The 72,089-nt window shown below is 40.2% G+C and overlaps 1 protein-coding gene and 1 long non-coding RNA gene across 2 annotated transcripts in view; both read left to right on the forward strand.

The window, feature by feature from the left end:
* Window positions 1–1,489: 1,489 nt before the first annotated feature.
* LOC120742264 (leucine-rich repeat-containing protein 4C-like) lies at window positions 1,490–45,986 on the forward strand. The gene is made up of 4 exons (XM_040045491.1): window positions 1,490–1,587; window positions 1,943–1,998; window positions 2,222–2,651; window positions 41,109–45,986. Exon 4 carries the CDS (start codon window positions 41,136–41,138, stop codon window positions 43,020–43,022), a length of 1,887 nt encoding a protein of 628 aa, XP_039901425.1. The 5' UTR covers window positions 1,490–1,587; window positions 1,943–1,998; window positions 2,222–2,651; window positions 41,109–41,135; the 3' UTR covers window positions 43,023–45,986.
* A 25,204-nt stretch (window positions 45,987–71,190) lies between these two features.
* The window catches only part of LOC120742347, a 2,914-nt gene continuing 2,015 nt past the window's right edge, over window positions 71,191–72,089 (forward strand). Inside the window, exons 1-3 of the long non-coding RNA XR_005697849.1 lie at window positions 71,191–71,510; window positions 71,574–71,660; window positions 71,732–72,089. The exon at window positions 71,732–72,089 is cut by the window's right edge and continues 2,015 nt beyond it. This is a non-coding gene — a long non-coding RNA (uncharacterized LOC120742347). The remainder of the gene's footprint in view (window positions 71,511–71,573; window positions 71,661–71,731) is intronic.

The following is a 72,089-nucleotide window of genomic DNA, read 5'->3' on the forward strand; positions in this document are numbered from 1 at the left end:
CTGCATCAGCAGTTGTTGGATGGATCGCCATATACTCTGGTGCAGAAATGTCCAATACCCCAATCTGATTATAGCACCATTATCAGCTCAAACTTTTAATGTGTCTAATTTCTTGGTTCATCTAACAGTTTATTTTTCTTCACAAGCGCTAACACACCATCACAGAACCTTAATGACGATATTGCAGAAATGCAAGCAGTTCACCTGCTCTGACTGGATTTTTTAAAAATATTTTCAAGAATCTAAATCATTATGTTCAGGTTTGAACTGGACAAGTGGTTTGATTAATCAATAAAGAACTGAGTATTTATCAATAAGGAAGCTGAACTCATAGAGTGCAACTGTGACTTGTATAATAGCAGTTGAGAGCAATGCCTAAAATACCAGTCCAAAATCCCTTTTAGTTACTCTTTTGATGTGCTGACAGTGAAGACCGTAGCACACAATTCACCTCATTTTCATACCCATCAAGCCGTTCAGTTATGCTTTATGAAAGTGTCACTGTTTTGTGTTTCTTTAAAAATGCATCCATGTTTTTCCCCCGCAACCACCACCACCACCTCTCTGTAGATAAGCTGTCACTATTTACTTTAAACATAGATTCTCTCACAGCTCTCATTCGATTTGTTGTGCGATCAAAACAACATGTAATACAATACCATTATGACTAATTTATATTCATCTTTGTTCTTTCTCCCTCTCTCTCTCCCTGTCTTTCTCAATCTCATAAAACAGCCTGGCTTCAGTGACCAGGAGCCGCTCTGTCACGTAGCTGACTTGTGGTTCATTATGTCATCTAATGAGACAGGCGGTTCATCTCAGATCAAATGAAACCACACTCACTTCTGTCTGTCTGTAGGTCTGAAAGTCACTAAAGCTCCTCGCCTACTATCCTAGCCTATATTTCATCTTATCACTATTGGCAGTTAGGACTCAGTAAATCAGTAAGAAGATGACATTGATGGGAATGATGAAAAGATATATATGTGTGTGTGTAGATATGTGTACTGACTTTAACATGGTGGTCAATTCAGATTCTTTCTGCACTTTTTATGTGGAAGAAAGCTGGTAGGAGGTGCACATGTTGAACGGTTGAATGTGGGTTTATTTGTGGATGCAGACCGTTTTGGATGACTGAATAGAGCATAACGCCTGTAGGTGGCAACCATAGGCTACCTCATCAACAACTGAATCACACGTACGCGCGTACCGACGCACACACACACACACACACACACACACACACACACACACAAACACACACACGTACACGGAGACATTAGACCTGGGCTTGCGTTAATGCTATTGATCCCTGATAATTAACGACCGCTGTGTGATTTAAATGGGCAGATGGGCGCGCAGGCAAAGTGGTCAAAGTTAAAGTGGTCCCTAGGCAATTTTTCAGGAACACGCTCTCGCCCACACGTGCCCGCACCTGCATACACTTAGTAGCCTAGCTACACGCGCACACACGTGATTCGCTCACACGCACGCGCGCGAGCCAGATCTGTGCCTGGAGACCGTGATCTCAACGTGCTCGCTATTCCAGTCATGGACTGCAGCGAGCGGGGGGACCATTAGGAGACGGTGGGCAAGAAAAAAAAAGGCGCTTTATTTGCAACACACGGAGGATGTTGGTGCTGTCTCACCACCCGGATCGGACACATGCTCCCTGACAAGCGGAATTATTACTAATAGCTGCGCTTATGTAATCAATGCGCCGGGTTGCTGTGTGTGTGTATGTGGGGAGGGGGAAATAGCACCCTGTAGAATCTTCCCATTTGACTTAATAGAGAATACTGTATGCCATATGCTCTTAGAGGAGCCTATGACAACCCATTTGTCCTGATGCGACGCATGTGATGGTTGCAGTGGGACGGATATCCTTAATTTTATCCAATAGGCGTCCTCAGGTTTTCTTTTTTCTTTTTCTTTTTTGTAGGAAGGTTCTGCACCCCGTTCGTTCTGCGCTGACCTTATCAGCAACGCTTTAAATGGGTAATTGTTAACTGTCAGGTGTTTCCACTGGTTTTGTTCATCTTTATTAAAAATTCACAGCCAAACAGGTATATCTGTAAGAATCAGTCCACTTTTTTCTTTTCTCTCTCTCTCTCTCTCTCTCTCTCTCTCTCTCTCTCTCTCTCTCTTTTGTGCTTTTCCCCCCTTTATCTCCCCCCCCCTCTCTCTCTTTTGGTCGAATTTGGTTTGGCGATTTTCAAAGAGGAAACCACTGGTGGGAGTCAGTTTTGGACTGTGACTCGTCTGGAGAGGAAGAGGGGGCCTATTCGGACTTGACCATCTAAAACTCTGCAGGATTTCCTCCTCTCAAGTCCAGAGGAATACCTTCAAGTCCAGGGGGGCTACTGCTGGTCCTCTTGAGCGTTTTTCCCCCGCTCGCTCATTGGCGCTCGTTGCATCCGAGGGAATGGTGGCCGCACCGCAGATCCACGCAACTCTTTCTGAATGTTTGGCATTTTTCGCTGGCGAACATTTTGACTTGTGATCGAGAAAAGACGCGGACTGCAGCAGCCTCTAATCCCTTTCACATGGAGATTTGTGCCTCGGTCGTACTGCAAATCTTGAAAACGGGGACCAGGGCCCTGCTGCTTTTTCATTCGATCAACCTCAATTTCTTTTATTCGAGAAAATGCGTAAGTATTTCACTGAATTCACTCCAATACAGCCCGTTTGGTGTGATGTGGTGCTGTGCATCCCCATGTAGACTAATCTCCCATCGCCATTTAACCCGCAATTTGGTTTGCTGGCAGACTTCAATGTAAGGAAAGCTACTTTTTAAATATTCTTTCATACGTCCTTCTTTTCTTTCTTTCTCTATGGGTTACGGTAGCTGTCGCATTCTCTTTCGGGTGTGAGCGATTGTGTGCGTTCTGGATTTGTGTGTGTGTCTGTGTGTGTGAGACATATGGGCTATATAGAGAGAGGGATAAAGATAGATAGGAAAGGGGGTTGAGGAGATGTGGGGGTAACTGATGCACCAAATCGTGTGTTTGAGCGCTCGGTAGACACCGTGAGTCTGTGTAGTCTCTGTTGCCAATAGGACATTAAAGCTAGAAAAAGGCCGACGTCATATGGTAATTCAAATTCAGTTCAGGTATTCTCAGCATACACGTTTGCAGCAAAAAGGGCGCCGGATTGGCCAGGTGGGCTGGCTGGTCCAGTGGAAGGGCGCTTTGAGTTGGAGGTTTGAGTCATGCTTTATTGTATAGAATATGCTCGTTTATGTTTTTTGTTCTTTTCCCTATGCTTATACTGGTGACCCAGTGTATCTCAAACCAAGCAACTCATGAGTGATACAGCTGGAGCAGAAAATAGGTTTTGATTCTCCCCCTAACACAGCCTGAGCAGGTCAGAGAAAGTATAGGGCAGCATTTTAAAATCTAAGCTGTCAAATCTTGAAGGACTTGTTGGGTTTAAGTAGCTTTAGTAATGCAGTCTTCAAAGAGAAAGCAAATTGAATAGGAGCTGTCCATCAGTGGGAGGTGCTGAAAATGCCCCGATGCTGAAAATACATGTGTGTTGGTTGAAATAGGCACATGGAGCTGGCATTGTTGGTGCAGGCATCAGCTAAAAGCAGTCCACTTAAACCTGAACCGGTTCCCTCTCAACTACACTCATCCACATTCACTTCTGGCGATTTTACAGCATGCCTGTAAAATGAAGGACACGGGCTGAGTGTGAATGAGTCTGTGATTCAGGGTTGGTTAACACAAATTTGCATGCACATATAGGCAGAGCCTTCCCATTATACGATATCTCATATGTGCTGTTGTTTGATGTAACATTTTTCACGAGTAGACACTTAAATAGGCTTTTCTGGTAAGCACTGGTGCAGTTGTTCTTTATGATCAGTAGGTTGCTAAAGAGTCAGGTTGTTGCAACTGTACTTCCCAGGATGTAGTTTATACAAACCTGCTTACCAGAAAGTTGACTCAGTGTTGAAGCGAAAAGGAACGCCTATACTTAGCATAAAGACAACATGTCATGTCTTGAAATCATTACAATGCAACTACCTCGTTGCAAGAAACGTGGGTCAGGCGAATGTTAATTTTTTTTCTGTCACCCCTTTTCTAACAGTTACTATAGTTTTGAAAGGAAAGTGTTTCTTTCTTTGTTGTATTTTTCCATTTCATAATTTGTTAGTTGTTTTCAGTGAGCCACAGGAATGCAGTTAGCCCTGTTTAGCACCTGGAATACAGAGCTGTGCAACTATTACATTTGAAGAATGGGGTTTGACATTGTATTGCTGAATTAAGCAAGAACTGTCCTAGAAGGCATATGTTGCTCTAACACCTGTATGTATCATTCACCGCTAAAATGCATTCCCAGATGTGCACATTAACCATGCCATCGCAACTTGATTGTGATGGTATTTGTTCATTCAGTACAAGTTTTTTTTTCTTTGTAAATTCCAGTTTTAACTTGGCGTTGTAGATGAAGCAACACCACATTCATCAACAGCATTTTTTTTAAATCTGAAATTTGAAATCTCTCCGTTGAAAATTTCTCAGTTTCAGTATTTCACATGTCATGTTTTACTATTGCCAGTCAAATGGGATTCAAATGATTTCCAAATCCCTCCTTTCTTTTCCCATCTGCTCTTCAAACAGTGTTCCCAACTATTTTGAAATCTGGGTTATTGTAGAGTATACAGTTTGCCCTCTATCCATTAAATATATATATACATACTCCTTTCTAAGTGATTTGCAACAGTTGTTTTACAGTTTTAAAATTCAAGTTCCTCCATGTGTAGTTCTGTTTGTGAAATCTGGAGATACCCTGTTATTGGAGTGTGCTGTAAGTGCTAAAATTAAGGCCACACACAAGTAAGTGTCTCAATAGGGCATTGGGCCACCTGAGGAGTAACAGTGAGCTCTTAGTTTCTGAAAAAAAACGGAAACCTGAAGCTCAGCTGGAGAGTTGTGAGTATTTCCCACCAGAAGTTCATATGAACCTTAAAGATGGTCAGCATCATTTTTATTGGAAAAGCTGTAGTGCTGTGTTTGGTTTCAGTGCTCGAAAGCAATGAATGGGGGGGCGGGGGTCTTAGGTTGTCCTGCAGATTTGGGTTTATCACCTTGTGTATTCCTCGGTTATGAGGCCAGAAACACCCAAAGCACGAGAAATATGATCACCCCGACAAGCATTGTCAGTTCTGGCATTTACCTGCCTACTAAGGGACCAAATGGACGTAAAGCATGCCAAGACCAGTCACCAGAGCAGCTCTGACAGAAGCCTTCGCTGTAGGAAATAAGCACTTGGGTGAATAAATTTCTTTTCATGCATGCCACGCATGTAGTCAACCACTGGTTCAAAACAGGGTGAACGGTGACTCATCTAACCACCTCAGATCTTTTTTTTTTCTCTCCTCGTTAAAGCGATGCATTTGTTCTCATCCAACCTGCTGCATAAAAGAGCTTGTTTGTAATAAGGAGTTTACGTGATTCAGATTCACCGTCACTTCCCTCCTTAAATATCGTTTTGCTAAGCTGCCTCCTTACTCCCCCAACAAACATTTGCAGCAGGTTGAATCATGTTGCCTTGCCTGTGTGGTTTTTTTTTTTTCTTTTCTTGCTTTTGGAAACGGTGGACATAGCGGAGGCACGCGTGTCTCTGTTTTGCTCAGGCGCTTGTGTTGTTTCACAGTTTTCTCTTTGCATTTTCCAATTTTCAAACTTCATTAAGTCAACTAATGTACATTACAGAAACTCCACAATCTATCCACTGATTAAACTTTTTTTTTCTTTAAGCCACAGGAACCAAAATAATGAGCAACTGGGTCTGCCCATGGTTGCTACACGCAGCACTAAGCATGGTAGGATGTTAATCACGGAGTAATTTGAAGGACCAGTTGCACACACGCAAACACACACAAACACGTGTGGAATAAATGTCTTCTTTTTTTTTCTCCAGTCTTTTAGATGTTAAATGTCCAGTCATCCAAACTAGGATTCCTAATTAATTCCCCCAAATCCTCAGGTTATGGGTCAACCCCACAAAGTTCAATCTGATTTCAGCATGACATTTTCAAGACATTTTCAAGACTCTGAAGCTGAAGCTACTGCGGTAGATTAATGCCTGTTTTTAAAGCCTTTTGCTTTCAACCTGACAACAGCAAGAAAATAAAAATAAAAAATTGCTGATTCATTTTCAAATGACTATCTTCTCCATTACACTTAAGCTTCTGGCAATTGATGGAGTCAGTCAGTGTTTTTGAGGAATACGTTTTGTTGTTTCATCAATTTATATCGTCGCCTTGCCCGTCTGCATATATCTCTGCTTGATATGGGAATCATTTATGGCTGAGCTCCTGTCTGGGTAAAGTGAAAAAAACACACACACAGCACAGTCCGCCCCAGGGCTTTGTGTTATATCTTAAATAATACAGAAGGATTGTTTGCTTTTCTATATGTATATTTAAAGCACGTATCCGTGTGACGTAAATATGTAAGTGGGTCGCGGCTGGAGATTAGAATGACTTCCAGCCGGCTCCATTTTGATAGATTGCACTCTGTATCTTTCCAGTAGTACCTCCACAAAACATGTGTTTGTGTCGAGTCAAGAGACAAGGCTGATCTGAGCGAGTTGGACTGCTCGGGTGTGAAAGAGTCCAACGCATGCCAGGCTGGAGAGAGACTTAGTATTCACTGTAGCAGCTTAAGTTATGCCTTTGTGCACCAGAAAGGGGATTATTCAGCGAATCCTGCTCTGTGTCATTCACGAGTCTGCATTTCTAAATCAACAAATATTAGTGTGGTGATGTATGAAGACGCTGCATCTGCGTGTGTGCCTGTAGAACTAACTGCCTGCTCATTACGGCTGCTTGTGGCTTATGTAGAACGGCGGCGTTGAGGCCTGCAAAAAATAAAAAAATAAAAAAATCATAACTTATGGCACAAATGTTGTAATTGTTTTGACTGTGGCTGTCGGTGCCTTATTTCACCATCTGTGTTGTGTGCCATGTGTCTGCAGTGGCCTGCAGCAGGAGCCAGCCATCAACTCCATTGAGAGCCTCTGATAGAAAGAGTATGTTCGGGCTACGGGTACCATGTTTCTGCCTGCTAGCAGCAATGAGCCACTTTCTCGAAATGACATAATGACCTTTACAGATTCTGCTACAGGTTTCTAACGATCTACATATATACAGGTAAAGCTTAAGTCAACATTGTTTTCTGTGATATGAGACGCAGCTGAATTCCACCTCCTGCTGCTGAAGAATATATAATCACCGTAAATAATGCCCTAAAGGCAATTATGGCTTTTATTCAGCTACTTTACTGCTTTATTTATTTATTCATTTAAAAAAAAAATGTTTCATAAGTATATGTAATGCTGTACAAATCAAGTAAAGGCACATCACAGCAGCCTACAAGAAAGCACAGAACTCTGGAAGTCATTGGAGATGTTTATGGGAATTTGAAGCGATGTTCTCATTAGTGTGTTTATTTCACATCTAGTCCCAAGATGATGAAATTAACCAGTTAGTCAAATTCATTTTTTTTAATACTCTGTATTTTATTACACTACCAGTTAGCATAGCGTAAAACGTTTTATTGTTCAACCAGCTCTCTCTCAGCACACAGCAGGTAACTTTAAGACCAACCGTAGTTATTAAAATTTGAAAGAGAACCATACATCTAAGAAAATCCAGCTACATTTGGGCCAGTTTTGTTCAAGATATCTGGGCCTCTACAGACTTGAAAACTGCTCATTGAATAGTTCATGTTATTTGTCTGGAAAACCTTGAGACTGTTGGAGTGTGATTTTATGTGTGTGTTTATGCCTCATAGTAAAGGTAACTTTATTTTACCTTTTTTTTGCTGAAATTGAAACTGGTTATTAGATGTGATAATAGATTTAAAATAGTAATGAACTGCAAGAGTATTCAGAGGACACACCCTCTTCTAAAAATTACAAAGTTTTTGGCAATTTTAAGGAAAGTGATTGGATTTAGCACCAAATTTTAATGGGTGCTATTAAGGATGACCAAACTAAATCCAATCCAGAGAGTGTAAACGTTAATGTTCCCAGCTTGTTTGTTAAGTAAAAACATGTGCTAGAGTCTGTTTCTATGATGCTGATGCAATATTCAGTGTCGATCTTTTTAAAAATCAAATTAAAAAATGTAAACCTTCTAATAGTCTATACTCATTCCAAATGGACTAAAATATTTCAGTTTTACTTTTGATGATAAGGGCTACTAAAAATCAAAAGTCCTCTATCTGAAATTATTAGAATATTTCCTAAAATCAACCACAGAAGGACTTACAAAACAGAAATGTCCACCTCGTATAAACTATGCTCATTTATACTTGGTTGGGGTTCCTTTACCATGAGTTACTGCATCAGTGAGATGCAGCATTGAGGCAATCAGCTTGTGGCACTGCTGTGGCTCTACTGAAGCCCACTAGGCTGGCAAATCAAGCGCAATAACAACATGGTCAGCAAAACATTTTCGGCCCCGTGGGCAGCAGCAGAGTCCTGCAGGAAAAGGGAATCAGGCATCTCCATGAAGTTTTTCAGCAGATGGAAGCATGAAGTGCTGCATTGACTTTGGACTTGAGAAAACAGTGAACAACCACCACCAACACCAGCAGATGACATCACGCCCCAACTCATCACAGACTGCGGAAACCTCCCACTGGACTTGAGACGCCTTGGATTCGGTTCCTCTCCACTCTTCCTACAGAATCCTAGGCTCTTCATTTCCAAGACACAAAATTTACTTTTCATCTGACAAGAGGACTTCCTATTATTTATTATTTCCTACTATTTAACCCACGTAACGCACTTCTGATGTTGTCTCTTGTTCAGGAGTGGTACAGCAATCAGACTTTTGTCTCTTGAAGATACCAGTGCGTGGTGACTTTCAATGAACTGAACCACCGTCAGTCCACTCGTCGTGACTCTCTCCCAGGTTCTTGAATTGACTTTTGTGACTGCGGTCACACCTCTTGTTTGTGCACGTTTTCCCACCACATTCAACTTTCCATTACTATGCTTTGATACAGCGCTCGCTGAACAGTCAACCTTTTCAGCCATGACCTTCTGTGACTTAACCTCCTTGTGGAGGGTGTTAGGGATCAGGACAACTCCCACATGAGTGCGGTTGCATGTATTGAAGTAGACAAATATTTTCAGAGAGGGAATTTTTGATTTTCTTGCGCTATGAGACACACTCATCAAAATTTAAATAAAAGCCTTTTTAGGGCTTAAATATGATGTGCAACCCAACATAACCTGGCCACCCCACTGCTGTTTCCTCCATCAAGTTTCATTCATTTCATCCGAGTAGTTTGCAAATAATCTTGCAGCCAGATGGAAAATCATCACATAATAAAATATAATACAGTATTCAGAAAGAGAACAACTCATTTTTTAATGTGATTGAGGTGATGTAGTGTTGTAATCTGTTTAAATTGCTAGTGCTAATCTATAAAGAATTCATTAAATTATATCTTTTTAAGATCACTCCTTTGTCTTTTGAAGCTTTATTGGAAACGGTTGAGCAAAAAAATAAATAAATAAGGAGAAACACATCAGGACACCAGCTGAAAATTAAATCAGGGACTCTATGTTTTTGCTTATTTGACATGTGCCCTAAGGAGTTAACTGTTAGGTCAACCTAAAACCTATGTTCTGAATATTAAACACTATTCTAGGATGTGTTTGAAGGTAAGGCTTAGTGGAAGACAGCAGCTGTAATTTGAAAAACTAGAGTCATGGGAGGGGGGAAAAGTGTGGAAATATTTAGACTCTTGTCTAAGGGTGATCGTGGCTCAAGAGTTGGGAGTTCGCCTTGTAATCAGAAGGTTGCCGGTTCGAGCCCCGGCTTGGACAGTCTCGGTCGTTGTGTCCTTGGGCAAGACACTTCACCCGTTGCCTACTGGTGGTGGTCAGAGGGCCTGGTGGCGCCAGTGTCCGGCAGCCTCGCCTCTGTCAGTGCGCCCCAGGGTGGCTGTGGCTACAATGTAGCTTGCCATCACCAGTGTGTGAATGGGTGGATGACTGGATATGTAAAGCGCTATATAAATACAGGCCATTTGTCAATTTTGGCCATATTTTTGGCAGTAAATGATGCTAAGAGGAGTCTGGAACATAGTGAGAATATGAAGTGCATGCACTGCATATTTCTGGCCTGAAGTGAAGCAAAAGCTTTTTCTATTACTACATGGTATCTATGAATACATGAAGTATGACTACATGAAGTATTGCACCAGTGAAGACCTTTGCCTCACTATCAGTCATTTTTCTCCCCAGTGTTAGGATCTTTCATCACACTGCAATCTGTATGTCAACACATTGTACAAAAAGCCAAACAGTCACATATGTTGGTCCTAAAAGAAAAGTCTGAGTTTATTATGATTGAACCACTGGAGATTATTAATGGTTATTCATCCTGATAGTTGCTAGGATCTTTCAGTCTCAGGCCAAAGTGATGCAGCCCAAAAAAAATCTTCTGTGTTAAGCAAAGGTATTTAGTCAGAGCCCATAGTTTTATATCATAAGAAATTTGTGGTTTGGCTCATAGTGCTAATTAGACTGAAAATCACAGAGGTCAGAGAAGACAGACTCAAGTCCCACGCACAAGTTTGTACCTGGATCCATGCTTCAAAACACAACTAGACAGCAGAAGCCAGAGCAGACCAAAGCGAGCCGTTGGAGTATTCTGCCATTTGATGTATCAAGTTTAGACCTAGTGGAGGTGAAAGCAAGCCCTTGGAAGGGCTTTGCCTCAAAGTGCGGGCAAATCTCATTGTCTGCTTATCAGCCTCAAATTTACTCCGCCTTACTGAGATATTGCCTTGGAGAATTAGGGATAATAGCTGAAGTGATGACTGTCATGATGAGTCTCTATCTCTCTCATGTCTAATACACCCTCGTCTTTCCGGCTCCGTCTTTCAAACTTTCCCTTATTTATCTAATTCCCCACATATTAATATACATTTTATCTCCTGCCAGTTCTTTTGGCTCAGATGTACTTGATGAAAATAGCTGAGCGTTACTTAGTTCATGCGTGCCTGGGTTTTCATGTTACAACTCACAAGGAGCAGACAGTGATTCATGATACAATAAGGGGGTGTAAGAATTAAATCAATATCTAGTTCATTAATGCTTTGGCAAAAGGCTCAGATTGTAGTTGCTGGAATACACTAGATTGGCTTAATTGGCAAAAATGAAACCCCAGTAACTGGCGCCAAGTCAAACACTACTAAACTGAGAAGGGAATCTTGTAGGGATGACAAGATTGCCTGTTTATTGTGTCGCTTGGAGTTGCCTCTCCAACCCCTCCCCACCAATCTCACCACTTTTGTTTTTTACGACAACACTTCTTTTCACCAACACGGTTTTCCAGGGTTGAACAAAGCTGGGAGAACATCATGTTCCCTTGTTGCCTCGCACTAATGCATTATTGGTGAACCTCATTGTTTGCGACAAGAGCATTTTGTCCTTCACATTCAAAGGAAAGGAAAGAGAAAAGCCTCTCATGTTGCTTTTCTTTGTGTCTTGTATCCTCAATTATAACACAAAGTCTCTTTCATTTGTTATGAAATGTATTAAGACTTGGCTAAGTATCCAAAGGATACTTAGGATAAAGGATAGTTGTAAAACAATTTGATCTTTTCCTCGTTCCATGTGTCCTGTAATCTTTTTACATCAGTACAGATGGGGACATCCCAGTCATTTTTCTTGCAGTTTTTATTCCAATAGTGTGTTTCCAGTGTTCCTTTGACATTCAGCACAAGTGCATGCATAGCTCATATCAGCTCATATCGCTGCGCAATTGGTCAAATTTGTCATTAAATGTAGTAAATCTGCTTATTGTAACTATGCAATTAGTAAATATCTTTCATTTTCAACAAAAAAACAAGTATTCTACATATGTTTTGTATCACTTTCAGTGGAAAGAGAACTGACAGTCTGACCTTGACGTGGTTTAGAATTAAGCCCCTCCTTAGCTCCAGTTTGATTAAAATTTTCTCAGCACCAGCAGCAAGTAGCACCACTCTTGGTGACCACCTATAAATCACGGTGAAATATAGCACTGAGCAGTAAATGTATGCGCCAAAACCATAGCACAGGTGCTCTCAGAAATAATAAAACCGGCAGCTTCGGTTACTCCCTTAATCCAAATGAGTATTTTGTGTGAGCTGCTTCAGAAGGTGGTTGTCAGGCAGGTTGTTATGAGCAACTTTCCACGGTTCCTGTGTAGTGTTGGGCATGTCAGTTGTGTTTGCCTCTTCATGTAATCTCAAACTGACTCCATGTTGAGAGCGGGGCTCTGTGGGGGTAGTGCCATCTGTTGCAGGACTCCTTGGTCTTGTCAGTGAATGTTTAAAATGTGTATTTTTTTTTTAACATTATGGCTTTAATTTGGAGTTACCAGGACACCAAAATAAATTGGGACCTCACTGTATTCCTCCAATAAAAGAGGAATACAGGAAAAAAATCTCCAAAATATAATCATTGCTAACCGCTCTGAAAATACTGAGATTAGTGAAGGACATTTTGACAGCAACACTACGTGTGTGCTCCTTCATGAGAGTCTACCTTAATTTTCTGCCTGTGTGTGGATGTAAAAGAACAAAAACCAAAATGCATGACAGATAAAATTAAAACTATCCACTCTCTATTTTTCAGGGCGATCACAGAGATCTCAAACACTGGCATCTTGTCAGCATTTAGGCGATATACAAAACGATGTGCACGGGTTATTACTACTTGGGTTAAGCGAAAACAGTATTCTTCATGTGAACCTTTTGGATACATTGCCAAGAATCTACTTCTAAGTGCTTCTCAGCTGCTTCTGTCGCTGCAAATGTGTGTTACACAGTTGAAGTAAAAACCCTGCAAGCTCGCCCAACCAGCTCCCGCTGTACGGACTTTAATTATCCGTGCTGGAAAAATAGTGACACGAGCTGAGGTGGAGACCCAAGTCTTTATCGTTTTCACACCTCGATTATGAATATGATCAACAACGCGAGCCAATTAATTTTGTAAAGGAAGAAGGCACTGCTTGACTACAGTACCTACCACATGTTTTGCAGTTATTTTACTTAACAAGTCCTCTTAGCCCCTGTGATATAAAGACTGGGATCGGCTCCAAGTCCCCCTCCTCATGACCCTGAGCTGGATAAGCAGTTAAGAAAATTGGTGGAAGGATGGCAGTCCTCTAATCTGATTGGGTAAAAATGCTTCTTTGCGCCAAGATACCCAGATACACACACAGTTTGTGTTTCTCATCAGGCTTCAGAATTAGTATCTTATTTATTTCTCTATCCTCAGTGAGAGCAAACAAAGAGGGCCCGGCATGTCAGGCACAAAGACATAACTTTCTATTAAGAATACAACAAGATGATGCGCAGTGGTAAAAAGGTTGCATCTCTTACTTTTCGTGTCAGAACAATGTCTGTTCTGACACGAAAAGTAAGCAGAGTAAACAACTAGATCATCAAGTCAGGTCTGAAAATATCTGATCATGTTTTCTTGTAAATCAAAATCAAAAGGAATGCGAAGGTTGTGTAGGTTGGTTCATGCCATTAACTGAGTGAGCAGTTTCTGTGATAAATGCCAAAGGAGACTGAATTTCAGTTTCACGCGTTTCTTTGGGAACATATGGTAGTAAATTGAATGTTTTTCAGATAAAATAAGCAAACGGGCAAAGAAAAAGACAAAGCTCTAGTCTCTTAAATTTGCGTTTGGTAATTTCCACAATCCCATATTGTTATAAGTTTATCACACAGACAACTCGTATAATGACATATAATGACAGAAATGCACCAAGACCAAAACTAGGATGCAATTTACTTCACGGTAACTGTTGCTATGAGCCAGGCAAACTCTACCAGTATCCCCGAATCCTGTTTCTCATTCTTGTGTAGTGAGGATGTGTAGACTATGTATCATGAGTCATTTAATATAGCGTAGAGCAGCTAGGCTAAGGGGCATATGGCCATGTTGGAGCACAGCCATCCGGCTTAAGGCGGGGTAAACGGATGGGCAGGGATTGCTGGTGCATTAGCATTTCAGCTCTGCATCGTATTTCAGTGTTGTTTCTCCAGTGAGCTTGCTGTTTATCCAACAGCAGTAAATAAAACATTACAATCATATTTTTGCTCCGTGATCGTCAAAGTTGGTGGTAAGGAATTGGGACTGTCACACACTGCAAAAGCCACATGTCTGTGACTGCAGAGGAGACAGACAGAAAGGAGAGACAAATGGAGTGGGGAGAGTGCTTGCGTTCCTCTAAAATATCCCTGGTCGACAACGGATGCTGTGTTCACACGTTATTCGCGGACAGTTTGTACCAGCACTAACATTCTGCTGAAGCTGTGATCGGCCACGATTGGCTAAACGCGGTGGAGAAAATGCTTCCGCAGAGCTCGAGAGCCGACGACGGACTATGTGTGTGTCGACTGTTGATTATGGGGAGAGCCTGTGGTTCCATCTATTTCATATTCATGAGCCAAATGGTGCGTGTTGTAATATTCATGGACAAATTAGACGTTCAAAACACCAGTGTGAGCGAGGCCGTATGTAGAATGCTCTCACTTGAACTTCTTCCACCTTATCCTGACCCATCGATTTCCATTTCGCTCCTTTCCATCACCGATCCTGGTGCTGGGTGCTGGGTTCCTCTCAAGAACGTGCTGAACATATTCCATAGATTATTTTTATTGTAGTACAAAATTCCAGGCCGTTGTCTTCACAGAGATACGTTTCCATTGTCTACTAGCACTGGCGAAGCAAAACCACTCTTTTTCTTTTAAGGAATAATATATCCTGTTTACTGTACGATAGGTTGAGAGCGGACTGGCTTGTAAGAGACCAGCTTTGTTCTGCCTCTCTGATCAGCTGGCTTGCTAGCAGTTGGGAGGGAGCAACAGAAGTGTGTCCAATCAAGCTGAGCCCTGTTTTAAAAGGCCCTGCAGTCCTTCGGCAGAGGCCGCATTTATGACCCAAAATCGAGGAGACGAGCCTGGCCCTCTTCCAAGCCCCTCGAGCTCGTGTATATTGTTTGAGCATATCCAGAGGAAAGTGCAGCACTGCAAGGAGGCCTCATGAGACACCTGTGCATGTGTAACTGGCTGTGCGTGTGTGTGCGTGTGTGGATAACGAATCTCAGTCTCAAACCTTATAACGATAGCAATCACATCGCTAAAGTCTAATGATAAAAGCGGGTGAAGAGTGCAAATAGTACCAGGGTTCATTTTTTACCAAGAGCTATTTTACAAGGTCAAGAGAAAGGAAAAAAGTGCACATCCAAAGTGACAAGAAAAAACCCACTATTGCCATTCCCTAATAAATACAGTCTGCTCACTGTTGATAGAAATTGCATTTGACTTGACAATCAAATTAAAAAGCCACTCATTTGCATCAGCTAAATGGGAACCTACAGTCATTTTGTGATTACAGTCCAGTTAGTCTATTACTGTAATGGTGCGGATTTATAGCAGATTTTGCCCATTAGGTGATCAGAGTGTTTCACACCATGGTGGGTCTCATCTAATTTAGGGCAGATCCCTAAACTGAAGGTCAAGATCACAACTCAGTTGCTTTGTGTGCCTGAAATCTATTTTCACTGACCTGTCTGTACATAGATTAGGTCAGTAGTGATTATAAACTTAACCATACTAACGGAGACCAGAAATAATACCTGAAGAGCACTTAGTGTCCTTAAAGTTCTAAATTTTACTCGAGAAATTCTTCTGCTTCACATCATCATTCCTCAAGATTCACCTTTTTAAACACGATACAAGAAATGCGGCTGCCAAAATAGCACAGATTTACCTAAAGTGTTTTTGTGTGTGTCTGTGTGTGTGTTGTTGTACTGTAATAGTTTGTTTTCCTTAGGGTGGATTCATGCCAACGTGCCCCACAATTTTATCTTGCTCATGGTGATCAATAGGCATTAGCTTGAGACAAGTGTTTTCTCAAGCAGGTTGTTCACTGAGTGATTGGCATGTCTCTGCTCCTTCACCTACACATCATCATGAACCCTTCTACATCTGACTGAGCAAACACACTTCTCAACCTGAATGAATGAGCGTAACACTCACTGAGCTGTCAGTGCACTTTGCTTCTGGAGTTTAGACTCAAAAATCATTGCAGCTGTTCCGGAGCTTGAAAATTATCCATCAAGGTCTGCTTCTGGATCGGTCTGAGGTGGACTAAAAAGCCCCACTGTTACCTCGCAGGCACAAAGTCCTGGGATCAGTACTCCTAAATAGCAGAGATTAATCAAAGGTAGACTCACGCCCTCCAGAGATAAAGTTTCTGTAATGTGGTACTGCAGCAGCTCACAAAGTTTGGAATTTTCCAGAGTAGGATCAGGCTATGATCAATTTTATCCAATCCATACCAGCAACATATATTTGATAGCCTATACGTTTTTGCACCCTATTTTACTGGAGCTGCTTTATCTTTACAGACACATCATGGTCTGATTCATAAATGTGAGTTTATTAGCTCAACCTGTCAGTGTGACATTCATAAAAGAAACTATACCAGGCAACAAAGAAACAGTTGCTGTAATTGTACTGTATTAACCTGAGAGAAGGTATTAAATATTTTTGCTAATAAAAAGAGCTGAGAAAAAGAGCTACTTTTAATATGAAATCCTAAGCTAACAGCACAGTTATATTAACAATCAGTTACCACAAACAATCTGTGGTTCTAACCCAGCCCAGTTTTGACATGCCTTGACTCACACCATTATGTAAACACAATTTTGCAGCATATCTGATGTTTGACACATTAATCTGCTCATTGCATTCATCATTTTTGATGTGTTTTATAGAAATCCATTACCATTGCTCCATTATAGTCTGTGTGCTCCAGTCTTTTCTCTCTTCTCAATTGCCTGCCTTATCTTGGTTGGGCTGAGTTAGGTGTTTTTCAGTCTTAAATCTTTTAGCAAAAACTAGGACTGCAAGATAGAATCTGGCTTTGTGGAGCTAGATCAAATACTAGCTCGGGTGCTCTCAGTAACAAAGGTGTTTTTTGTCATTCCAAATACAGCATATGATGCAAATGCAGCTCTATCTGAAATGATTTTCTTTCATGCCTCTTTTGCCGTTTTCTTTTTGCAATGACATGTAATAAGTCTCAAACCAATTTGCACCCGCCTTTATCCTTAAGTCTCAAGCTACAGACTTTAATCAAACAAGCATATGCTGCCTATGCGGTTGCCTTTGCTGCATCAGATAGTAGAATAATTCAGTGATTCCCAACAAGGGGTACAAGGATCCCAAGAGCTACTGCTTCAGTAGCTGGGGAATACGTGGAAAGATAATTAATGATCTGAACAAGTTTGAGTGGAAAAGTTAACAATTAACAGAGAACCAAAAGGAAAGAAATGGCATTATTAGCTCCTAATAATGGTTGTTATTGTCAGATCATAGGATAGAGAATACATAATTTGTTGAATAAGCATAATATTTAATTGCTGAAATGCAGTATCTAGCTAAAATTCTGAATTTGCTACTTTGCTGGGGTTTATTTTTTGCTGGGGTTTTGTCAAAAATATGACCAACAGCTGAATTGTTAGCTAACAATGCAAATTGTTAGCTAAATGTTAAATGGGTTCACCAGCTTAAGTGTCTTGAAATAAGAAGCTGTTAAGAGCCTTGTAAAAACACTACGGCTGTAGAATGAGTAACCTGAAATCAGTGCAGATCCAGGATGAAAATGTATTCGGTTGAAACACGTGAACACGAAAGATAGCGGGAACATGAAAGATAGTTTGGGTGCGTTACATGAAATAAGGTTCGGAACCAATTTCACAATAGAAAACAACTCACTTAATGCATCCAATTTATTAAATTATAGAGTAGCGGCATTTTCATATGCATCTTTGAATGGACACAGTCTCTGAATTGCAAGATAGAGATGTTGTAAGATACAGCGAATTGGATTTTACACAACAAAGACCTAATCTATCATAGGCAGAGGATGTGGCAGTGGACTAAAAGATGTGCAACAGGAGGGATAATTCAATTATTGAAAATCTTGTGGGCTCTTCCCTCTGCTTTTCCCCACGGTGTTCAAGGTTAATTGTCATAAGTTCAGGCCGGTCTTCCACCAAAGCACGAGGGAGGGGACCAGAGGATAGACAGTAGACCAAAATTCAATTTTATTAGGACGATTGCGCATTCAAGCAATATTTTCCATTAGGCATTGATTGTTCAGTGCAGACTACCTCTAGGCAGCTTCAAAGAGTTTCTCCAATTTTCTACATAAGTTACTGCTTGTTCCCTCGTCTCGCTGACATCACAGCTAATAGGAAAACCAATGTGACACATTTACTGAAGAACTAAGTGTTAGTAAAAGGTTATATGAAATGTCTTCTGAACCTCAGCTTAGGCTTTTGGCTGTGAGATTAACAAAGGTGTTTGGCATTGCAAAGGCACTGTAGATAGATAAAGGCCATTTCAGACACCAGCATGTTAGCTTGTCTCAGTCATTTAGAGGATTGCTTGTGTAATGCCATCTGTATTCTGGGGATGAACATCCACTTTTACACCACGATGGGGAGAAGAGCAATATCGACTTCGGCCAACATCTTTTGCTTTCCCTTTATCTTACATTCACTCACCCACTAGTTAGTTCAAATTATGACAGACGTCTGGGTACATTCATTGTAGAAACAGCGGACATACAGTAAAACAACATTAAGCATTTGTGAACGCAGAATGTCAACTGCTATAAAGCAGACAATAGCAGGCCGCAAACACTTTGTTTTTTCTCAGTTATGGACTGAGGTGTACAATTAAAGAAGAAAGAAGACAAATAAAAATAAATCCAAAATGCGTCAGTGCAATGTGTCAGGCAGAAACAGTACTTTAATTATTACATAACCCTAAAGCTGCTTTCACACAGGACGTGGCATGCCTTGCTCTGCTTTTGCTTGGTTCAGTGAGGAAGGCAATCAGAACCATGCAAAATAAGCAGCGTTTGCAAAACTTTCAGTGGGCTGTCATTCTGCTTTTTGTGCCTCTTTCCCTCAGTACTTTCAGAGCTTTAATATAGAGGAAGGTACTGTAAAGAACACATAACAAATCTAAGCTGCATTTATACAAACTGTCTGCTTTCAGCAAGTGATACGAGTGGCAAAACACCTGAAGTGTCTACTTGGATGGAAACCTATTTCCGAGAAAGGTTTTTCCTTCTGAAGTCTTGATAGAAATTCAGGCTTATTTTGTTTATTACAGTAAGTTGCGACAGATGAAATTATCCTTTGTTTTATATTTGTGCTCCATTTTGCATTTTCTTCCTGCTGGAGTTTTGATGCTACCTTCTCTTGTCTGTGCATGCAGTCAAAACGATGGGCAGCAGTCCAGTACAGCTGTGTTGAGCTTTAGCAGTACAGCCCAAGAGCTGCTGAACTCTTGGAATACAAAAAGGTGAATTTTCTTCCTGAAACATTTTCTTAATCTAGTATGTTTTTGTTTTTTTCTTAGACTTCAGACACGCAGAGACTGACTGGTTGGCAACCATCTACCAGTCACTATCACAAGGAAAAATTATATATTCTTTGACTGACTGGCGAATGGTTATTGGGGATTGCTTGATTGTAAAATTAATTGCAAAGACGTATATCGTGCAACACTAAATCCTCCTTGCAGTTGCTTTAGTCACTAGCAAAATGCCACAGTCTCCTGTAGTTTTCATGGAAGATGCCAACTATTCTCCCAGCAGTAGTGAAACTGTAAAAAGTCTGACACAAACCAAAAGCTGAAAGGAGTTAGCAAGTATTTTAAGGCAAGTAGTTGTCTTCCACACAAACTACGGGCAACTGCAGTAACCTGGTAGTGACCAAAGCAATCATACCGAGGTGTTTGGTGCCCCACTTTCTTTGAGACTAGTTGCACTTAGCAACTGCCTGCAATCTCCAGCAAAACATCTTTCATACACAGGTCTTCCTACTGGTCCCTTGCCCTTAGATATGCATCAATTTAAACAAATGTGGGCAGCTGTTTTGATAAAACAAAACAAAAAATATGATCTATAAATAATAGTGCTGTCAGTGGTAATCTCGTTAAAATGACGTTAATGAGCTAACCATGCTAACGCGTTGACGCCATGCAGCCCCACGCATGGGGCAATCCGCGCTAACTCGCTTAATGCTGACAGCACTAATAAATAAACATTAAAAAATCTTCAGATTAATTGATAATTACATTTGAAAAGTATGGGGAATTGTGCACATCATGATGTTTTACCTGTTTTTCTGTGGTAACATATTTGTGTACCGTAAGACACAAGCAGCCGTTTCCATCCAAGCTTTGAAACTACACAATTCCCCAGTCTATTATTGCTATTAGTGGCTACTGATGATGTACAATATGACCTATTATCTGCATATATTAACTAACATTAATTATTTCACATGTTCAGAAAACGCATGTTTGCTAACATTTTCTGCATTCAGTAGGGTTCACAGCGACCAGCACAAACCTGTTTCCAAAAATATACAAATAGAAACCAGACAGCCTTTTAAAATCCCACGAAAGGTTCATAAAAGGAAAAAAAAAAAACAGGTTTGCAAATTTTGCACAGTATAATAAGTAATTTTCTGCTTTGAGCAGTCAAAGCAGTTTCTCTGTGCTCATATTAGCAGCTTTTTGTTAGCCACAGCCACTTTTTGTTAGTAGAACTTGGGATTGCCATCAAGCTCCGTATTAGGCTTTTTTCCCATTTAGCCAGTCTTAAAAATACATTTACAGCTAAACAAGAGCAATTGTATTGTTTGTTTTATCGACAGCATACTGGAAATGCTGTATCACATCGCTAAAAGGCTCTGACCATTAGATTTGTACAGATCCTGACTTTTTTGTGATTTCATCTTGACCTTCTCTATTATCATGTCATCAGATACACGACGAAGACATTCCGCGTGGCAGTCATATCCTCACTCCAGAACAATTTGTAAAGAGCAGAATTGAGCAGTTTGTAAAAGTGCATTCACAAACACACACACACATGTACAGCACAAACAAACAAAGGTCTGCTGTGTCTCTGCTGCCTGTCAGGTCGAGTGGTGGTGGTGATGACACTAATGACAGCGGTGAAGGTTGGAGGCTGCTCAGGATTTAAGATGTGACACCTATCATCACTGTAATGATGAAATAGTACGGTCCATGATACAGATCTATGATGCCTCTATGTACAAACTGCTGTTATTGATGCTAAATTGTTTCTGAAACACTTTATGTGTCTATATGTGATGACTTTTTTTTTTTTTTTTTGGGGGGGGGTTCCTTCCATTTTATTTTGGCAGCAGCTTGGTGATAAATGACCATGGCTTTGTCCAAAAAAACAAAAGGGTCTAGCCTTGTTTGTTCCTCAATGTCCTGTCTCATCCTCAAGTGCTTTTCATCTACGAAACTCAATGCGAGTCCTCCACTTTTGGATTCCACACAGTCATTTCCATGTTTAGCAACTCATGTATCTCCATCATTATCCTTTGTAACGTTGCCGCAGGTGCTCGGTCTTTCTGCCTGTTCCAAACTAGCTGCTGCTTCTGGTCTGAGGGAAGCATAAGCTTGTAATTTTTATAATTTGTGTTTTGTTTTTTTTACATGAACTGTGGCTCAATAGACACTTTTTCTTCCACCAATCTGATTTATTATTTCAGGTGACCGGTTTACCTGGGATATGATTAACTGTTGTCTGGTGTTTACTTGGATGGATAGACATGCACTACAGCGGAAAGGTGCGATGTGCGGAAAAGTGATGAATATGTTCTGATTCATTTTCATCTTCTTATCACTGTCTGGTCAACTCCCTAAAGATATCTATCGCCCCTTGAGTGCAGTCGTTGTCGCTCTCGTGTCACTTTTAATTTGATGAGAGTTTGTACTTAAAACTCAACAGAGGAGCAGTTTAGATAAGAAGCTACTACTTTTGAGTAAAGGGCAGAAGCATGCATCCCTGTAGCATGTACAACAAGGCAGCAAGGATGTACATTTGAGCCTAAACTGTCCCTATTCTGACTGAGGTTTTTCTTTTGGGGCACTTTTATTGTGTTTGGGCTTTTAACGTGATTAGAAAATAATTATTAGGACCTATAGCGAATCACTACTAAGTGCTTTTAACACCAAATGTTAATGTTTTCATGACCCAGATATATAGTGAATCACTAATGTATGCATAAGGTGTCAGTAGAAAACAGCACACACTGAAATTACTTTAAATTCTGTTATCTTTTAACAAGTGCTGGGGTTCAAAGAAATATTGCATTACACACATTACCTGTTTTTTACTTCTTTTTTTTTTACTAACAAAAGTAATTTATTACACTAGTTATATTACTTTTGCATTACTTAGCATCTTCATTTCTGTGATTGCCAATTAACAGTCTAACAGTGCTTTTCATATGCCCACACATCTGCATAAATCCCTCTCCTCATAAGGAAAACATTCAAAAGATAGTTCTTTTAGTAGCCTTCAAGTTCAAGTACTAACATAAAGCTGACAGCAAAGACAGTGGTAAACAGCCAGTAGGGCACTTCACAGGGAAAAAAAAGTGGTTCTGCAGCAAGGGTGAGTATGGGCTGTCTTCTCTGCAGTAGTGACCTGTTGCACACCAGGACTAATCTGCTTGCTTTGTTGGCAGGTTGGGCAGCAGACCATATGAACTAAACAGATAACCAAACAGGGCATTCGGCTCAAGTTACTTTGCTATTCCCAAAAAATAAAATATATAAAACACTTACACTTGTACACGCTATGCGAAATTACAACCATGCACTCATAGTGCACTCCCCGATAAATCTAGGCAGAGTTATAAAAGTGCATAAATATCTTCCTTAGATTACAGAGGCAAAGCAGGAAGCAAACAGAAGAGAGATTTTCTCTAAGTGCAGAAGTGGAATAACCGCACACTACTGCAGTTGACTGTGAGTGCATGATATCCTCAATACGTTTTTGTTATGCAGTGTTCCAGCAGGGTCATTTTTAAAACTAGCTGCACAAGCTGATGAATGACCTCCTTTTAGTTTCAGAGAGACATGAGGGGTACTTCCCAAAGTCTGACCTGCACAGGCCCATCTGCTAAGTGTCCTCATCAGTCATGCTGGTTACCACAATGGCTGCAGAAGCGCTAAACTACTGTGTGCTGATTAATTAAATTGAGCATGTACTACAGTAACTTACAGGTGATATGGATGTTCAAGTTTTTTAATAGCAAATTGTATCAATTAGTGTAACTTACAGTTAAGGTATATCAGTTAGATGTCCGCTGAGGGGGCACAGTAATGCTGTTGGTTGGGCCCAGCTTGAGCATTACTGTCATGGTGCCATGGTGTCTCACTGCTAGCTTTGCAACAGAGTGTATAAAAGAAATTACAATGTTGCTTTTTACAGACCATATTTTCATAGCACATAATTGTTGATTGTTTCTGGACTGAGCCTCACAGTTTGGTCTTCACCGACAGAATCTTGTCCCTTCATGCAATGAATTAGAATTAACGCCGTAACGCTGTCACTCCTCCGCAGTTGTAAATTGCTCGGTCAAGCAAATGATCTGCAAGTGGGCATAAACAGGCATGTGAGATCATTTGTTTCTATCCCGCATCATAGAGATAATTGAAGAACTTATCTAGTTCAAGTAGCAACATATTTGTGGTTGGAGCATTAAATGACTGCATTTCTAACAAATGTAACGTGATTACAGAAATGCATCACTTTGGAATGTAATACACGCAAAAGTTGCTGAGCAGTCAGAGATTGTTGATCACTTTCATTTAGAATGGATTTGTGGTAAGTTATTATCAATTTCTTTCATTATTACTGATTTACAAACACACAGTATGCATGGATATAGATACACAGACTTTAGCAATGGTATAGGGCTTGCGCATTAATATTCTGATAAGACTCTGCATCGATTGTCACAGTCGATCAGTCTGGTCTCATAATTGAGGAGTTTGAGGAATGCACACGCATACACTTGCACGAGCTACCCACAGCAAGGTTTTTAAATGTAGTCAACAGCTAATAATAAGAAAAAAGAAGCTCGAGGTCATGCCCGCTGATCTTAAACACCTGCCAGAGAGACAATTAGTCTTAAGCTTGGAATAAACAGGCACTTCACAGACCCACACGTACTGTAGAATTATTTTGACATCAACCTTTACCACTGCTGTCAGAACGAGGCCAAAACAAGCAACTTTGTTGTTCAAATATAGCTCAAACTTTTTTTTCTTTTTCCACTCCCACGCAGACTGAGCTGGGGAATGATCAGCATGCCCTATTTCAGTCTGCTATTAATTGACATGACATTATTTTGATCTTGCAGCGCTTTCAACGTCCAAAAAACACAAAAAAAGAAAAAAAGGAAAGTTGTTTTTTAATGGAGTTTTTAATGTGTTTTCTATCGAGTGTTGAGAAATGTTGAATTTATAACTCAAACGCAGTAAATAATCGTCTGTTCATATATAAACATTTTTTTTCTGGGTATCTTATGCAACACATTTACATATTTCTATTTTGGATGCATTCTCACCTCAGACAGATGTCACCCTGTGTCCTTAAATGCACCAAGAGAGTCCTGACACCTAGTCGCAGCCTGCACCTAAGCATGATTTATAAAAGCCTGAAGCCACCAGTACTAAAAAACAGCGCTTTTAAATATTGTACATAGAAAACCAGTCTATCATGGTTCTTTCCATTTTGGAGCGGGCTCTGATTTTAATTACTATACATGGTGAATTAGCTAATGAATAATGAATGGATTCCTCACACTAAGTGCTCTGACTGCTAATGCACTTGCGGTTCGCTCACTCTACAACCCCCTCACACACGGCCAATGTTGCTTTCTGATTCTGTCTCTCTCTTTTTTCTTTCCTTTTTTTTTCTACCCCCTTCTCCCAAGTCTGATTCACACACACACAATTTCTTCCCATCTCTGCTTTTCTCACTCTCACTGAGATTTGATTAGATTTCCTTCTGTAAGGAATTATTTAGTGATGAGAGTAGAGAATGAGAAGGAGACAGAGAAATGCTTCAGGATAGAGGGAGGCAGATAGTGGTTCTCAGGGGAGTGTGGGAGAAGGAGAAAGGTGCTTCGAGGAAAGAGAGTGAAAAAACACTAGGATTAAGGTGCACTGGAGCTGCAGATATGCAGACAGAGACCAAGAAAGACAATGTCCTCCATGTGCTCTTTTGGTAAGAAGAAAAAAACACAAATATGTGTCTTAAATAGTAGGGAAATGGATGTAACACTGAGTCATACAAGCAGAGGATTACTGTGTGCTATTTTTACACTGATGGTGATAATACATAAACTGCATTTTTGTGTGTTTTCCACATGTCTGCATGAGCTTCTTCCATGTGCTTCAGTTTTCGCATGCAGTCCAAAGGCGTTAGGTCATGTTAGGTGACCTAGAGACTCTAAAGTGCCTGTAGGTGCGAATGTGTTTCTCTGTCTATATGTGTTAGCACTGTGATAGACTGGCAGCCTGTCCATCATGGTTCTCACCCATGCATGATGGGACACACTTCAACTCCCTTAGGCACTGAATGCAACAAGTGTACAGAAAATGGCGTCATCTGTTTCATGGTTTTGCCCCCCCGCATAACAAAATATTCCCAAGAACTTTTAGTTATAAAAAGTTTCTGACGCTGTTTCAAAAGACTGGGCACAATGGAAACACACAAAAAGGGGAAAAAGAGTCAATAGTTTTAGTAACACATGGTCTTGTCCTTACAGCTTCATCTAGTGCCTGTTGTTGTAATAGGTTACGGTGTTGCTGACTGATATCAGAATTAATTCTCTGAGTTTTGATTTTCCATCTCGAAGATAGTTTTGAATCACAGCTGGCATCTTTTTTAGACACACACACAAAATCAAACAATAACACTGACCTACCAAGTACAACAAAAACAAGTAATGGATTTTAGCAGCTATGTGAACATAAAAGCTAAAAGGAAAAACATTATATGCAGGAAACCAAAAGCAACAGCAGATAACCAGAAACACAACCACACAGAATGCTTAAGTTGCTCCAAATCTGCTAAATAAATAAGCTAGTGTTGGTTTTCAAGCAAATTTATCATTACCATTTATCAAAAAAGAGTGGGAGTTTATGGTTAGATTATTATTGATCTCCTGTATCGGTCTATCATAAAAGTGGCACCATCTAAACACAATGCATGTTCAAGCATTTGGAGATGTACTGATTCCTCATAGACCAACGTATTACTTGTTCTCAGGAAATCTGGTGATAATTAGGATTCAATTATTTAGTTTTGTAATTATGCCAATCCAGTGACAAATCATTTTAGAGCTTTAGAGATTAAGGTGGTCAACCTGTAGCTGTCATGTTCTTGTCAGCTAGCAGCAAATGCATTTCTAAAGTCAGTGGGGAATTTGCTGTGTCTCCAGCATAATATTATACTGTATAGGCCAACTGTAAGCCTACAGCTGACTGACATAAACTGCAGTCATAAAATTCATCCATATATTTTTCTAGCATCATGAATAATTAAGAGGACAAAGTACACATTTGTTAACAAATGCAAAGACAAATAGTGTGTCAAGTGGCTACATGGCTGATTCAAACAATCTCACATCAAAGGGTTGAATAACAAGCTACTCAGATGAGTAATAATCAGCATCACAGTGGCTGGACAGCTTTGCCTCAGGGTGACCAGGATTTAATATAAATAATATCAAACACATAAAGATAACCCAAAGCCATTTTAACTTTGGCAATGCCAATGGCCCATCACTGGTTAATGCGTGTCGGTTAACAACTGTTGCACTTTTCAGGTTAACTTAATGTCCAAGATAGAGTGCCATAATTTCATATGCTTCTTAACTTAACGTAAATGTTATTGTTATCACTATAGTGACATAAGGCCAAGCATTAAGTATATTAAATATGTTATATCACAAAAAGCCATGAAAAGAAAGCAATACAATCAGTAGGAAAAGTTTTGTCTCCCCATTAAATGTCTCCCGTGTCAGTTTGTGTATTACATTCATAACTTTGTTCATTTTCATCTGTAGATACATTTTTTTTTCTTTAAAGATAAGATTGGAATAAAACTGAATAGAATTTCAAATGAGCAGATATCACATTTGTTTGTGATTGTGGCGCTGTGTCGGCACCAAAGATACAAAAGAGGAAACAGATAGCGAGGACAAACAAGGACAAACTCATTCGGAAACATGTTTTGGAGGAGATACTAATTTCTGACACAGCACCAATTTGTAACAGCTTATTAGCATACCAGCTGAAACTTCTCACCACGAACAAATAATGAAAGAAAAACATGATGGACTGCCATCTGCATCCTGTCAACACCGGCTACACGCAATCAATCAGCCATCAGAAAGTGCTATCACAGTCCTTTACCTAACACAACCACAACTAGTCCGTTCAGCAAAAGGCTGGATATATGAAATAAGTTAACATGTCCTCAACCACCTTAAAAAAAGAGGCAGCGATCTTTAGAATCCAGCAATCCTAATCCAACATGGTAAATCCCAAGTGACCATATAATATATGGCTCATGAGTATTTGTCATCCTATTGGTACATCTGGGCCTTTGTGCAACACTTTGTGCACAGTGTAGATCCACTTTTTACAGAATAGTTGACTGCCACTTGAATAACAGCATTTTCCCCGCTTTGATTTCTGCCTGACTGTAAGACGGTCTCCCACCAAGCGCAATGCATTCACTGCTGAATTATCAAAGCAGATTAACATAGAGGGAAGAAAAGAGAAGGCAGAAGAGGGGAGGAAAAAAAATCTAAATCATTCCACTGAGAAAATGTCTGCTCTTCAGCTTTCATTTATTGAGTCCAAATATATTGGATGGCGGTTATTTTTAAACAGACCTTAATCCTCTGCTCACCCTTCACTGTGAGGTAGATAATTATAGTAATCTGGTCGAAGGGAATTTAATTTCCAAGCTGAAGATCGTTGCAGTGGGATGGACTAGCTGCTTTATGAAAGGAATTTAGTGTTCTATAATATCAACAGCTACACATATGCAAAACGGAGCATTGTTCAGGGTCTATTTTTGCAATTATGATATATTAATTAGCACTAATGGTGGCAGGTACCCATATGTGACCACAAGGCACATGGCAGGTATATACTTTGAGAGAAATCACTGAAAATTACCCATTGTTCTTTCTGTTCTGTATAGAGGACTAGATTGCCTTTAAACTAAGACAACCGCATAGCGCTCTCCTAATATTCACTTTAAAGGAAAATCAAACCTCCACTAAGCTTCTCTCATGTTGAAAATTTCTTTGAAGATATTCCAAGTAGAAGAGATTTGAGATGGCCCTTCCACTGTAACCACGCAGGGAAGTGCTTGTATTGCACATGTACTTGTCCTGCCCTTGAGCAAGTCAGTGATTCCCCACAGACTTGCTGCCAGCTCCAGGGGCGCTTTCTGTGAAGATGACCCTACACTCCGACCTCCCTGGGGGGAGCAAAGTGAAAAGAGAGCTTCACTGCAGGGATCAATAGAAGTATCACACTGTTGTCACTTTATTCAAGTCAGTTAAGCAATTTGGGAAAGAAGGGCTTAGCTTGCGCTTAATCCTTGACTAAGATAAGCACACATGATTTTTTCTGTAACTAGTACAGGATTTAGTGCAAAAACAGTAAACATGTGATTTACATTTGCCATGTTCTCTTCTCACAAAGTTGTGGTATTTTGTTTCATGCCTGCATTCTTCTCTTTGCTGAAATATTTAATTGTGTAATGTTGTATAAACAGCAGACTTACAGCCTCGCAGGTGCACATTGCATGCATCTTCATGGAAGCATGTAGATAATTGGATGCGTGTCCACTTTAGAATATTCAGATGATGAAGCCCATTAAATATACAGTACATATGTTTCCTTGTAGCTTTCATCTTGGACATTTTCTAAGAGTCCAAACATGATAATGAGTGCCTGAGTCTGCCCCCAGAGTGCATGCAGATCTGAGCCCAACCAAAGTCTCACACGGAAGTAATTCACCACTCTTGAATCAAAGCCGTTAAATCCTCTTTAAATTTTTTAACAAAGTTCTGTTCAAAATTATATATTAATGCTAGTCAGGAGTTGTGTGTCAGCTAAGGCATGTCAAGAGGAGCAATTTATTTCTGTTTGTTTCTATGATTTCTTTATTCTTCTCTCTGAATGAAAGCTTACTGTGTGACGGTTTGTTGAGTGAAAATGAAAACACTGCAGCCATAAAGATGCAAATGTAGTTTAAAATTTGATCCATAGCTGATGCATGTTATTGTATTTAAATGCTATCTAGGTATAATAACAGACATTAAAAACTAGAGAGAGAGAGAGAACCACTATTAGAGAACTTCTTCAAAAATCAGAGTGCTTTCTTTTTAAAACCACCAAAACATTAAACCTCATCCAGTTGTTTAGCAGGCATGTCGCTATTGTAGTGAACATGTGTCAAAATTCCAAAAGAGGTTGACATTTAAAAATCTTTCATATAATCTCCCATACTGTATGCAAACCCATATTTTATTTGCAATAGAACACAGAAAATGTATCAAATTTAAACTGAGGAAAAATCACCATTTTCAGAGAAATATTTGCTCATTTTGATTTTGATGGCACAAATACAAGACCAGTTTCTGGACTGGGGAGAGGAACATTGTCCCTTTCTTGTCTGATATTCTGACTCCTCAGCAGTCCTGGGTCTTCTTTGTTACATTTTTTGTTTTATGATGAGCCAAATGTTTTCAGTAGGTAAAAGGTAGGCACTGCAAGAAGGGCCGTTCAACACCCAGGCTCTTCAGTTTTGAAGCCCTGTTGTTGTAATAGCTGCAGTATTTAATGTACAATTCCATTTCCTGAAAAATATGTTTATGTGAAATCTGTGAATACCTTTCAGCCTTGATGGTGCCTTTCCAAATGTGCCAGGTGCCAAGCTAATAGAGACAAATGCACCCATATACCATCAGAGATGTGGGCTTTTGAACTGAGCATTGATAACAAGCCGGATGGTCCCTCTCCTCTTTAGCTCAGAAAGCAGTGTTCACATTTTGTTCACAGACATTGATTTCTGTAAGTGTTCCTGAGCCCATGTAGTGATTTTCATGAAAGAATCATGACTGTTTTTAATGCAGTTCTGCCTGAGGGCTCAAAGATCACGGACATCCAATATCGATTTTCAGCCTTGTCTCTTACACATAAAGATTTGTTCAGATTCTCTGAATATTTTGATATTATGTACTGTAGCTAATTCTTCACAACTTTATGGAATATTATTAAGAATGTGTTCACAATTTGTAGATGCAGTTTTCTGTCCACCTTTACTTCTGAGAAATTACCTATCAAAGATGCTCTTTTTATACCCAGTCATGTTACTGACTTGTTGCCAACTAACCTGATTAGCTGCAAAATGTAAAATTCCTCCAGCTGTCTTTCTAGTACCTTACATGTCCTTACATGTCCAGCCTTTTCTTGCCCCGTATGAACTTTTTTGAGATGTTGCACTGTCATCAAATTCAAAAGGAGCTAAAATATTTTATAAAATAAGTTGTATTGTGAATAAAGCATTTTTTAATACTGAAATACTGAATAGTTTTACAAGATAGGTCTGTTATTTTGGGGGTGTCGGATCATGGGATTATTCCTAAACCTAAATGAAGCCATGATTTCATGAAGCTGTACGTAGTTAAAAATCTAAAATCTAACCTGCGGGGTTATATTTTGAGGGAGAATCCGTAAATGTTTTAAGCATTTTTAAACAGATCTTATGATTTGATACATTCAGTTCAGTTCAGCTGGACAACTAAGATTTGAAACTTATAAATTACAGAAAAGGAATATAATTAAAGTTTGGAGAGTAGTGAGTAATTATCCACATCCAGAGCTGGTGGTGGATGCTGGGGTGGCGCAGGGATTGAAATCCAAGGCAGTCACCCCACTTGAGTGTCACTGATCTGTCAAAGGGACAGACAGGGAATATTCATCATCTATACACCGCTGTTTTGGAAGGGTATATTTGGTATATAACACATGGCGAGTGAGACGTGTTAGGTGTCTGTGCTAGGCATGCTTTGCTCCATTTGTGGCTTTTTACCCATTCATTTCAAAAGAAGGTTGGTTTTGTCGGCTCAGAATAACTGCCCAGAGGCTTTCCCAAGATCGATGGCAAGACTTGCTTATAGAATGGCTTGGATAATAATCTCTAGTAGGGAGTAAAAAAAGAGGCATATATTCAGTGGCATCTTTTCAGTCCTGCTATTGCTGTTTTGACATAGTGGTTTTAGGCGTTTGTGGGTCTGTGAGCAGTTACTTTTTTGTAATATTGATGTTTTATTTCATCGATTAAAACAAAAATAACTATATCAAATCTGGGCGTCATTTTTAAGAGTGGTGTTTCTATGAAAATATCTTTAAATCTAACAGAATAGCTGTGATTCTACACAAGGCCATAGATTCTAAAGACTATTCTACAATTATACACTATTAAAGTAAACTAAATAGTAATTGTGTGCCCACATATATTCTAACTAGCATTTTCTGCTAAAAAAAAAGAATAAAAAAACGTGAGACTGTAATAAGACCAATCTCAATACCAACTGTGCCTCAGGATAGGGACCTGTGACCATATAATGGTCTCGGCTTTTCGCTTATTAGAGGTGTGTGAATGACTCCTCACATACCCACAGACAAAGGCCAGAATCCATGGAAGGGATTTCGAATGAAAGACAGTAGCACACTGATGGGAAGCAATCTTAAACAAAAGAACAAAAGACTGGCCCACGTATAGTGTCATCTGTTGTCACTATCCTTTTGCCCCAGTGTGAACACAAAAGCTCCCGAGAGAACTGCCTGCAACTTCTGCTATTCAGTCAATTTGCAAACTAGAATGGCCGGAATTCATTGGCAAAGAGCTGTGACTGAACAGAAGACACTTCAGTGAACTAATCCCTTCAAGCACTCTGCATTTTGGAGGGAGTGGCAACCTGCCAAGAGTGGCCAATGAAGCTACATCGCTATTGTGTCATTTTTAATGCAACACTGTTGTCTTTCTCAATACTAACAATGAATGGCAGCATTTTAGAGGCATTAGAATACCACTATATTAGTGATTTCCCACTGTGAGGTAGAAATCTCAAGGATTCTGGTAAATTGCAAACTTTATCCATGTCTGTGAATATTCGCAATTTACAGCATTACATAATTAAAACACAGTTTCCTGGCCCTCTGCCTTGAGCCTACAAACCTAAAAGAAATTGCGTTCACTTAAAACATTTGGAAATGCATACAGTGTAACAAGAGCATCACTGTAATGTGAAACCTTTTTAATGGTTCATCTTTTAAATGAAGAAACAAAATCATTCTGTATTCTTTTGCTGGTAGCACAACTTCTCTCCTTACTACATCACTGCTCACACAAAGAAATCTTATGTCATACTGTACTAATAAAGGAATATATGAGGTTTGTGCAGATCCTTATTCAGTCACCAATGCTGGCTGTGTGTAGTCAGCCAACCTAGCACAGACTGCTACCTTCCTTTATGCACAGCATGCGGAGAGAATCTGCTTCTTCACAGTTTTCTGGTTACCAAATCTATTTTTTTCCAGTGAGAATGTTAATCCATATGTGTGCAACCAAGTATCAAGACTGACACCACTGCTTGAGTCATACTAACATACTGCACTGTGCCATGTTTTCATTTAGTTTAATCATCCCCGACTCTGCCCCGATGCCCTTCCACCTACAGTTGGCCAGTCCTGCAGATCTCTCTTTAGAAGCGCAGTCATGGGAGCAGATTGGTGGGTTAGACAAGTGACACGAATACTAAGAGCGCCCTCATATTCAGTCAGTCTGCCACCTAGGGCATCCTGTCTTAATCCCTTTGCAGAGACCAGACAGAGCCTTGGCAGAGTGCATTTGAACATGGAGGTCCCTGCAGATTATTTAGCTCATGTAATTATTATAATGGAGGCAGCATAAGGTAATACGTGAATAGGAATTGAATTATCACTTGAAAGGTGTTTCTTTACCCTCTTGCTTGGCACATGTTAGCAATCTTCCTCTAATTACCTGAAACTGTCCCTTTCTGCAGAAGGGATAGGGACAGAGCCGTGACCCAACCAAGGTTCATGTTTTTGAACCGATTGTGGCTCAAGAGTTGGCAGTTCGTCTTTTAATCGGAAGGTTGCCGGTTCGAGCCCCGCCTCCAACAGTCTCGGTCGTTGTGTCCTTGGGCAAGACATTTCACCCGTTGCCTACTGGTGGTGGTCAGAGGGCCCGGTGGCGCCAGTGTCCGGCAGCCTCTCCTCTGTCAGTGTGCCCCAGGGTGGCTGTGGCTACAATGTAGCTTGCCATCACCAGTGTGTGAATGTGTGGATGACTGAATGTAGTGTAAAGTGCTTTGGGGTCCTTAGGGACTAAGTAAAGCGCTATACAAACACAGGCCATTTACCATTTTGTTACTTTGTATACATTTATTTAGTTGAGTTAGTATAGTTAGTTATGTGAGCTCACTGAATAACATTTATTGACATAATGGAGTCCTATCATCATCGTATGGACCGATGTCAATTAAAAATACCACTGTGGCTTATACTTGTTTTCAGTTCTAAAACCCTGTCATACCTCCTGTAGTCGATGTGAAAGTCTGAAAGATACAAATGAAAATGTTTTCATAATAGAAGTGAATCAAACCATTGTTCTTTTTGACCTGCACCAACATTGCTCCCTTTAGTTAGCGCAATGTTTCCCATTAGGCTCTGACAACAGTACTTAGAAAATTTTGTGCCTGTAATTTTGGTTCAGAAAAAAATGAAAAGCACTTAAGTCAACAGAGTCAGAAGTAAAGTATCCTAAGGCACATACAAAACTCTATATAACAGGACACTGTTTAACAACCACAACAGGCATTGTGGTTACATGAATAACTGCTGCAGTTAACAACAGTCACAGAAGGAATCTTTCTTAAGGCCTTTAGACACTGGACGCGGACTGTTCTTAATGCAGTCATTCACTCTGACTGATTTCACTGGACAAATTTGCGCCATTTATGTTTTTTTCGGCCCAAGCTGGATTTGTCAGTTCCAAATAAACTCATATAACCAATCATACCACTGCATTTGGCAACAAGTGCGCGCTTAGCTCAAAACACGCACCATTACTGAAGACACAAATACCTCAGACACACAGCTAGATATTGCTCCCGGTCATTTGGGTCTCTGAAATAATTTCTCTGCCTCTTTAGATGCGGTCCCAACTCTGCCATCAAGTTCAAATTGCCCCACTGACATCCTGAAATATGTGCGTCTGTGATCCTGGATCAGACCGTGAAATTCTTCCTGCTGCTTTTGAGAACTGGATGAATGCAGAATTTCTATTTCTTCTGTTTCTTGTTTAGAAACATGTATTATTAACATATGCTTAGAATAATGTTTATGATTATTGCTGTGAATGAGCTAATGAGCTGCAAGACTTTTAATTTTTTATCTTAAATCTTTGTGTAACTTTGATACACAGAGGTTTTACATTTCAAAACTCCTCTTATACAACACATAACAAATTTATTAGACCACCACCCAGTTTTAAGTTTATACCGCATATATATATATGCCCAATTATTAAAATTTGTTTTAATGGTTGCATGTTATACTTGATTAATTTCTGAGTACTCAGAGGAGCCCAGTGTACCGTCTCAAAATTGAGTATAGAACTGTGTGACTGAGTTCAGGGAGTTTAGTCATTTTTAATTTTAAAAACATTTTTGACAGATTTTTAAAATGTTTGTGTTTTCTTGTTTTTTATAACAGGTAAATTTGACACGCAATACAAAATCTCATCATATCAGTTATTTTACGGCACTTTCAGAACTGCAGTTGCAAAGTGAATTATGCTAATGCAAACAAATTGTGATCAGACCAGAACTCATACAACAATCATCAGTCTATAGGGAAAAAAAAGGGCTGGTTTCCTGATAACTGTTATCACATTCCTCACAAGAAACAACAGATTAATTAGAATTTTCTTTTGTTCTGTTTTCAGAAATAATATCACCACACATTGTCTGATGGCAAAGGAAAGCGTCCCTATATGTTTCTGTCCCCACAGTGATTGTCTGTCTAACTATAATTCCAGATGGCAGTTTGATTGGTTTCAATTCTGCCTTTCTTTTAATTTAATCTCTTCTATCACAGACTGGAGAAAATGAGCCTGGTCATAAAAATACGTGATGATTTTCAATAATATGATGCCATCTGGGAGCACCGCTCCCCCTGAAGGGATGGCAGAGGTTAAGCTTTGGGTCAGAGGGTCAACTGTACCACCTTTGCTCTCGTGAGACTGAGATTATTGTCCGTTTCCATTTTGTGCACGGAGCAATCAAAGCTTGCTTAGATGGTTATAGATTAGATTTTACCTACATTCACCAAAACACTGGTGACATTTATGCAAGGGTAGAATAGAATAGAATAGAATAAAAAAAGCCCTTTATTGTTACTGTACATGTACAACAACATTGTGGATTATTATAATTGTGGTTATTATTGTTGACTAAAACAGGTTGTGAAAAATATGTATAAAAAAGTATAAAAATTAACACAAATAAAAACTTAAACTAAATCTTAACACTTTCAGATAATGAACCAAAAAAACCAAAGAGAAATAAAACTAATGATAAAATGCAGTCGTACTACAACTTTGTATCTGCGTTAATTAATTACTATATTTGTAGTGCCCTCGTGACCTTGAACGTCAGTAGATGGATAGGTTAATAGATTCCTCGGGTTTTGTGTGTTAAGTCAATGTGTTTGCAAGCTTGTTTTGATTTTTCTTCTCCATAGAGGCCAAAACCAATCAATCAATGCTGCTTTAGGATGAAAAAGGGGTCAGTGTGAACACATTTAACTTTAATAAGTCTAGAGTGCTCCTGCAGTCGTCATAACATCCTTTACCCTATGGCTACATAGAGCCATTCCATCTAACGCCCTGTGCTCGTATCTCCACATAAGACTAGGAAGAAAATCAAAGCTTAACCTTCTACTACTACTTTTTTTCATGTCTAAAGCAAATCTGCAACTAAATGTGCTTCTAACACAATGTGAATGATGTGAATCCCATGCAATGAGAAACACATTACCTCAAACCTACTTTAAAATGTTATTTTGTGGCTTCATATCGTCATGGAGTGCAGTTTTTTTTCCCGGGATGTTTCTTCCATCACGTGCCCGTTCCACCAAATATATTTACATTTTGCTTAACTCAGATGTGTGTCTGCCCTGTTCTGTTCTGGCCATTTTACTCATGATCTTGAAGGTAATCCAGAATAAAGGGTGTAAAGAAATAATCAACATCAAAATGTGGTCTTTCTGTTTTCATGACTCTGACTTCACTGTATTGGGAGGAGTGGATTGGAAGTCAGAGCAAAGAGCTGCTTGGTCAACAACTGACCCAGCCAGGGTGGTGGGTGACAGATGTGGTGCAACATCTTCAGCAAGGCCATATCCTAGATCCAAGGTTTAAAAATGGCTACATCAAGCAAGCTAGAAATTATACCAAAAAACATATTGGATCAAACCAATAGAGTGAAAAATGTTCAAGAAAACATTTCTCTTTCAGTGCTGAGACACAACCAGCCGTCATTTCCGTTCCTCTTGTAAGAACAGCATATGACTGATAAGTCAGCAGCACCCGGCAGCATGTGTAGATTTATTTCCCTAACACCAGCACTGAGAGCACCGAGGCCAAAATGGAGGAAGGCGAATTGCCTTTCTTTCAGGTTAAGCGAAAACTGGAGAGTGAAGCACTTCCAGTCTGCATGTCAGTGATGGCCGCTGGTTATGATGGCCTTCAGTGCCAGATTTTAAAGCTGCCCCCCCCTCCTCCCCTCCTTATACCCTCTGGGACAAAAAATGCATGCCAGCGTGCACACGCACTGCAGCAAAGAGAGAAATGTTTTATTACGTTGGATTTAAAAGTCTAGTAGTCTTCCTACTGACAATATGTAGTGGCACAAACACAGTCACGCTTGCAAAAATCTAATTACTAACTCAACATAACAAGTAATTATTTTCAGGATGTTTACATATACGTATAGGCTACTAATGTTTATGTCTGATCAGCATAAGAACACTTCAGGCACAACACTGGATGCCTCACTGGATATTAGCACACATTTCACACTGCAGTCATTTATCAAATGGGTCATTGTTTTAATTATTATTTAAGCTAAATATCACTTTTTTCAGTTCACAGTTTTATTTATGACATGTTAGAAAGTAAAGAACATTGTCCAGACCCAAATGTTCTGTGGTCAGCTTGTTTTAGATGTTAGTATTGTTTTAAATGATCAAGTATTCATTAATCAGTTGTCATTCAAAATATTTTGGATGACTACTGAAGAAAATTTGACATGTTTAATTTATTAGATAATTTGCAGAAAGAACATAAATCATAACAGATTACAATTCTGCAAATAATTCATATACATGTAGAGAAAACAGTCACAGTAGGCATTGTCATTGTAGTTTTAACAGTCCACTCTTGATCACTGTTTGAGTAAGGTTTGCAAATCAAAGAAATGTTTCTGTATGTGCAAATCGTGAAAACTTTAAACAGTAAAATTTTACAGATATATCATTACTCGTCCTTGGAATGTGTGGAAGATATTTTTGAAAATGTAAATTTCTAAATCCATATCATCCTTGTTTAGCATACTGATGTGTGTTATGTTGCTTATGGGGTGCATGCAAGTTGTTGTATACAGAGCATATGCTAATATAACACTTTAATAATATGGCACTTTCAAACTGTTTGAGACTTTCAAACACGGTTTGTTTTGTCCATGTCTAAGGCACATTGTCTATGCTCAGGTCTTCCAAGACCCAGATGGCCTGTGAGGTTACACAGCAGCACAAACGATGTTAAAAGCAAGAGATGCAACAAACGTATGCAAATACAATGAATCACTAATGCATTGAATGAATTAAGAAGATGATATTCAGTTCATCAGACAGCCCTGTCCGTGGCCACGGGCCTCTTTTATCCAGCACGATGAGAGACTTGCCACATTTCATATCACTCCATATTTTATCCACTCTATCAATTTCATATAGACCAGATCAACTGCAAATGGCTGATTAGTAATTGTCTAATGAACAATGTGACTTCGTTTTTGGTTTGACTCACTCTTCCCTAATGCAGTAAGTTAATAATGCAATAATATAGAAGACAGTTTTTTTTTATTGTTCTTTCAGCTGGCTTTAGTTATTGTACCATTACATTTAATAAAGAAAGACTGAAAGTGTAAATAACACACAAAGTGAAATCAGCTGTGGGAAATCAGTGTGATGATCTTAAGACAAACATGAGATCGACACAACACTTAATGAATGTGAGCTTTTATTTTTTTATTTTTTTTTTGTGGAAAAGTGGAAATGCAAATGTGCACAACACAATTCAAAGTTCCCCCTTACAACTCAGAGGGGAACAGCTGCCAACAAATGCAAATGATCCGTAATGAAACGTTTCTTGTTGCATTTCATCCTCAAAGATTCCCGTCAGTTTGATTTGTGCTGAGAACTTTTAACATATTTATTCTCATATTCACTAATTTAGACTACAAAAGAGATTATTTTTTCCAAGTAGTACTAAATTTCTTGACTGGAAAGCATTCAGTGTCTAGACATCTGTGCCAAGCTTGCTTCCCCAGCGTGTGGAAATGTCCGCTATAACACATTTTCCTAGTCAGAGTAAAATGTTGTTGTTTCAAGTGTGCAACACTGACAGACTCTAATCATCTGACATTGTAATTTAAATGCTCTCCTTGCTGTGTACACCTTGATTGAGACATATGTTACCCTAGCACTTTTCCAACAAACTCATTATAACAAATGCATTTGGCAAATCACTGTGGTGTCACACACAATGCCAGTGGCGGCTGGTGCAGAAGCAGTAAAGTAAGGGTGGGTGTGTTTTTATGTTGCTGGCAGGATTTTAGATGTAAGCAGCCACTGCTTTCAGTGAGTCTGAATACATGTTGAGCGAGCCTAGATGAAATTAATCCATGCAGTGTTGCAGCAACAAAGGCAGGAAGGATGTTGGTAGCGTTTTCCTTTCCTTATGCAATATATGTCCCATCTCTTCATGGAATGAGACATCCTGTGCTGATAAAACTGGTTTTAGATCAAGTGCTTTATGAATAAGGCATGTGACCGAAAGGTACAATCGCTCCAGGAGTGGCAATGACATGCTCTTTTCTTTAAGCATTCAAGTGGAAGTGCAAACTGTGATGTTTTATTGACAGCAAATAATCAGTATTAGTGTGTTTGCCATGTCTGACATTTTCTTCTCTTAGGTGGCAGTGCAGAGTTGTTGTAATTCCAGCCGAACAAAATGAGCTCCTGCCAGTGGGAGGCCTTATTCGATCTGATTCCCCAGCAGAGGCACGTCTCTCCACAGCCTCACTACATCACAGCTATCATGACAGACTGGCTGGTGCAAAACCAAGCCACATGTAGACTCATTGCTACTGATTAAGTCAGCCACTCATCCTCACCGGAGAACATTTCCGCCTCAGTTAACAATTTTTTACAGTTTAGAAAACACCTGTCATAATATACTTGTTTCTCTTTGCTCGTGGGTTGATGGAAAGAGATGATTAACAGATAACTTCACTTGGAAGAGCCAGGAAGAGACAAGGAGAATACTTAAATCTAAGGAACCAGTAGGCAAGGTTAATGTTTTTTGCAAAAGTCAAGAGTGCTTTGCTGTTGGTGAACCCATTAAGTGCAGTGAAGGATGACGTGTGTATCACTTAACAGCAGAGGTTGACACAATGTTGCCAAACCTATACTTTCTCCACATGTCGGGTAGGTTTGTTATACTGCATGTACGGCTTTATTGTAGGGTACCATCTTTGGGGGGCAGAGTTGCAATAACATCATATCCACACTGCAGTGTAAAAGTGGGAGGTACAGGCTGTGCTGTACTGTATGTGTATGAATCTTGTGGTCTATTTTTATCTTCAGCATGCTCAGGCATATTCTTAAAGTAGATCTGTTGGGTGACTGGATTAATATAATCCAATTTAATCTAATCAAAGATAGCAGAGTAACGAGTTTCTTGTTAGTCACTTGATTTTGGATATAAGAAATTTTGCTATAGTTATTTAATGACAGTATAAGACCTCCTCACACTCTTGAGCCATACATTGGATCATAATAAAATGTAAACAGGGCTGGAACGCTGCTTTAAATGAGGAAAAAGTAGTAATTGTGTAACACTTTTTTAAAGCCTTACTTAAAGATCATTTTCAAGCTTTGGAGTAAAAACAAAATTAAATTAAATGAAACCTGCTGCGTATCATATAACCTATAGCACATTTTTAACCAAGAAGAAATTGATTTTTTTTTTACATACCTTTTTTTAGTAGTGTTTTGGACAGAAAGTAATTTTAACTGTCGTTCATATAGTGTGTTTGACAGTGCCGTGCCATATTCACTGAGCATAATGCCTTGGTGTTACTGACTTGTCTTCCACTGAAAAAAAAAATGACTCCAGTGGATTGCACTTCTTTTGAAATTTTTATGACTAAGGCTTTTTATTCTATTAAATAATTTCTGTCGTATGATGCCAATGAGAAGGGGGCTTACAAGAAATTTGCAGGTCGGGCTCTGATGGGATGCAGATACTAAGTTCTCATTTTCCATTTTCAGTCTCCTGTGTAGATGTGTCGGCTTCTGTGAAGCTTGAAAATCTGGGACAGTCCAGAGTTAAGAAGCTAAAAAAATACTTGTGTTTCAATACACAAATGAGTAATACTGACAATTAATTTAGGCTTTGAATTCTTGATCTTGTTGTTTCATTATTCTCTGCACAATGTACTGTATAAATTTATTCAACAATTCAGTCCAAATGCCAAAAAAGAATGAAAAACAAATGCCTATTACAATTTCTCAGAGCTTGAAGTTCCACCTTTGTGCCATTTGTTTCATGTGACCAAACAGTCTAAATATACAAAGATATTCAGTTTGCCTTCATACATGATAACAACATGTGCAATGTATTGCCGGCTACTTTTTCTGGTACTTAATGTTATTCTTTTTTGCTTCTTCTCGTTACAGAGAACACAAACAGCGGATGAACTATGAATGCTGAACACAATGATCTCTTCCCTCCAGCGCCAGACAATGAGAGGTCGTAGGCTGAAGGGGGCACTATCCAACCCCCTCTTTGTGCTGCTTTTGGCCCTTCAGATCCTGGTGGTGGCTGGGCTGGTTCGTGCTCAGACCTGTCCTTCCGTCTGCTCATGCAGTAACCAGTTCAGCAAAGTCATATGCACGCGCCGCAGTCTAAGAGATGTTCCAGATGGCATTTCTACCAACACTCGCTACCTGAACCTCCAGGATAACCTCATTCAGGTAATCAAGGTGGACAGTTTTAAACATCTGCGCCATCTGGAGATCCTACAACTGAGCAAGAACCACATCCGCAGCATTGAAATTGGCGCCTTCAATGGGCTGGCCAGCCTCAACACCTTGGAGCTCTTTGATAATCGGCTCACGACAATCCCCAATGGAGCATTCGAGTACTTGTCCAAGCTGAAAGAATTGTGGCTAAGAAACAACCCCATCGAAAGTATACCATCTTATGCCTTCAACCGGGTCCCCTCGCTTCGAAGGCTGGATCTAGGTGAGCTCAAACGTCTCTCCTATATTTCTGACGGGGCTTTCAAGGACCTGAGCAATCTCCGCTACCTGAACCTGGGAATGTGCAATCTCAAAGAGATCCCCAATATCTTACCTTTGGTAAGGCTTGAAGAGCTAGAAATGTCAGGTAACCAGCTTTCTGTTATAAAGCCCAGTTCATTTACAGGGCTAGTGAACCTCCAGAAGCTGTGGATGATGCATGCCCAGATTCAAACTATTGAGAGGAATTCCTTTGACGATCTTCAGTCACTGGTAGAGCTCAACCTGGCTCATAACAATCTTACATTTCTACCCCATGACCTCTTCACACCGTTACATCGCTTAGAGCGGGTCCACCTCCATCACAATCCTTGGAATTGCAACTGTGATATTCTGTGGCTCAGCTGGTGGCTGAAGGAAACTGTACCAGCCAATACCAGCTGCTGTGCACGTTGCCATACTCCCTCAGCGTTGAAAGGTCGCTACATTGGAGAACTGGACCACAGCTACTTTCAGTGTGATGTCCCTGTTATTGTGGAGCCACCCAGTGACTTGAATGTGACCGAAGGCATGGGTGCAGAGCTTAAATGTCGTACAAGCTCTGTGACCTCCATCAGCTGGCTCACACCAAACGGCTCACTGGTGACTCACGGGGCCTACAAAGTGCGTTTGTCTGTCCTCAATGATGGGACGCTGAACTTTACTAGTGTCACAATGCAGGACACTGGGACTTACACCTGTATGGTTAGCAACACAGCAGGCAACATTTCTGCCTCCGCTGTGCTTAATGTCACTTCTTTGGACAGCAGTGGGGTGACCTATTTTACCACAGTCACAGTTGAGACCACTGACATGATGGGGGAGGATAGCCAAACACCACTTCCCCCATTTGGCTGGGTGTCTTCCTCAACAACAAAAGGTACTCCTGTTTCCACAAGGACCACAGAGCGGACTTACACCATTCCAGTTCTTGATCCGGAGGGAGAGGGATCCCTGGATGAGGTGATGAAAACCACTAAGATTATCATTGGCTGCTTCGTGGCCATCACACTCATGGCTGCTGTTCTGCTGGTTATTTTCTACAAGATGAGGAAGCAACACAACCAGCAGGATCCCGATGGCCCTGCCTCCTCCATGGAGGTCATTACCGTTGAAGAAGAGCTGGCAGGTGTTGCTGCCATGGAGAGACACCTATCGCTGCCCCCTCTGGAGCACTACAACCACTACAACACCTACAAGAGCTCTTATCACCATCCTCCTATGCTCAGTACCATACACAGCTCAGCCACACAGGAACCTTTACTGATTCAAGCTTGCTCAAAAGACAATGTACAAGAGACCCAAATCTGATTTTAAATTTGACTAAATGTCCAGCATCAGCCGTTACACACTTGGAGTACAATGGACCAAAACGCAAAGATAAAAGAAATTGAATGCCATTGACTTCACAGAGTTGGTGTCAATTATGGCGATTAGTCAGCATTTGGCAAAGGGACGACATATGAAACTTTAAAAAGTGTCTTTACAAAAACAAAGATTATTTATTAAAAATATGTCTAGTGGCTAAATGAAGAAAAACAATTTGTGATAGCTTTTTAGCTCACTTTATTTCTCTCTCTCTCTCTCTATCTCTCTGTGTAATACCGCACAAGGGAAAGAATGGTTTGCTAAAACGGAAACTGAAAGGTATCAAATGCAGCATTCACTATTTCCATTGGCCTTAAACACTAATGCAATGCTCTTCATTCACTACTTACATTTTATCTGATAAAACGGTTTATTGAAGGACAATGCCCAAGTATTTACCAGCATTTATTTAGTAGTGCAGCACACCAGTTCCAATTTGAAGGAAGTTTATGAAACGTGAAAACATAAAATGACTTTTTCTTTTCCTCGCCATGCTATTCTAGCTGTCACTCAACACAAAATTAGATCTTTTAATGGCACAGCTCTGGATGATATCACAGCGAAGCCAGCGTGCCTGAGGAGCAAAGCTGCCAAATGAGTAAATGTGCATTTCCCCTGTGGCTTCTAAACAACAGCCATATATCCTTCACTTTAATTAAGATTAAGGTCTTGCTCCCACTCCTCCTCCTACTTTTTCTTTACACTCTTGACGCTTTACCTTGACTGTCTTTTTTTCCGCCTTCACCTCCCCCTCCCTCTTCATACCCCCATGAATTCTCCATGTTGCCGTTTTACCCTCTGTCTTCTTTCTCCTCACTTTCTTCTCTTCCATGTCCTCTTGCTTCTTTGTCTTGCTGTCACGTAGCTCGGGCACGTTCCTCACCCCTCGCCATGTCTCATTTGTCTCGCTTTATCTGCCGGCATGTGCCGCACGATGGCAGAATATTGCTTAGGAAAATGACGGGAAGCATAAGGCTGTGGTCTGTAGCCTCCCTGTTAACCCAGTAATGATCTACGTCCACTCAGTGTCGCATTACCTTGCCATCACCCCAGGGTCACACAAGCTCAGGCGCTGATAGTCCATCTGTTAGAACAGATAAAGAGGCAAATGAGGCTGCTTTGTAATGTAGTGTGACCCTGTCAGACTAAAGCAGACGGAGCTAACATAGTCAGTGAAGCAGCTAGGAACCTGCAACAAAATAAGGGAAGATGGGTTATAGCTCATTAATCTGTATCAGCAGTTCATTTGCAGGCTAACAGAGGAAAGCTGATAAGGAAACAGCACGAGACTTTTTCACTTTCCCTTTACCCAACATCTAACAGGGGTAGAGGCCTTTGATATTGAAGCGACCCCCACTCGGCTTTTTTTCTTCGAGGAAAACAAACACACACACTCTCTTTGATGATGCATCATTTATAGACCATCAAAACATTGTCTCTCCTGTAGTCTGTTTACGCTCCGTTTTTTCATTTAGTCTTTCAACGGAGAAGGCTTAAGGAAAGGGGGAAGGTAGAATTGAAAAGTGAAGAACAGCAGTTGGGTAGAGGGAGTCAGACCTATAATGGTCACAAGGGGTCTTCAAACAGAGATATTGCAGATATGAAGAGAGAGGAGTGAAAAAATAGATAAGAAATAAGGAGGAAAAACTAGCCATCAGCCTGTCGCCATGGAAACAGTGACCTTGTACAGAAAGTAAGAGGAGGTAGATATGCCTTTCGCTTTGGTGTCTGTGCAACAAGCATATTTTAATGTGTCCCACTGGCCACTTCACAAATACATCTAATCATCGACAAAACTGGCAAAATGAAACGTAGTCTTATATTTACAGATGGCTCTGGACGGGATATGACCCACACATGATGTCTCTGCGTTTGAGTTATTTAGTGTAAATCGTCACATGATGTAACCAAAAAAAAAAAAAAAAACAGTTGACATTAAAGCTGTCCAGGCAGTTCCACTTGCCTTTTTAGCTTTCATCTCTGTGAGGTCTGCTAGAAGTATGAGGGGAACAGAGTGCTGAATATTCAGAAACCTCTCCCGCTCTCGCTCTCTCTAAATGAATTCTTTTGTTTTCTACAATAGCAGTTAGATGGCGAATAACAAACATGACGGAAAATATGCATTTAAAGACTTGGTTATGAGAGAGAATCAGTAACTTGTTCCCCGTCAGGGTTGGAATTTATTGATTGGTAATGCCAGTGAGTGAACCATTCTTTCCCTTTCCACTGTTTCATTTTTTTTTCAGTGCTCAATTCCTTTTCAACGCTTTTGGTGGCTTAATGATTCAATGTTGACGCTGGCTACAGTGAAAAAAACAAGGTTCAGATTTTTTTTAATATATATACTTGGGTCGAGGGTTGTGAGTTATTCAGAATGAATGGAATGTCTCTGTATTGGTATTTACTTTAGTTGGACAGTGTAAGATTGAAGATCCTTGAAAGCCAGAATGGATTTAGGATTGAATGCAGAATGTTGGACTTGAAATACCAGCAGAGTGAGCTTGATTTTTGTGCAAAATCCTTAGCCAAGGTGATTCCAATTCTTGTGTGTTATTCTGCCAACTGTCCATGTATGGGGAGGGATACTTATATGTTGGGGACATTCTCTCTCATTTTCAGAGAGAGTATTCATCACACGGTTAAATTTCTACAAAAGAAAAAAAAAATATTTTCAAAAACACATTGCAAAAAAGAAAAAAAAATTCAGATCATAATTTTACATGTGCTTCGATTGTTTAAAAAAAATGACAAAAAAGAAAAAACAAAAAAGAAAAAAATAACAAGAGACTGTGCTTGTAAGGAGTCCAACTAATTTCCCTGAGGATGATGTTCAATTATTGATACATGAGATTGTAGTTCATACTGTACATGAATACAAATAAAAATTGCAATTCTTTTTTTTTTCAATAGATTCCATGGATATATTATTACCAGACATCTTGTCACCATTTTTGCTGTCTTTGTCCCATTTACACATGGACACATGTAAAGAAAGACTCGAACAAAAGCGATTGCTAAGCAGCTCAAAGAAGTCTGAACTGACAAGAATGCGCTGGAGAAAAAAAAAAACCCAAAACTAAAAAGTACTGTAGCTTATTTTCTGAGGTCAGAGGATGGAAGGGGATCTGTTTAAAAGGAAGTGCTTTTTCTGCATTATACGTAGCCTTTTGGATTTTTTTTATCTAATATGAATCATCCCATCTGTCTGACAGAATCATTTGATTCACGCTGTCAAATCTGAGAATTCCTTAACCAATAGCGCAATAGGCTATTCCTGCTCTCTCTGCTGACTCAATGTGGTGAATAAAGGATCTCACAGAACCTTAGAGAGTCAGAAGAATACGCTAACAATAGCCTGCGCTACTCTCACTGGCACTTTAAAATGTATTTAATGTCGAATCCGTTAAACCAAATCTCCACCAGAAACAATTGTGGTTGGTGTGAAAAATTACAACAATTCAGTGAAGAGACCGCTTGTCATTATGACACCCACAAATAGCACAAAATGGCTTACAGTCACAACTGCCTTTGGGATTGCTCCATTTCATTCACAAAGTGCTTCTGAGATGGCTGCTCACGTTGTGGTGCAGAAGTCATTCAGACAGGCTTGTACGATTCATCTCGAACGCTAGAATGTCTTTTCTGAGATTATAATTGATTCATTCACCTAATGATTAATTTATTGAGGTGAAACACTCAGATACAGTGAAATGATTTCAAATCCAGTTCTGAAACTGAAAAGTGACCCCATTAATTTCCAGGTTATGTATACTGTATGAAGGCCATTACTTTTTTTTTTTCAAAAACAGTGAAACAGATGATCATTAATTGAAGTGTGGTTTAAAAAACAGAATACACATGCTGTGAAAACAGGGCTTTATTTTTCACCACACTTGGCTGAGCTCTTTGTCCAAAAATAGGGGAGATTCAGCACGTTGAGCTTAACGAGGAGGACTGCTCCCCTCTTGCTGGTGATGTGTGTGTGGTGCATTCACGGTCTTCTAAAATTGACAGTCTGTTGAAGAGCATTTACAAAAACACTTTGAGTGAAAGAAAATCCTGGAAAACCTCACTATGCTTTCAAGGATAGCCTTTGGTTTTATTTGTTTTGGTTTTTTTAAGAACCTTCTGTTTTGTAGTCAATAGTCAAGCCTTAGATGTTGAAGATAGCTGTGGTAAATACAGAAAAAGTAAATGCACAGCCACACAACTAGTGTGCGTAATGCACAGAACAGCTTGCAGATAAAAGGAAAAATGGGCTTTTAGAAGTGAGAATATTACACATCAAACACACACACACATACACACACCCAAGGTTGCCTCAGTGTGACCATGCTTTGCCATGGGACACAGGTAAATAAGTTAATTAAATATGAGACACCGAGGCCCCTCTAGGTTCATTAAGCACCAACATACTCCTTGGTGGTTAATTAATCCAGGCATGTCTTGAGGAGCCACATTATAATCGATCCTTAATGGTCACTTTAATCTTTCTTTCAGTGCTTGATAAAGATCATAAGAAATGTTTTTCTTCTTCAAGGTGATATTGACATAATAGGATAGCCAATTATAAAAATCCCACATCTTTGACACCTGCTGTCAGAGGAGGCTTTGTTATCCTGCAAGGACGCATTTTGATTTGGTTACTGAGACAACTTGTCCACCTTAGGCTTCATAGAGACCTAGAAACCATTTAGTGACTTGTGTATGTGTACTCCCTGTTGGGTTGGTGAGTAGTTTTTCCACCTTTGCAATGGGAAATTGGTTGCAATTAAGGTACTGCACCAAAATTCTCTTTGCAGTTGCTTTGATTGCTAACAGATTGCCATGTTCACTCATAGCCTGCATGGACGATACCAGCTGGTCTGCCAACACTTGCTGACTAACTTAGCAGTAGTGAAACTTGAAAAAGTGCCATGCCAACCAGAAGAAGCCAATCGTTGCCTGGCCAAGTAAAAGTATGGCTGACCACAGGAATCTGTTAGCAACCAAAACAATTCCGAGGAGATTTTAGGTGCAAAGGCAGCTGATTTCACCAAGCAACAGGAAACAACCTCAAGCAACTACTTGCTGGTCAAGGAATGCAAATGTTTCCCTTGAAACCAGTGGTAACCAGGCAGTCGCCAAATAGTCTTTAGTCCTGTGTACCTGGGGCCTTAGGGGAAATGTTAACTGCAAATCAATGCAGAGTTGTTCTGGGTGATTACCTGATGCTTATGATTAAATCTTTCAGATGGAATGTTCTCTTCAAATATGACAATGTCCCCATCCATAGACCATCGGGGTCACTAAACGGTTCAATGAGTGTGAAATAGATGTGAGTCGCACTGTAGCTTTTGCACTCACCAGTGCTTAGCACAGTTAAATACTTCTGGATTTTGGATATTAGACTGACATTTGAGACAGCATTCATCACCACTGTTACTGACAACATCAACACACCTAATTAGAGAGTATTTTTTGTTGTTGTTGTAGTTGTTGTTGTTTTAGAAAAATGTGTTCAATCTGCCAGCTCTAATTCCAAGAAATATTAGAGTTGTTCTAGTGGATCATAATGGTCCGACGCTATCTTCATTTTCCCTTGAATTTTTTTTATCCCTTTTTACAGAATGTAAAAAGAATGTAAAGAGAGCTCAACAGTTATAATCAGTGCTTTCCTAAAAACATCTTCACCTTCATCCTAATCTCTCAATTATAATAGAAGACGACTTAACTACTCCTTTCTTTCCAGCTTGTTATGTTGATGGTATAAAGGTTATGGGTATCTAGGTCATGGTTCTTTTAAACACTGACATTTCTTTTTAAAATAAATGATTAATAGTACTGTTTAGTTATGGTAAAACATAATGGTTTGACAAATGGCGTAAACATAACTTTTACACTGTTGAATAGGGAGAGATAAGCAAGTATCATTGCACTATTAGAGTTTTGATTATAATGGCATTTTTCTTTTCCTTTTGATTATGAACCCAAGTTCCAGTTTCACTTTGGCTTTCCATTCTCCTCTGAGCCAGGACATCTTTAAACAAGTGATCATTTATTTTTTATTGCCTGAGGGAAAGTGTTCACACATTTTCTGCTACAGAGTTTGTGTGAAAGCTGTCTCACGTCATGTGCACATTGACCCGTAACAAACTGAGACCAGTTACCATAAGATTACATAGAGGGGGAGAGGAAGAAGGGCAAAACTGGTATGTCTGACATTTGTAATTGCTTTAGCTCCACAAATGAAATTATTATTATTTCTCAAGAGATATTTTTTATGATAAACAGCCAGTTTTGTGAAGTGGGCTCACTGCATTCTTCTAGAGCATGCTGCATAAGTGTTTCATTTTTGTGAGGTTGTGCAAAAACAGATTTTGTGGTAATGAAGAAACAATGTTTTTGTCTATTTAAATTCAGTTCACAGAAAGAATACAGTGCATCTGGAAAGTGTTTCTCTTCACATTATACATTTTAGCATGTTACAGCCTCATTCCACAAAGGACCAAATTCATTTTTCACCTCAAAATTCCAAACTCAATACATCATAATGACAAAGGAAAAAGGTTTACTTTAAATTCTTGCAAATGAAATGTTTTTAAAGTATCCACGGCCTTTGCTCAATATGTTGTTAAAGCCCCTTTGTCAGCAGTTACAGCCTGAAGTCTTTTTGAGTGGGATGCTACAAACCTGGTGCACCTATTTTTTGGGCAATTTCTCCCATTCTCTTTCGTAGAACTCCTCAAGCTCCATCACCTTGGATGGGGAGGGTAGGTGACCAGACATTTTCAGATCTCTCCAGAGATGTTTAATCAGGTTCAAGTTTGGGATCTGGATGGGCATCTCAAAGGCATTCAGTTGCCGAAGCCACTCCTCTGTTATGACAATGTCCACAGTGCTCTGGAGCAGGTTATCATCAAGGATGTCTGTGCATGCGTTCATGGATTTTACCTCCACCCTGTCTCTCGCAGTTCCTGCTTCTGAAAAACATCTCCACAGCATGATGTTGCCACCACCATGCTTCACTGTAGCGATGGTATTGGCCAGTTGATGAGGGGGTGCCTGGTATTCTTTATGGTATATTCTTCATCAGACCAGGGAAATTTCTCATGGTTCTAAAAGTTCTTCAGGTGCCTTTTGGCAAACTCCAGATGGGCTTTCATTGCCTTTTATTGAGGATTGGCTTCTGTTTGATCACTCTACCATACAGACCTGATTTGTGGAGTTCAAAAGAAATTAATGCAGTAAGGAAGTAAGTTTATTTATTAAGTGCTTTACATAGACAGGCAGTCACAAAGCGCTGTACACAAAAGGCTAAAATAAACAGAAAGTTAGGTACCAAAATAGACAGTATAGACAATACAAAAGTTTAAATGTAATACAGTAAGATTAACAGGTAATTTAAGATAAAACAATTGATCAATTTTAAATAAATTATCAACAGAAGGCCTGTTTAAACAGAAAAGTTGTCCTTCTGGAAGGTTCTCCTCTCTCCAACCAGAAATGCTGGAGCTCTGTGAGAGGGACCATGGCGCTTCCCTGATTAACCCTTTAAGACCTACCATAGAACCCAAGTCTGCCAGAGCTTATATTATATTTTCACATGCTGTGGAGCCATTTTTGGGAGCATTTCAAGCTGATATACATCAATACAACCATTACAGCCCAAATTTTAATAATGTGTATGAATTAACTGCATAGTAATTACATAAATTGCAACAAAGTGCAATAAACTACCAAAAAATTGAAAATTGTTTTTTTTTTTTTAACATATATTTCTAGTTAGAGAAATTTAAGAGGTTTATCCCTCAAAACTGTAAATACAAAAAAGTTGCACAAAATAGTTTCCCACCACAGGAAATTTATTTTGAGTGTCTTCATAGTTTTATTTTTGAAATACACCAATTTTTATATACTGCAGGAAAAACGAAAATAAATATTATAATGCAAATTTGCAAAAAAGCAGCATATGCATCAAAATAAACTATTTCCAGCAGTGCAATATTAGTCCTAAGCATCCCAGAAACGACACAGAAAGTCATAAAGTCAAACATAACTTTTAAAAACACCAGTATAGGCTCATGAGGCCCTGATGGTAAAAACTACATTTCCGCAAAATGACGTCACTTCCGGTTTCAGGCAGGTCATGGCGGACATGCGATAGTTTGTGCTGATGGACGTAGGAAGTGTTACGAACAGCTGATCGGATCGGCAAAGCGTGTTTCTGGAATATTGTGTTTTTGTTGCTGCAAGCGCTTTTATGCAATTTTTGCAAAGCCATATGTGGAAGGAAACTGTGACCTAGGAAAAGCTGATGGCATAAGATGTAAGTACAACTCCTCCGGTTTCATGTGCAAAAAAAAATTATTGCGCTAGCTTATGTGGTTGCAGTGCTACCGGGATTTAAAAATAGTTATGCAAAACAGAGCGTGCCCGCTCCGACCGGCTTTAAAGGGTTAAAGCCCTTCTACTCTGACTGCTCAGATTGTCCAGGCAGCCAGCTCTAGGAAGAGTCCTGGTCCTGAGTCATTCACAGATGATGAGACCACTGAGTTCATTGGGTCTTTCAATGCTGCACAACGTTTCTGCACCCTTCCCCATATCTGTGCCTTGATACAATCCTATCTCAGTGGTCTACAGACAATTCCTTGGATTTCATGGCTTGCTTTGTGCTCTGATACTGTCAGTTATAGGACCTTATACAGACAGGTGTGTGCTTTTCCAATTCATGGTCAGTCAATGAATTTACCACAGGTAGGTTCCAATCAAGTTGCAGAAACATCTGATGATGAAGATGATCAGTGGAAACAGGATGGACCTGAGCTCAATTTTGAGCATAATGGCAAAAGCTGCGAATACTTATGCATATTATTTTTTAAAAATTTGCAAGAATCTCAAGAAATCGTTTTTCCCTTTGTCATTATGGGATATTATGTGTAGAAATTCAAGGTGAAAATGAAATTTATATATTTTGGAATAAGGCCGCAACATGAAAAAAGGTGGAACAAGTGAAGCACCGTGAATATCTGTAGATGCACTGTAAATAACAAACAAATCACTTCCATTAAAATTCAGAGTGAGAATAACTTGTCAGAGCTGGTGTTTGGGAACAAGGTTTATCTAACATTAGCAGCATATTGTTATGTCTTTGATAAAGTAGTCAGGCTGAAGGCTCGTGTTATCTCACGCGCACTCGTTTTCTTTCGGCACAGTGTGAGGGTCCCTTTTGTCTTTTGCTGATTTTTTGTTGACCTCCTGTGCTCACTGTGTTGTTTCTCGGAACAAAACCAAAATGTCCAGCACAGGAACTCAGAAAATAGTCCAACACAAAATGTCCATGAAAAGCACAGGGGCCCTGGAAACCATTCAAAACAAAACAGGCGGGCCAAGCATGGGCTGCAGGGAATAGAGTCCAGAAACATAGTTCAGGGGGCCGACCTCGGTCCCGACAGTACAGGAGCCAAGGGGAAAGCATTTCAGGGGGCCGATCGTGCGGACGGCAACGGCGGCGACGGGGAAACAATTCTGGGTGCCGACCTCAACGGCGATGACGTCCAGCTGGTGGCCCGGAAAGTGGCCGGCGATTCCGAGGTGCAGAACGTGGCATGGGCGGCGGCGTGGCAGCTGCAGGACCAGGAGAGGTCGACGCAGAAGCAGAGGCTGGACCAGGCGAAGCTGAAGCAGAAGCCGAAGCTGGACAAGGCGAAGCTGAAGCCGAAGCTGGAGAAGCCGAAGCTGAAGCTGGACCAGGCGAAGCAGAAGCCGCAGGTGGTGGAACAGAAGGAGGCTGGACGGGCTCCTCGGGGCCCCCAGCTGACATGACGTGAAGTGGTGTGGATGCTGCAGGGTGCCGGGTAGGCACACCCGGGAATCCAGCAGCAGACGCGGGATGAACAGTTATGGAGGCCCCTGGCTGGACCGGGAGCAGAGCTGCCACCTGGGCAGGGAGCAGAGCTGCTAACTGCGGTAAAAGGCTGAGGAAAAACAGGCTGTTGAGGCATAAGTCCACAGAGAGAGAGAGCAGGTGAAAAACAGTCCATAGTGCTTACTATCTTAGCACAGGAGTCCATGAAGTGAGCAGTGTTAATGACCACCAGTTCTGAGCCAGCAGTCTTTAGGTTCTCAGAGTCTGCATCAGTTTTAATTGGCTTAAAGGCAAATGGCCCAGTCTCTGTAGTCACAGGAGGAGTCAACATAAACTTGTTGGACCTAGTCAATGGCAGTGTAAGGCTCAGAGGGGCTGGTTCAGCCATATGAAAAACAAGAACTACCACCTGACCCACAAAAACAAGACAAGACCATTAGGGTGAGGCTCCTGGACAAACATTAAATACTCAGGTATGGATCTAACTAATGGCATGTTAGTAGCATGATTGTGATATGTTGGCCAGACACTTTTGTTTGAACCCACACCCGCAGTGATCTGTGGCTTCAGAGTGATACCTATATTGAGTGGAGAGACCGATACAGGTAAAACAGTACTTGAATCATTAACTGAAGCAGGTGACACTTCAGGCTGTGAGTGAGTGGTAACACCATTGTTCGAGGTCAAAATCTTATCTAGTGATGAGTTCACAGAGACAGGAGAAAATGGTGTCACATTAACCCTGATCTCAGCCTCCATCTCCTGATTGGAGGTAATGGTGCTGGAGCAAAACAGTTCAAAATCATCCTGTTTATTACCTTCAGGAAGACAGAATTCATGTTGTGACGCTACACAGTCAAGGTTACCATGATCTGCATTTATGTTTTCATCTTGACGGATTAACGTGAGTTCATGATCGGCATTCACCGTTTTCAGTTCATTAAACACAAGAGTAGCAGGGAAAACAGGATCACTAGTCATGTTACACTTTAATTCATGATTTGCCAACTCTGCAATATCCTTGCTTACTGTGGCTTCAAAGGGCCCCGGAGGTGAGAAAACACATTTCTTGAGGTCCGGCTCCGACACAGACACACCTGTTGGCCCATCGAAGAAGGGTGTGGCTTGGGAGCCAGTCAGCTCTGGGACATTTGAACCTTTATTTTGAACATGGTCTTCAGACATGACCTTCACCAGTGACTGAGTTATACTATCATTACCTTCATTAAGTGACTGATGGAGGAGCAGAGCCGACTCAGGAAGGAAGACATTTGCCACAGATAGCTCAGACTTGGATGGAACCTTAGACATGGTAAAAGACACAAAAGGAAACTCCTCCATCCCACTACTCACACTATTAACATGAGAATCAGTGGGAGTCTCTTTCAGCCTATGTGTAGATTCTGAGGTCTCTACGAGATTGAGTGAATTATTTATGATTGACTGAGAAGAAATATCTCTAGACTGTGGCTTGGTTAATAGTTCATTACTAGCCATATCTCCAGCTAAGTCTGTATTTACTTCACACTCCTTCCACTCAGAGGTAACTTGGGGAGACAGAACACCTTCACTCACCTCCGAGTGTTGGGTGGTGTGACGGCGACGCGAACGCCGCTTTTTCTTGGCTGTGGACCTCGTTGAAGTAGACGGTGGAGCCTCTTGCAGCGTCGCAGAGGCTGGGGAGGCGAGTGTTGGCGGAGCGGTAGGTGGGAGCTCCTGGCAACTCCGGGGACCCCCAAGAGCCAGGCATGTACCGTGGAAAATCTCCTCATAGTTAGGAGTGAGCCACGGCTTCCACCGGAGCTCCTCCTCTAGTTGAGCACATGCGGCTCGCTGCCGCTCCATAAGGTCCAATTCTATGATCTCCACAGCATCTTCCTGTCGCACTGTGGAGGGTGAGACATGCTGTAGCGACGCGCGACGGCGACGTGAACGTCACTTCCCTTTTGAAGCGGTCGTGGATGAAACTTGGATCTCTGTGGCGGCCGGCTCCTCGTCCTCCGACCACATCCATGCCAGATAGGAAGCAGGAGACAAGTAGTCCGATCAAGGCGGCGAGGGTGGGCAGCCGGTCTGAGGCGGGGCGGCTGCCGAGAGCTCCTCCTCAGAGATGAGCCAGGGCTTCCAACAGAGCTCTTCCTCCCTATACGCCCGTAACACCTGCTGCCTCTTCCTCACCGAAGTCTATTGCATCTGACATTTCCGTGCGCCGCATTGTGCAGTCAGACAGTGGCGAAGATGTGGAAGCCGATGAAGCGTGAGCCGATGGTGTGTCGGCGGTGAGCCTCACTGTTCCGACTCTGACTGCTTCTGGCTCGCGAGGCAGTGGGGAAACAGCGCAACAGCATGGCTCTGGCGACAAAGCACGCACACAGGGCAGCTGCTGTTGCTGGCGGAGTTGGAGAGTGAAGACGAGAAACTCTTCCCGTTCCTCCTCTCTGGAATACTGCAGCCATTTGCTGCATAGCGACTCCACTGTCTGGATGATCTCCTTCTCTTGTGTTGCTGGGTCTAGCATGGTCGCGTCGTACTGTCACGGTCTGTGGAGACAGGCCGTGCGGTGGTGTGTGTGTGGTGGACCCAGGTGCGAACACAGGTGAGGAGACGGGAGTGAATTTAAACTGAAAGCGAGCCTTTATTACGGCTGATGACATAGAGGCTAAACAAGGCAGAAGCACAGTGACTAAACTTAACTATAACTAAACCGGGAAACTGATACTGCGACAACCTAGAAAGACTCAGAAAACTAAGAATGCAAAGACTGGCCGTGAAAACATGGAGGGTGGGAACACAGACGACGCGACACAGACTGAATGAAACACAGAGGGCCTTTCTCAATATGCGTACTTGTGCTTACTTGCGTTCTCGTGTACTCGTGATACGTCATCAGTCGGAGACCAAGTACTGTTCCAATTCGAAGTACGCATCAAGCCGAGAACGCGAAAAAGTCCCGGATGTGTTCTCGCTCCGCCCGTTTTATCGAGCATGCATCGGTGGTGACTTGTGTGGACTTGGTACAGCTAAATATCCCAGAATGCATTTCGTCCAAAACTCAAACGCGGCAATGGCGGACGAGCGGGGCTAAAAACTTTTAAATATTACTCTTTCTGGGTCACAAAATAAACTTTTAAGTTATTTTCAAGCGAGAATGTAGCTGTGTAAACTTCAAATATCTGCTCGATTTATCAAGATATCATAAATTTCCAAACGCGCTCCGACGTTTTCGGAGACGTCTGTGACCCGCCAGCTCCTTAGCAGACAGCGAGGTCGAGGATTATTAGAGCCAGGAAGAACAGCGGACTCCCGGCACATCGTTTTCAACCCCCCCCCCCCGCGGTCCTTTCGCTACTCAGGTTAAACAAACCCCAAACCCCAGTAGTTGTCTATTGTATTGAGTGTCCACTAAAATAAAAATAAAAGCGTTCTAACATCTCACCTGCTTGTTTTTATTAAGGTATGTACACATATGTACATGTACACTATTTTTATTAATAGAGATTTCACTACTGAGGTTAAACATGATATATATGTCACTTTGATCACTTCTAAATGTTAATGTTTGGTTTATTTCAGTGTTTTATTTGTTCCTGAGTAAACCGGTTTGGCTGTGATTAAAGTTAAGCTTCATAACATATTACTCACAGTTAAATTAAGAGGGGACGGCAGTAAAAACTCCGGACCTGTGACATCATCAAGTACGCTGGTGTTCCAATTGTACAAATCGTACTTGAGAATTGAGAAAGGGCCAGAGACTAAATACACATAAGGAATGATCAAGGGAAGTGGAAACACATGAGGGGGAACAGCTGATACACATGAACCTAATGACAGGGAAAGTGAAACTACATACAATAAACACAAAACACAAAGCTTTCAAAATAAAACAGGAAACATAAGGAGACACAGACATGACTTGAACTTGACAAAGAAAACTTGGACATGAAACATGGCAGAATGTAACTAGATAAACTGAAATGAAACTAGACTAAAAGAATAACAAAAACACCAAGAAACTCAGAATACTGGGTCACATGACCCAGGACCATGACAAGTTAAATGTAAGGTATGTCATGGACAAAACGTCTAATCATTTTGAAGAGACGTAAAACCTGGTTAACAAGACTAGGAAGGGGAATGTGGAAGAAAGCACATTTACCTCAACATCTTAACTGTGCTTAGGATGAGCATCGATTTTGGTGCTTGCCCTAAATCTGTATTTACTCTCACCAATAGAAAATTCTGAAATTTTCATGGCATTGACCTTAACATACACAGAAACCATGCGATGATCTTAAAAAAAGCAACCACAGTTACTTGGACATTGATCTAAAGGCAACATGAAGTCAACAGTACTTAACAGCAGCCAAAATGTGCGCCATATTAGTTTCTTTTTCTCTCTTTATATTTAAAATGTAAATGATTTTGCTTAAAACACACATGACTCCCGGACTCGGATTCTTTGGGCTGTTTGCTTAAAGGTGGAAGCGTTTCCTTTAAGAAAAGCTCTGCTGAGGTGTTGAGGGAGTCTAGCTTTAAGAGACAAGACAGCCAGGTTAAACAGACCACCAGCAAGCTGTGAAACAGATGGTTTCCCACTTGACTGCTGTTGTCCATAATCAAGCATCTAATAACACCTGTTACACTTATGAAAGGCAGTTGGAGAGACAAGAGGAAAGGTTGAATGCACAGCCTGAAAGGTGTGGCTTGGACAAAAATCCTCTTATAGGGTAACTTCTGCACTGCGCTGGAGTCTCAGATGCCTAAAGCGCGTCTACACAGTAGGATAAGTGTGAGCGACGTGTTAGCAGAGCAGCAGCAGCAGCAGCAGCATGGTGCTCTGTGTGTGTCTAAACAGGAAGCAGGCAGAGTATTGTTGTGTAGGTCACCCATGTTTTAGGAGTGCCCAGAGCCTGAAAGAGAATCACTGCAGCAAAACTAAGTCTAAGTGTGAAGATGGGCCTTGGATGTGCTTTATAGGTAGACACTGCAGGACAAGCAAAACTTGATCCATGCACAGCTTGTGTCGACGGCTGGATTGTTTAAAACTGGTGCGTATGTGTTCCATCAGACATGCTTTTGAGAAATACGACAAAAAAAAAATGTGGCTGAACCACAAACCATGTGCTATTGTATTATCGGCTATCAGCTTTTTATTATTTGTTATTTGTTATTTCGCAATAAATTATCCACTAAACAGGAAATGTTCAATGAGTACTACTTGAGAGAAAAACTATGGCTTTAAGGGTTTGCTATCACACCACTAACAGTCCATGGAAAGCAGATGTATGCTAAGGGCTAGAATTGCATGTTGAGGAACTGATGGTCATTCCTTGCAATTCCTTGGCGTCTCACATGGTTTTGGCAGCTTTTGTGCTCAAAGTTGCTGCAGACATTTGTTTGCACAGACTGGCTAACAGAGCCAGCCAAGTATCTTCTGATTTTATGAGGGAGAAAAGAGGAAAATAGTCATGTGGCCTCAAAGTGTATGTGTGCCTTGTGCATTGTGTATGCCTAAGGTACCAGATGGTTTTTTATTGGGTTTGATTAATATGCTAGTTAATGGATAATTTATTACCAGGTTTGACAGAAGCAAACTGCTGAAAAAATACTTGAGCAAGAGGGAGAAAAAAAACACATTAAAAGGTAACAGCGTTTCATCTTTAAAGGCTTATGTTACAGCAGAGACACCGTTTATGTGCTGTTGTGATATTCAGCTGTTCAGTTACTGCTGAATGTGTTTGCTGTCATCACACATACCGCAGAGACATGGAAGAAAAACAAGTTAGAGACCTCATTATGGTAACATATCTGTTCTATTACACCAGGCGTATAGGGATGTAAAGTCCTCGCGTGAAATTTAAAGGTAAAAGAAACTGTTGCGTGTTGGCAGCACAGTCCTGGAGTGCCTTCCTCAAGACAACCAGCGATGAATCAAAGAATCCTAATGTTGATTTCAGGAAACTTGCTCATGCAGCAGAGGCATGTGGTTTCCACCTGAAAGTGTTACACTCTCCAAAGCCTGTTCGACTCACGTGGGCAGAAAACCTAAAATATGTTTTGCAGTTCCAGAAACGGAGCAAGGGAGAGCTTAAAAGCAGCATGCTGATGTCAGCCATTATTGCCCTTTGGGTTGGAAGAAGACATCTGTTTTCCTTAATCTTTAGTGGTCTGTGTGGTTGCTTCTGCAAAAAACAAACAAAAAAACAAACAAACAAAAAAGCCTGATGAAAATCGAACAAGGTCACTTATTATCTGATTACATAATAATCATAATAAATGTCTTTATATATGACTTTTCAACTGTAAAGCACCAAAAGAATTGCAGCATGTCACGTTGAAGATCGTGTGCTGCGGTATCTTGGATATTTCATTCCTTCTGTGAGGGAGTAGAAGGAACTTGGCCTCGCTAATTGGTGATGACAAATTGGAAGCGAGTCACACATGACGAGATTGACACATTATGTGGAGGACACACTGCAGTAAGACCTCACATGTTGTGCTGACAAATCAGAGAGCCATGTACCCAATTATATATAAACACATCGAGTAGATGTACATTTAAGACTGAAATGTGTGTGTGTGTGTGTGTGTGTGTGTGTGTGTGTGTGTGTGTGTGTGTGTGTGTGTGTGTGTGTGTATCATTTTGCTGGTGTTGCAGCTTTGGCATGGTTTCAAGCAGCACAGGCACAGCTGTACTAGTGCAGTGTGTATCTAGGTTATCATATAGGAAAAGCTACAGAGAGCTCTATGAAAGCTGAGAGCAGAGAGCTGTAGTGCTGAATAAGGTTTACCTTTATCTGTAAGGAAAAAAAGAGACTTCCTCTGGTTGAAGCTTTCAAATGTGATTTTACAGCTTCTCTCTTTTCTTTTCATATCAGTGTCAACTTAGTATTTGGAGATTTTGTGTTGATTGGTTAAAATAGATGATCTGATTGCTTTGGGCCCTGGTGCATTTTCACAGGAATTTATGACCATGTCTGACATTTCACTGAGTAGAATTATCTGATTAATTAACAGTTGTTACTCACAGGGTTAGGCGTGTGTTTTGGCAAATGCTCAGGGCTGTATGTTTGTGGTTTTAAGAGCCTTACACAGTTGGTGGAAGAGTATGACTGCTGCCTCACTGGTGGCTGCTGTGAGCTCAGATGCACCAGAAGTGACTTATGCTAAACAGGTGGTTACCTGCTTTGGCAGAGGCGACTGGCAGAGGCAGCGATATCCTCTGCCCTTTTCCGTGCTTTGATGAGCTGGCAGCAGACCACCTGACTGTTCAGCCGTTCAAATGACAAGCTGCTGCTTCACTCCAGCACTTCTAATGTAAGAGTGTTAATCTAGCGGTGCCAACCACCAGATTGTCCCAGTTGTTTATAATGCTATGAAGGCAAAGCCAAAATGAATTATCGATTAGCACCCACGCTCTTACATGTACTTGATAAATGCCAGACTATTGGTTCAGTAAACGGTGTACCTGTGCACCGTATGCAAGGTTAACAGCAGAATGAAAAACTGTGCACAGTTGTATTCTGCTGAATTGCAGAAGCTGCAAAGACACGTGTGTAAGACACGAGTCCTTTTGCTTGCATTAGTGTATTCTTCAACCTTCCATATTTAAAGATATAGTTTTTTGTTGTCTATAGCTGGCTATCACTGATGCCAGGGAAACTGACATGACCTTAATATGGTCATCTCATGCTCCCAGCTCTGACTATGAGTACAGCTGCTTTCAAACCTTCTGTTTGCCACAGGCAACCAATTAGAAGTATGTTCACTCAGAGGAAGGACTGCTTTAAAGGAGAAGAGCTTACACACATTAGAATAGTGTAAAACTGAATTACACAAAGAAACTATTTAGAGTTGCGGAATTAAAATATGGATCAAAATAAGCATAACAGGTCAACTTTAGATGCCAAGGATGATTTTATCATTTGCCCTTGATGACAAAAGCAAAGCTGCCTATACTTTTTAATGACTTACGCTAGAAATGTGAAATAGTCAGGCTGGCACTGCCTGGGAATCCTTGAACACATTCTGTTAGATGAATTAAAACATTTGAGAAATGGCTGCCTTGTCGAGACTTAAAAGAAATCTGCAGAATCTCAAAAATCTATTCAAAGCCTGGCAGGCAGCTATGTTCAGGCATAAGACAGCGGTAATATTGGGATGTACGGCCACACCATAGCAGGTGGGCTGGAGAACAAAAGATTAGAGAAGAAAAGACGAAGAAGGTGATAAAACCTCACACCGGATGTCAAATATTAGCGAGATGAAAATTGTGTTGCCCTTCTTCTGTAAAAGGACCAGACTGGCTGAATCAGCTGTTTTTTGCAGTTCAATCTCTAATCCAGATCTGGCAATTATTTTTATTATTTGACAACCAGTACAAACAGTATTTGCTTGAAAATATGTGACCTCTGCTTTCACCATTTAAATTCGTATTATTATTTTTATTATTACAATGCCTCATTATCTGTAGGGAAATTTAAAAAAAATATGACTTGAATTATGAAAACTTTATGCTCTAATCTTTCAGTTTTAGCTACCAGAGAAGCACACATTGCTCCTTAACATGTGACTACAGTCGCACCATATGCCCCAGTAACTTCCACTTGCCATAGATTGCCATTTAGGTTTAGGGTAATCAAATTGCACTTACACTGAAAAATGTTTTTGCACCACACATTGAAATTCACCTAAATTACTCCACGATGCAACATCTAATAGCCTATTCACTCACTGCTGAATACTGTTTTTTATGTAAATATTAATTTTCTAATGCAGCCATGAGTTGTTGCCTAGCAACAGCTGCTGTAAGTGGAAGAAGACAGATGAGTGGTGGGAGGACAGACGGTGGACAGAATTTTTAAAAGGCTATGCAGGAATCCATAGAATATCCGATAAAATGTAGTTTCATTAGGGAAGTTTTGTGAAGAGGACCCACTATGAATGAAAATCTCAAAGGTAAAGAAAAAACACACACACACACACACACACACACACACACACAATAATAAGGGTTAAGTGTTGGTCTCTAAAATAATATGAACATTGTCTGGATGGTTATTTGAAAAATTTTATGTAATATGTAATGCATGACGAATGATTTTCTTAAAAGAACACTACACAAGTTACAATTCATAAGACTCTGGACCTGCAATACGGCAGTTTGTGTGCTGTTTCATTCACTGTTTGAATTGTGTGAGTGAGATCTTGCTCCCATTGCTAGGATATTTGCTAAACTAAATGGTGTGTGTCTCCCAGACACTACTTTTGACAGGCAGAAGCAGTTTTAACTAAACAGCACCATATGCCGCCATGGGAAACTAAAGTGGTAAGTAATAATACTAGATAAAAATAAATAATTCCCCTCTCGCCTCTACGGGTGGTCTATCCTTCAAGCTCGGGTCCTCTACCAGAGGCCTGGGAGCTTGAGGGTCCTGCACAGTATCTTAGCTGTTCCTAGGACTGTGCTCTTCTGGACAGAGATCACCGATGTTGTTCCTGGGATCTGTTGGAGCCACTCGTCTAGCTTGGGAGTTACCGCAACTAGTGCTCCGATTACCACTGGGACCACTGTTACCTTCACCCTCCACATCTTCTCCAGCTCTTCTTTGAGCCCTTAGTACTTCTCAAGCTTCTCGTGTTCCTTCTTCCTGATGTTGCTGTATGCCAGCAAAAATTACACAATATTCAGAATATTCACAATTTTCTGAATATTCAGAATCTGAATCTTGTGATAGAAATGTATCAACACTCTCAGATGACATTAACAATTCTTTGCTGTTATTTAACTGGGTTTTTTAACCTGCTGTGTTAAGTTTTGGCACATCCATGCTTTTATAATGTGGCTCTAATCCAAAAGTGAAAGTATCACTGGGGAGACTGGGGAGTGATCTGTAGAGAATTGTACTAATGGTTTATTCATTAACCACTAAAATCGTTCATGGAATACTTACTTTACATTAAAGAAAGGGGACAGTGCCACTCAGGATATACTGTACAGTGCTACTGTAAATCCATATGCATGATACCAAAATAATCCCCTCACAGCTAGAGAGAGCAGATGAGTGAATGCACAGAAGATGGAGAGTGAGCAAAGGGGGAAGTGGGATCAGAACACAGTGTTCACCTCCAGAACCTGGAGTAAGCACTTTTCTTGTGTTAGAGTGTGGAGCCGTGCCAAGCTCTAACCAAAGACCTCATCACCTTTTGAAAGGATTACATGCTTTGACATTTTGACATTTGTATACATACATATTGCATCTCCCTTTCTTTTTCTCTGTGGTTTTGTTTCCTGCCAAGTGCACATGCAAAGCTAGGGTTCAGTGTCCAGTTGGATTAAAATGTGCCTGTTTGTTATTTGGGTTATTTAATATATAAATCTACATACCAATTAAATGCTATGTCATTTTGACATGCTGTACATATGATCAAACAAACTGATCCTGATTAAACAAAAGGAAGATGAGTGCAGTCTCATTTATTAAACACTTGATGGTATGGCTGATTCAGTATTAAACTGATAAAACATTGCTGGACTTAATAATTCACAGTGGCAACTTGAAAACTTAAAAACCTGGTTTTAGAACCTTTTTATGAAAAACAAAAACTGAAATTTTTATCTGCAAATGTATTCAGACCCATTACTGTGTCTCCAAACTATGGTCAGGTGCATCCTGTTTGCTTTAATTATCCTTGGGATGTGTCTACAACTTGATTAGAGTGCTTCTGTGCTACTTTGAACTGATTGGACAGAGTTTAGGCATTCAAATACTTGTCTATATTTTGTCCCATTTCACCGCATTCATTTCAGCTCACTTCAGTTCAGTTAACTTCCACAGCACCAGTTCACATTCGTTGTCTGAAGGCACTTTATATTGTAAGGTAAATACCCCACAGTTATAGAAAGAGAACCAGTGACTCAGACAATCCCCTGTGACCAAATGCTTGGTGACTGTGACTGGCCCAGTAAAAACTCAGACTTAAAACCCCCACATAGCATCAGCTAAAAGACCTGATGCTGTTATTACAGACACTACCCATCCACAGACCATGAGAGAAACTGCCAGAAAGAATGGGATGAGCTGCACAAATCCAGGTGTGCAAAGCTTGTTGAGTCTTAAACCTGTAATTACTGCCAAAGGAGCTTCTACAAAGTACTGAATAAAGAGCTTGAATACTTACATAAATGAGAGATTTCATTTCCTGACTTTTAATGCAGAACACAATAGTGCACAAAAAAACTCCTATCAGTTTATCTCTTTTGGGGTTGCGTCAGGAAGGCATCTGTCGTAAAACTCTGCCAAATCAAACATACTCGGCTACCTGCTGTGGCAATCCCTTGTGACAATGGAGCAGCCAAAAGGAGCGCTTCCTTGTATACATACTTTAAATGTAACATGGTTGTTTGTGCCAAACAGACTGGTCTCAATATTTCTAAAATTGCAGCTCTACTGGGATCTCTCCTCCGCAGTCACCCTGAGGTTTTACAGAGAATGGTCCAAAAAAGAGAAAATATTCAGTGAGCTGCAGATCACTAGGTGAAAATGCCTCGTTGATGCCAGAAATCAGAGGTGAATGACTAGTCTGCTTTGAGCTGATGGGAGGATAACAGCAACTCAAATAACCACTCACTACAAGGCACACAGAAGAGCACATCGAACCTTGAGGGAGATGGGCTACAGAACAGGAGGAGCATAAGAGCATGACACCTGTGCCACTACTGTCAGCTAAGAACAGGACACTGAGGCTACAGTTCACTAAATCTGGACAACAGAAGCTTGGAAATGGCTGTGTGGTCTCATGAGTCTTGATTTCAGCTATATTCAGATGGAAGGGTCAGAATTTGGCCTAAATAACATAAAAGCATGGATCCAATCCCCTTGTATCAGCTGTTCTAGCTAGTGCTAGTGTTGTAATGGTGTAAAGCTGTTTTATTGGCACACTATGACTACAATGCGCCCTTCTTCTGATGGATGACTGATTCAAGCAGAATAAAATGCTATGTCATAAAGTTCAAATCATCTCAAACTGGAAACATGACAGTAAGATCAGTGTACACGAATCCAAAGTCAACTGATCTCAGTCCTATAGAGCACCTGTGAGATGTGGTGGAGCTGGAAATTCACATCATAGATGAGAATAGGTACAGGAGTAATTCGGTTCAATTCCATTTTATTTATATACCACCAAATTACCTCAGGCAGGAATTTGGGAAGGAAGTTTAGTTGCTGCTGCTCTTAACAGAGATCTTATCCATATCTGTATCATGCATCAGGGTCAGCAACAGTCACCTGAGGCTTGTGTAGGTACTTTGTCTACTTTCGTAATTTTACTAAGAAAACAGTGGAAAACATGAGTTTGAGAGATGTTTTGGCTGAGATAATTATTTATCACCTCCTGTTTACTGTTTTTACAGCACATGTGTACAGATCTGGGGGTCCACAGTTACTGTAACTAAAATAGCTTGGCATGCTGCTTTTACTGTCAAGTGCTAAGTAATGAGACAATCGTTTGCATACATGAATCATGTTTTTCATTTAATTCCATGTCTGATACTCTTTATTATTTAGCGTTAATTCCAGCTATCAAAATTATTTTTTGCTCTTGACAGATTTTACTGCATGTGACCAGCACTTCCCCACTGAATTCTTCTTGCCTCATGTGCGCACATGAAAGATACTGGTTTGAAGTGCAGGATATGAAAGATTCTCTGTAGAATTAATTAAACACCATGTTTCCAAAGAGTTCATATTCACATAATAGAGTGAACCAGTTAATAAGCACTTCCCTTGACCTGACCTGCTACCGCCTGCTCTGTAACAGGTGCAACATCTGTGCCACTGCCACAAGTGGCCATAAAGGTCTTTATCAGCCTTCATCACCTCCAGTCTCTTTGGCTTCCAGTCCCCCTCATTTTCACTTGGAAGCACTACAACTAACAATGCACGCCTGAAGCGAGAACACAATTAACACTTGAAGGGGGATGCAACAGAAAGCTTTAAACAACACGTTTTCACAAGCTTGCTTTACATGCAAACTTTGGCAAACCAGCAATTAAAAGATAAGAAGACTGAAGTATTACACAAAAGGCAGTGGCTTCGTACAGTGTGGACACTCCTGCCTTTTTAAAAATTATTTTTAAGAGGCTGGACTACTCAAGCGAGAACACCTGTATGTGACTAACAAGTATACTTGTAACAGTTGTTCACACTACTTGAGCTGATCATTACTATTCTGTCAAAGAGACATGTGAGAGGCAAAAACTTAAAAAAAGAACAATAAAACTTCACAGTTTCTGATTAAAGAGACAGTAGTTTATTCATCTGAAAAGCAGCGGGATATTAAAGTTAATATTGCGGAAGTGAATTTCCAGAAAAGCCGAATAGGATTGCACAAAGCTTGATATTGTTTTAAAAGGCGTCAATAGTAATTTTCTTTCTTTATTTTATAGCAAACTGAAAGGGACTGCCTCCCTATGGGACCAACCAGCAGCCAAAAAATGAAACAGAAAAGGCATTAAGGCTTAAATTTATGCAAAAATTAAGGACTACACGCCTTTCAGTGACAGCTGATATTACGTTTCTCTTTTTATTATTCAATCTAAAGAGGCACTTAGCTGTTATGTTTTTACAGGAAGTGGATTTTGTATTTTGCATGCATTTTGCATATGATAGTAAATTAACGGTTTACTTTAAAAAAAAAACACATTTAATTTGCTATTTTCATATTAAGTCCATCTTTTAAAATGAAAAAAAAAGATTCATTATTCCTTTTATTTGTTTCGTTATTTCTGTAAGACAATTTGCATTCATTCATCTCTGAATGAATGTTACGCAAAATATATTGCCTTTTGTTGCTTTTCTACAATGGTGTTTAATGTTATTATAGCTGATTAACACTAAACTGTATTCTAAAACTTGGTGAGAAGAAAATTTTTTGGTGAACTGAAATAAAAAATAAAACCTAGGGTTCTGGGACAAAGAGAACTAACTGAAATGACAGTGTGTACTCTTCGATGCAATTGTTTATTGAGACATTTAAGGTCTGCAAGACTCGGAGCAAACTGCCGTTACAAAGTATAATATAGTATAGTATAGTGTTTTTCAGCCTCTCAAATCTGCCCCAAAAGATACCCTTGCCATTACAATAAGTAAAAAAAATGTTGTAAAAGTCAGTGTAATTCATGTTGCTTCTCACTTTATGTAGATCCAATGATGCTGTAATTTAGAGCAATAACAATTTTATGATGTAACACTCAGAAAAGCGGTGTTAAATCACACCACAGCCCCATTACAGCCTGTTTTTTGCACTCAAAAAACAGGGCAGATAAAAAGTCTTTGTGGTCCTATACAACACAGCTTGATCATCTAATTAAGAATTAAGAAGGAACTGTGTTAGTATTCAATGCTGTTTCCTTCCCGTGTTTCTAAGAAATCTTAAGTTACACTTGTGCAGCTTGCATATGCTACACTGTTACAAAAAACATCTTAAAAAAACGGTAATATTCCGGCAGCTGGGGCGCCAAAATACTACCATAAAATAACAGAAAGCAACTTCCTCATAAAAATACGGTTATTTTCAGTAATGAAAATAGAGTTTGTTGTGCTAATTTTACATGGGATTCTGCCTTTTCCAAGTGCTTTTAGACATTAAATTAGGAACATTTTAACGTGATCAAACAATGAAATTTCCTATAAACAAGGTCAATGAATGTGGCAATATGAATCATAATACGTAAATGTACAGAAATATACAGTTAACAGTTGGTTTAAATAATAATGGATTGCATGCCCTGGGACAGACTGACTGAGGCGAGGCTGCCATATCGCACCATCGGCCCCTCTGGCCATCACTAGTAACCGGTAGGTGAAGAGTCTTGCCCACGGACACAATACCGAGAGTGTCCGACCCGGGGCTCGAACCGGCAACCTTCTGATCACAAGGTGAACTGCCAACTCTTGAGCCACGATCGCCCTAAACAGCAATGATAATAATACTTATGTGATGTAACACAAGCTTATAGGAATCATGTTATATACTTTTCCATAGCATTACATTTGAATTCAACAGATCGACCTTTCAAATAACGGACAGATATTTGTGAAATCATGATACATTTGTGAATGTATTTTAAGAAACTAAATATGCATATGTACAGACAGATACATTTAATAATCATGAAAATTATGTTTTATTACATTACAGTGATTTAACGTTAATTTACATTCGAAATGTGAAATCACAGTCTATTTATGTAACTTTAATGATATTCTAGAAGAACAGAACAAAACTGTAAAATGCACAGTAAAATACTATATTAGGATTTTTTCCTACAGTGCAGCCATACCCGTGACCTTGTGGTTGTTAGTTCACATTCATTGGCCGATGCTTAGCGTCATGTTATTATGTGACCCAACATCCAATGGCATGTCACATTGTTTTCATGGCCACACCCTCACCCCAGGTGCAGAGGCCTATTTCTGTTCAGGAATGTTGTGAATACTTTGAGATTTATATTAATTGCAATTCCTACCTCTACATTTATTTTTTAAAATATATAATTAGCACAGCGTGGCCGTGCAATGTTTTATATGGGTTTTTTTTAGTTTTTATTCCTATTAATTATATTTTCACTTGTTACCTCTGAATTATTGAATCAGACCTAGAAGACATGACATTTTCAGCACAATTATAATTCAAATACTCCTTTAATTATTGATTATTCTCATTAATTTTCGATCATTTTATATATTTTTCCATAGTATTACATTTGGATTTAACAGATAATTCTCTCATATAACAGACAAATATTTGTGAAATTATGATACATTTCTGAATTTATTTTTACAATCTAAATATGCATATGTACCAAAAAATATTTAAAAAAACAAGTAAATTGTGTTTTACTATATGTACAGTGATGTTATGTTATTTTACCTTTGACATGTAAAATCAGTCTACTTATGTAAATTTCATGATATTCTGGAAAGACAGTACAAAACTGTAAACTATACAGTAAGACACTTTGACATTACTATTTTTTGGAACAGTGTAAATTTCAGCATAAATTAAAAGATCAGTTACTGACAGGTTTATGCACATCAAAGAACAACCTCTGCATCTTCCTCCATTCCTCCCTGAATGTAACCTCCACAAGCAGGGAGAACCTGAAGTAGATAAACTGCGCATTTAGAAACTAAGGTCCACCCTCTTCAGGGATATTATAGAGGTGTAATTCTATACAGCCAATATAATACAATCAATCACTGCCTCCTTCATAACTGCCTGGCTCCCCAAATGCTTCTGCCAAGTGCAAGAACAAACTGCAGTGTATCCTAAGTGGAAAAACTGTGACTCTCCTTCTGCTGAAAATACACATCACTTTAGTGCAAACGGGGAAGTTCTGTTTCCTCAAACAATGAATATGTTTCCATGAGTTTATTTATTATTACAATACCAACTATCATTTATATGAATAAACAAACAGAATAAAAAAAAAGGAAGAACTAACTAAATTTTAAATATTCTTATAAATCATTGTTTTGTTTTTTCCCAGCTGAGCCATAGTGAAAATTTGCATATACGTTTAATCACCCCCCCACCCACCCCCACCCACAAAAAAAAAAGAAAAAAAAGAAAAAGAAATGGTTTGAAGGACATTGTTCATTAAGCATCCATAAGTATACAATAAGCTCCTAAAAAGAGGCACAACTAGAGAGCATCTTGCAACCAGGTTACACCAGCTGCAGTGCTTATCAAAATGCTGATATTTCAACCCATTAATAGTCAGTAGTCATTAGTTATTAGGTTAGTACTCCGTTCTTATAAATTAGCCTTTCAAAATGGTCTTTGTGATGTTTCCTGCTACACTAGGAAATTTGTGGATCACATTTTTTTCCATGAAGACACTTAGATACAGACAGACAGACTCACAAGGTGAAAACAATATCAGCTACGTGATCACGGCTGGTGAAAATAATATATTGATGATTAGCGGTAACGAATGCCGTCCTTAGCCACCAGACTCAGACTGAAGGTGAAAACTAAATTGAATGTGTTGCTGTGGGCAGCAAGCACACACACGCTGCATTAAAGTGAAACAAGCTGCAATGTTAAAGCTTCAAAGTAAAACCAGGGGTATCTACAGCACCTTAACAGTACTTAGCAGGATGACCTCCTCGCTTTTAAGAAATCTCAAAAGGTTTACTGGTTATATAGCACGATATTCCCCAGTACAACTTCAAGATTGTGTTTGGCCATTTTATCTTCACATTGTTACTTGAGAAACGCTCTGAAACTTTTGTTCTAGAGCGTTTTTGTTTGTTTAACATTTAAACCTATTTTCTGCACATTCCAGCACATAAAAAATATAGATTTTTTTGTGTTAACACTCACTCTTTCAAATAGATGCAAGTAAAACACAGCAGAAAATAAATAGAGTCAAAGACTAGCGGTCCTTTTGCTCTATTTTCATATTTTCACCTGTAAAGCAGGAGTGAGGTAGGCGGAGGTTTACCCTGGTGCAGGTGTGCCGCAGCGGTCAGTGGAAGAATCCACGAGTTTCTCTGTGAATTTCCCATTATGTGGTAGCGCACTCGGTGCTTGCTTGGAAGTTTAGGGGTTTTTTTTCCGCTGTAAAAAGAAGTTTTCTTCCCACGCACAACAGACGCTAATGTTTTTGTCACTTTTTATGGAATCAAACTCAAAGTAAGGTCAGTACTTCCACGCTTTAAACGCTGCACGCTCATACTCTCTCCGCACTCAATATATGATCCATTGTTGATCTGCACACAGCTGTTGTCACAAACGTTGCACTCGCTTGCGTCACTGTCATGAGACGCAAAAAAATCACGGTTTTAGTAATGCAGTAATGCAGCGATCCTACGGGAAAGTAACGGTAATCTATAATTATAATAACCACTGCAGCCAATAGGAGTGCCTGACGAGCCCAGTTGTAAGTAAGCTATTAAGACTCGACTGTACACTGTGTTGGTGTTTTCCTCCGAAACAATAAGTTCCGTTGGAGCAGCCTTTCAACGCCTCTCTCTGTCTCAAACTTGACCCAGACAACAAAGTAAAGCTATTTTTCGGCTATGAGCCCAACACGGAACCCAATGTATTAGCCAGAAGTCCCTTTACTATGGTTCGGAGCCGCGGACCTTCAGTAATAGTAATAAATCACATTCATGTAGTTATAAAAAACATGATAATATATTAAGTAATCCAAAGTATTCAGAACTCCAAAACACATTTCTAGCATTAACTGAACTTCCAAAACAGAGCTACCTAGATGACTTAAATTACACAATTGAAAGCATATGTGTATTGTTTGTGTTTTTATACACAAGTGTAGCCAGATGGGCTACTCGCCTTTCTTTTTCTCTCTCTCTCTCTCCTGCGCTCGTTCTCTTCGCTGCACAACTAGGTTAATTGGGAACCCACCTGCATATTGATTGCAGGGTGGCGTTAGCCGGTATAAAGCTAAGCCGGTATTTTGCTGGATCATTCCTCCCGTGCATTCAGCAGTAAATGCTGGCACACTGCGACGGACTGATCAGCAAGAGCGGATCATATGACAGCTACAGGTATGCTCTCGCTTAACCTTAGATTCCCTCCGAGTACTGGAATTTGTGTTAATATAGTTTTAGCACGGCAGTTTGTTTTATTCCGACGTTGCGGAGAGAGGTGCTCGTGTTATCCCCACCAGCTGAGAGTATAGCGCCTCCGGTCCTGGGGTAAGCCATTAAAACTACTTTTATTAGCATTCATAGCTATAAGAGTCTAAGGTTACATTTATCTGTTTTAGGGTTTGGCTGCTGTATTCACCTCTCCGTGGCAAATCGCCCAACCTAAATCGGAAGAGTGAAACGCCTTCCCAGCCGCTGTTGTGAGGACTCCTCCTCGGTGGAGCCTGCTTGTCTTTTCTTATCTTGTTTTTATTAAGTAGGCTTACCTTTTTCTGGTTCGCCTGGTTTTATTCCATTTTATTCTGGACTGTTGCTCGTACCCACGCTTCTGTGATCGGGCTGAAGCGACCCTCTGCCCGAGTGTCGTGCTGGGACTTTAAATCGCCTTGGTTGCCGGTCTTAGCCGATGGGGAGCCAGACCGGCTTGCGATTGAGAATAATTACTACCAGCACGAGTGGTAGTTTGACCCGTGGGGT

This window comes from Simochromis diagramma, unplaced genomic scaffold (genome assembly GCF_900408965.1).
Source record: "Simochromis diagramma unplaced genomic scaffold, fSimDia1.1 OVJJ01000079.1, whole genome shotgun sequence".
Taxonomy (NCBI): domain Eukaryota; kingdom Metazoa; phylum Chordata; class Actinopteri; order Cichliformes; family Cichlidae; genus Simochromis; species Simochromis diagramma.

Excerpts from the sequence above, each read along its gene's own strand:
- LOC120742264 (XM_040045491.1), top strand. The coding sequence starts at position 41,136 with ATGCTGAACACAATGATCTCTTCCCTCCAGCGCCAGACAATGAGAGGT.